The 72,089-nt window shown below is 37.2% G+C and overlaps 2 long non-coding RNA genes across 2 annotated transcripts; both read right to left on the reverse strand.

Annotated features, from left to right (window-relative positions):
* Positions 1 to 2,690: 2,690 nt before the first annotated feature.
* Positions 2,691 to 8,815, reverse strand: LOC113959589. Its single transcript, XR_003531864.1, has 2 exons — positions 7,195 to 8,815; positions 2,691 to 2,746 (listed from the first exon to the last, which is right to left on the reverse strand). It is a non-coding gene; the product is annotated as an uncharacterized LOC113959589 (long non-coding RNA).
* A 687-nt stretch (positions 8,816 to 9,502) lies between these two features.
* On the reverse strand, positions 9,503 to 37,719 carry LOC113959592. Its single transcript, XR_003531866.1, has 4 exons — positions 37,630 to 37,719; positions 37,478 to 37,516; positions 23,540 to 23,728; positions 9,503 to 9,554 (listed from the first exon to the last, which is right to left on the reverse strand). It is a non-coding gene; the product is annotated as an uncharacterized LOC113959592 (long non-coding RNA).
* Between the last annotated feature and the right edge of the window lie 34,370 nt (positions 37,720 to 72,089).

Below are 72,089 nucleotides of genomic sequence, written 5' to 3' on the forward strand. Positions count from 1 at the left end.
AGAAGGAAAACTGGTAGGAATTTCTTACTTCAGATGCTGATTTTTTGTAACAGGAATGAAAAGCTAAAGGAAGATTCAAAACATTTGCAAACTACAGAGGAAAAGAAAGTTTTAACAAGAGTGTGAACTTTTGTTTACAAATTGGACCAGATTCTAACATATCTTAGGAAGAATAGTTTAATAGCTTTTTTGTCCCTTCTGGTGAGGCATCTGCTGTTGAAAAGACAGGCTATTGGGTTAGACAGAACTCAAAACTACCCTGAGGACAAGTCTTACGCCGTCAAGAATGTTCTTGAAATAAACAGATTAGGATGGGGGGAAAAAAAAAGGAAGAAAAAAACCCAAATGCCACACTATGCAAGGAAATTAGATGTGGGAAAAATTATCTAGCTTTACATTGAAATCTTTTTATGTCAGAGAGACTGGTAACTTTAGCTTCATATACAAGTTTCAAAATATCAAAGGAATCTGAACTCGATGGACAATTTGATACTTGAAGTCACTCTCTAAAAAAACTACTAATAAATGCAGATAGAGACCAACAAGAAAACAGCACAATCTTCTGACTTTAGTAGGTTGCTTTCCAGAATTTGTTCTTTGTTGCTGTCTCACAGGTCTCCATGGTATCTGAGTCCTGGGGTTTGGCCTGAGGCTCTTTTTGGGGAAGAAGTCTAACCCAGTCTCTTGTTATAGTAGTCTTTAAGCAAAGGTGAAACTAAAATTTGTATGTCTATATTTTAACAAAATTTATCTGTCATGAGGAAGAACAATGTGCCTGGGTGGCTGTGCCTGTGTTCTGATCACTGAAGATCTTTTTAAAAAGAAAAGTACTAAGAAGGGAAGGACTGGTTTGTGATTAGAATAAGAGTCAGACAGTGGACCTAGAATCATTCCATGGATCTGTAATGCATTTCCTCCATAGGCTTAGCAAAACAGTTATGGTTTGTGAACTGTCTGTATGTCAAAAGCCATACACAAACACAGACAAAAGGCTCGGTGGAGGAAATGATTTCTTTTCTATCTATTCTTTTATGCATCTTTCCTGAATAGCCTAATTTAGGCTCTGTCCATTTCAGGTATCTACCCAGTACCAGCAAAGCAGCCCCTGGGATTGCTCGGCTCTTCTGTTTCATACCTGGAAACATTTTAAACCCCAAATATAAAAAAAAAAAAAAAAAAAAAAATGGGAGCAGGTCGGGGAAGAAAAAGAAGGGAATAAGGTAAAGAACTAATTTGCTTGTCAGCCTGACCTTAAAAAGAAATAACATGAACAGGAGGATGAAAGGAGTAAAAGGGAATCTCAACTTTATTATCCTGTAAAGAACCTGTGAAAATGCCAGTCAGTTTTCACAGTATTTCGTGGAGCATTCAGCTGCCTGGGGTAAGGCTTCTTTCGGGAGAACTTTGCTGGATTTTTCTGTACCATTTTGCTGGATGGAAAATTCTGTCTCTTGGCAATGTAGTTTACTGTCTTTGCTTGTTTATCCAACTAAAACTGAAACAAGATATAAACCAGTCTTGGTTAATAAGAGAAAGTAATTATATGAGTCAAGTGTGGGTTTGTGGACAACTTGATTTCGTACAGGACACAGCAAGAAGATTTGAAGCCAGAAACTCCTCCCACCAGCCAGCTGGTGCAGATACACCTACAAAAGTGTGCTGGTACTGGTATGATTCTGTAACAATCTTGACCTATGGTAGTCCCGGGCCACTGCCTCAGCAACCAGCATGGACTCATTTGCTATTGGTTGTCAGTAGCTCTGTTACTGTCAGTTGAGCTCTGCTAAAGCAAAAACTTTATTCTTGAAGTAAGGTCAGATCATTTTGTAAACACTGCAAGACAAAATATTGAAGAAACACATATAGAAGTGAGTGATAAATAATATACATATAAAATAATGATTAAAATGTTTATATATGTAGATAAAAACATATGTGTATTTTATATACGCATATAGGCACTTAATTAAACTTTATATATGAACACATCTACCTATTTATTTGTCTGAGTAAAAGTAAACATATGAACAGGAAACAACTTTTAATCACTGGAGGTTTTTTTAACCAGGATTCAGAAATTAAAAATCTTATATAAGATATGAATTCAGCCATCAAGATAAAAAAATGACCTCACTCTCAACATCAACATCAGTCCATTAGAGGTTTTTCTTTTTGTATTAATGATACAACATCACCAAAGATGTAAATTGATGGTGCTGACAACTGACTACATTTAATATAAAGTTTATGACATTGTAGCTCTGATAGAACTTGGTAATTCTGAAATAAAACTCTCCTGAACTCTCCATGAACAAAGACAGAGCTAAGGAGATCAAATTGGCTTTAGATCTTATGCAAGGATATTTTCTGAAATATTCTGAAGTAAGAAAAATGCATATTTATTTTAGTACAGCACACAGTACTGTTGCCTACACGGTTCCAATTTGAGGATGATTTTACAGGGGTCATGACACAGTTTCTGTTGTTTATATTCTGCAGAAATAAAGCAAAAGAAGGTTTTTTTATAATAATATAAAGCAAACAAATAATAATAAATTGATGAATTTTTCACCTGAATTTCACATGAGAATTAAGAAATTGGAGCATCTTTGTATTTTATTTTTTACGCACACATAGACATTGAACACTTCTGGTTCTTTCTCCTTATTACTAGTAAATTACTTTTTTTATCAGTTTACTGCTTCCTTTCTTCCAACTATTCCAGGGAAATCCTTTGTTTTTCTTTCTGAAGAGAATCTAAACAAGGTCATTCACTGATGCCTATTCCCACACTTTTCTGCTACTAGTCAGCAATACAGAGTCTGACTGTATAAAGCAGACACATCTTGAGTGTGACAGTTCTCCAGTGTCGGGGGAGCATGTGCCTAGAAGTTGTCTGTGGATAGTTGGGAGACTGAGAAGAAAAGTAGAGGGCTGGTGGCAAGGAGAATTGTAGCTATAATTTTTTCTCTAAAACAGCCAAATCTCTCTTCTCTACTGGGTCTCCTGGTGGAGAAGTCTCTCTCTTCTCTCAAATATACCACCACCAGGTTAGCAAGAATCACAGTGAATGAAGAAGGAAAAAGTTCATTAGGGATGGCACCAAATACCGACACTTAGAAATGGGTTTGAGACCAGGCAAAAGTTCAGTCTACATGTGTAGGAAAAAGCAGGAGAGAGCAAACAATGTATGCAACATCCATCTCTGGGTTGAACAAACATGTTGTTCTTTTAGGAGGCCATCTTTCATAGGCATTTTCCTGCCATGTGCCTCTATTCTGACTCAAAGCAAACCTTAGCTATGTTAGTTGGCATTTATGTCTGCTTTTCAGCCCAGGCACTGCCAAGTGCCTCAGGTCTTCCAGCCAACGGCATATTATTCCAGGCTGGTTACAGTGTTCCTCTCCTGTGGTTTTTGTTTAAACCACCTCCACCACATACCACAGAGAAGACAGCTGTGCAGGGAGCATGTGACTGGTTGAGAAGTGTAACTGGTAGTCTACTAGGCTCAGTACAGGGAGAGAGAAGCTCTTAAAAACAGCGCTGATATTTTGATTATAAGCCAAGGATTTGCAAAGAGGTGTAGAGAAATTTACACCTATTCACCTGTAATTGAATAATATAAATAGTAATTAGCTGGTGTTGATTTTCCAAAGGTAAGTGTTTGTGTACCTGTGACACTGCATGCGGCTGGTGCAGCTCCAGAGAGCCAGGCTATGGCTGCAGGCAGCCCAAAACGCAGCTCATCTGGGGGTGCTCACTGGAGACTGGCCCTGAGAAAGCTTGACTCATTTTCTTAATTATAAACACTGAGCCAAACAGGTGAAATTTCAGAGTCTTCAGTGAGTTTTGGAATGTTACTAGACTTATTTATTCAGAAAGCTATTTTTGAGGGTCCCTCATGACAAGGTGGGTGCTAGCCTGGTGTCTCAGGTTCATCACAGTTACCCGTCTCCAGCAACAACACTGGTAGGTGCTGAAGAGTTTTCTCTCACAAGAACTGGCTGCAGCAGCGTGCTGCAGTGATGTGTGGCACAGCTGGTACAACTTAGTTCTCAGGCATGAAGACAGGATGACCACTGTCAGACATGCTCACTGTCTGATACTGAGTTTCTCAGTTTTGGATTACTGTGAGATCCCTATTTGCTTGTGGATGCTTAGGGAGAAACTCTGTGAAGACTTTTGTCACCGGCTCTTAGCCAGAAGGGTGTAGGTCTTGTATTCAAATGAGAAAGGAATTTGAGAGATTATCAGAATTTCAGCATTATTAGAAAGATAGTAATTTATGAAGAATTCAGCTAGCCAGTGTTCTACACCTGGTGTTGTTTCCAGAAGGAATAAATTACTACTGTTGATCTATAAAGCCTCCAGCTCTCTAAAAGCAGGCTTCATGCTGGTGCCATAAATCTGCAGTCTGCAGCTGGGACTGATAGAACCACGGTTAGCTAATTCAGAAGGAAAGAGCAGACCATGTCAGGCTGTCTGCTGTCATAACTTTAAGATATTTCCAGGCTCTATTTTTTTCCAGGATTCTATTGACATGATTGAAGAATTTTGTCATGGGGAGGAAGTCAGGAAAAAAGGGAGTGGCAGGTGCTAGGATATGATGGATTCTGGGCTCTGCTTGCGTGAGTCCTTTCCCTGGACAGAATATAGCTATCCCCAGACTTATTTTACCCTTCAGGTTGTGCAATTAAAAAATATGAGTTATGCTGGATTAAACTGGGTTGGCAATGAAAAAAGAAAACAACTTTGCTAAAGTTGAACACACAAGCACTACACAACTTCCTGTCTCTGTATTGTTCAGCAACTGTTTATTTGAAATCATTTTGTGCCCAAGGTTAAGTTTCCATTTAATGACAACAAAATGTAGAAAATGTGATTCTGGCCACAGGAGATTTGATGACAAACTTAGATTTAGATTTTTTTTTCCCCCACTTCAGAGTAGCTAAACAGCACTGTTTACTTTTCTTTCAATTCTTTATAGAATGATGGATCACATCAAATCTATTTAAGTAGGAGCACAGCAAAAAAGTGATGCAATAATTATTAAAATTGCATGGACTGCTATACTATGACTGCTACTGGGTATATCTTAGCCAAGAGCATATAAAAGTATGAATATCATGGTTCATAAATATTTATCTACAGGAAAAATCCTGACAATAGAAGTCTTTTTAATCTAGCAGACATGCATATCATATTCTTGAAAAAAATTAAAATTCTGTGGGTTTTTTTAATAGAAGGGGTAATTAATCATCAGAATAATTTGTCCAGGGGTTATTTTGGCTTCTCTGTCACTTGGAGTTTTTAAGTTGAGATTAAAATATCAGTTTGAAAGATTTGCTCTAATCCAGAGGTTATTGGACTTGATACCACAATTAATAGACAAACATCTCTAACTGTAATGAACAGGGAGTGTAACTAGAAGACCCTGTCTCTTTCTTTTGACCTGACCACATCTGACTTTATGGTATAAGTCAGGGTGAGCTTCTGAGGGCTCAAGAGATGCTTGAAAAGAGTAAAAGTTATGGACTAGAGTTCCTCTGAAATAAAGGCTGGACAGCATGCTGGACAACATACTCTAGCTGACACTCCTCTGAGTGGTGGGATTGGACTAGGCAATTTCTGAAGGTCCCTTCCAACCTCAGTTGTTAAGTGATTCTGTAGTACATCACATTTTTTTCCAAGCTCAAGTAATCTTTAACCTCTGGGACCAGCAGACTTCTGTCCATCCTCAAAACAAGCAGAACTGGGGATCCTGTAAAGGTCTTTCTTTAAGAAAGACCCTCAGATCCTTCACAGATGCTCACTGCTTCCAAACTGCAGTTTGACAGCCATGGGAATAGCCTATGATGTCATTAGATCAGCAGGTAAAATACACCTTCAGTCTATCTAAGCATTGCCATCACTTATTCATTATTTAACCTTTATTAGTTACTAAAGAATGTAATATCACTCCCTCAACAAGTGGACTGACACAGGAATAAACCTACTAATAAAATGGTGGAACAGCTGAGACGATGAGGAAGAAGTAATAGAGGTCCCATCCGGCCCTTACAGAGGCATAATAAAGGTCTTATCTGTTCAACTAATACTGCTTCTGTCAGTCTGTGGGTTTGGGTACTGTCATCTTGGCACAGAGAGCTGTGTGGGTCATGGGAGCAATGGGAGTTGGGGACAAACTGTCACCAAACATTCAGGCTGCTGTGGGGTGCTGTGCTTCCCCTTGAGAGACGAGACTGGTGCAGTGCCTGGTGAGTGTTACAGCTGCAGACAGCAACTTATGGCCTAGCTGGTTAATGTTTAAATGCATTGGAAGTCCCCCTGAGGGCAAAATGTGGAAGACCTTACCCCTAAACTGCTCTCCATAGCAGGTGGCAGCCTTGCTGGGGCTGGGCTCTCAGCAAGCAGCTAGAAGCAGGTTATTTTCCCATGGCAGCTGTCTTGAGAGTCACAGTGGAAGTTAATTTAATTCTGCAGTGGTTTACTGAAGGCAGTCTCCAATGATATATTGGTTTCAAAGCATTCTCTTTTCAGCTTCATCTCTCAGGTAACAATTCTTCTAGATCTTCTAGGCTCCTTAAATAAAATATATCTTCTCTGTAATTCTTCCCTGTCCCCTAAAAAGAGGTAGGAACAGACATATGTCTGATGCAATACTTTTTATGCCACAAGTATCGTTACCAAGCAACCATCCCATATGGCTTTGGCAGAACACAAACTTCTTCAGTCACTAAGCCTTCAAACACCTAAACCAAGATATGCCAGCAGAAAATATCAGAGATCTAGGTGAAGCAATGCTTTTTCCAAATCAACAAATGATTTTTCCAAATCAACAAATGATTTTTCCAAATCAACAAATTATTAAGGATGATTACCATACATTAGCATCATGGCTATCATGCACATTTTCCAAAATGTTGCCACAAATGAATGTTTACTTGCATGTGAAGATTAGTTATATCTGTTGGTGAGAAGAGGCAAACTCTCATGTTGTCAGTATTCTAAATATTTTTATTATGGCAGGTCCAGTGCATTCTGAATGAAATTGGAAAAATATTCACAGCTTCCACCCCCCGAGTAGAATAAAGGGAGAGATGAGAGACTTGCCAGTTCCAACCAAATGCTTTTCCATCAAGTACTACAGGTAGCAATTTGTGTCATCACAAAGCTAGTGTAAAATTATCTTACCTTACAGTGACATTGCTGACTGGTCTTCCATTTCACAGTCGTTAGAATAAAATTTGTGTACTTTGCTCAGCTTCCAGATTTGTGGCTCTGAGGCTTTTCTGAGTCTCTGCAAGCGCATAGTCAAAGGTGAAGGATCAACAAAGGTGAAGATTTAACTCATTGCAACTCAGTTGGCTACAGTCAGTTGACATTTTCTGGGGACTAGTTGTAGAGTATATTTTTATATGCCCAGTGGATTAAAGCAGCAGAAAACAAAGTAGCTGGAGACACATACCACAATCTGTGGGTATAGATACAGTGACATTCCAACTGGAGGACATAAGCATCAGCCAAAATAGACCAGTCAGGTAAGAAGTTTCAAAATGTATTACCACTACCTGAAAAGAGGCAATTTCCAGTTAATCAGCCTTCCGTTTGCTTCTCTGCTCATTGAAGGAGTTGACATTCTACAGGAGCACAGCTTGGTTCCTCACACGGAAAGGTCTTATAGTCCATTAAATCCTCTTAGTCCATAAATAGAAACAGGAGTTAGAGACCTTTGGAAATGAGAACATAACTATATACAGTTACATTCATCTGTCTGAAAAAAAAAGAAGTGGTGGAAACCAGCAGGAAGATGATGAAATTACCGGTACTTAAGGTCATGTACTTGCTCTATACTGGTATCTGGTTTAAAAATGTAAGTGTTATGATGTACATATATAAATTATAGCACACAGAATCTTGCACATACAGAGTAAGTTTGTCCTTTCAAATGCAAATAAATATCCAAGAGCTAAGAACAACAGGGCCCAAGGTCCCTTCAACAGCTGTGTGATTGAATAGGTTTGACAGTTCCAGTCCCTCACATGCTATAGATGCAGCATTCAAAAGTGTTTGAAGACTTCACAGCACTTAGAAAAACCCAGAAAATTGATCCTGACCAAATGACTGACTCAAAGGCACGAATTTCTCTTTCTCTTTGATTTCTTGAAGCTGATTCCGGGTAAAAAGTTCCTAAGACATAATCCTAGCTTCCAAAATGTACCACTTCTCAAAAAGGAAGACTTTTGAGATATAGCTATAAATGTTGCCCTTTGTGTTCTGTGAGGAAAAGGAATCATGAGGTATCTCATCCTATTTTGATCTTTCATGTAAAATTTCTTTGAATGGCCTTTCAGTGAATGCAAAAGGGCAGGGAGAAAACTCTGTATGTTATTTCCTTCAGCATTTTATGGTTCTAGGGCTGTCTCCTGTCATCATGTATCATGTCTTAATGTGTGATTTGCCTTGGCTTGTGGACTCTGGCTTTTTGAGAATTCAGTGTACCACTTTTTATTTTTTGTTAATAAAAAAATCTACAATTAAATCAATGGAATTATACAAATAACCATGACTCAAATAAGTGTTCTGCTAATGTCTGCTAGTCTGGACACTGTGCTATTGGTTCTCATTATTGTAAAAAGGACCATAAAACTCAGGTAATAAAATGTTCTACTGCACAGATGAAATGTTGCCAAAGTTTGGTCTTCATTTTCTTTTTTTTTTGGTGTGCCTGTCAATCCTAGAACTAGACAGCATGCTTATCATTGCTGTTAATTTTTTCTTTTTAGGAATCATTTGTTTTCAGTTTTTACTAATTTCAATTGATTTGATATTAAAATATTGTAGTATGCAATTATTAGTTGCATTTTGTCGGTGTATGCAGAAATAAAATTTTGAGGCCCAATAAAAATCCTTCTGAAAATACAGGGAACTGACTAGAATATCCTGCCCCCATGTCCTGAACAAAATGCTCAGTGGTAATTTTTAATTTTTGAGTTTACTTGGTACCTCCACAACTTTATCTTTGCACGTCGCAGGGTGAATATGCATGGAGATTAGATTTACTCTGCAATATCTGAATCACACTCTTTCCTACCAATTAACATCAAAGACAAAAAAAAAAGGCTTAGTCTGCCCAGTAGGTGAAGAAATTTCACAGGTAGCTAAAAGTAATTTTTCCTGAGTTTAGTATGCAGCACGTGTTAATATATTTGTAGTATTCAGAGATCCTGATCAAATCATGTCTTTTTTATACTGTTGCATAAACACATCCATATTGCTAATTAGAAGTTCTTTTGAAATTGAAATCATATTTCCATATTTTGGGAAAGGGATTTCAAATTTTTTTGCACTCAGAATTATGTGCAGCTACATTGTATATATGTGGATAAAGGCTTTTTTCAGAGTAACAAGGATTCACTTATTTTTGTTGAGTTCCTCTCCAGTTCAGGTTGGGTAAGTCCAACAACAGTGTGCCAGCTTTCCCACTTACGAGGACACCACTTAGATCAGTCTCCAAGTTTTCCTGTGGAACTGTGTATTTAATATTCTTTCTCCTGGGAAGTAAATGGAAAAAACCAAAATTAGTCACCATGGAATGTCAGTGTCCACTCAGCACTGTTTTACCATACAGCTCTTTTTGTGGATAATGGAAAGATAACTTGATATATCGTTTCTGTTTCATTTTAGGATACACGCCTTACAGCTTTTCAAGTGTAATAAAGATATGACATGTGCAATAACCTTTTCTTTCATTGTGAATAAAAATGTGTTATAATAAAATAGGCTGGCAGAATTCCATCAACCAGAACACTTCGACAAGTAGCTTGCTTCAATTAAAAAGTAAGTGGAGGAGGAAAAGAATGTCAGTTTGTCTTTGAAACCAGGAACATGCAGGGTCTCACGACACAATTTTTTTTTAATGTCTTGAGGCAACAATACAACAGCTAATAAATTCATTATTTATCTAATTTGCATTTTAGATGGTTTCTTAATTAATGTTTGAGCTTTCTTTGACATGTATGACTCTATAAATTGCATTAAAATGTAATTAATTCTGCCGGTATCAATCAACTGTCAAGAAAAGTGAAGTGAACTTCCTAGAGATTTCCATCTCAGAGTCCATGTTCTGCAGAACTTTCATCTTCCAGCAAAGCTCAGATTTAGATAAAATGCATGCCTATCACTTTCAACAATGATATAAATATATTTTTCAAGCATACATTTCCATAGTGTCTTGTTTCACTGGAGGAGATTTTATCAACATCTGATGGATGTATTACCTGCTTTTGCCCAATTCTGGTTAAATTATAATGACAATATTACTAATGTTAATAATACCAATGTTTTAGGGGCTTCCTAATCTGTATATATGGTGGGGAAAACAAACTACTCTGTCTTCCCATGAGTTAACCTGGAGATGGGAACTCTTGTAATGAAGATTATCCTCTCGAGAAGAACCAACCTGTAGGAATGCTCTGAGGTTTGACTTTCTACATTATATCAAATCACTAATCATGGCAATTCTGTAGCTTGGGTCTTCTCCTTATTAATTCAACTGCTTCTTTCCCCCTTTGTCTCTTCCATGACTCCTCTTGGTCTCTTTCTTTTCTTTATATTACTACTCTTAGTCTTTAGGTTCTTGCACAAGAAAATCACTAAAGAGTAATACTAAACAGAGACAGAAGTGCCCTGCTTTTCTGCAAGTAATCTTTATCTTTGTAAAAGATTTCATTTTCCATCCTTACAAGCATAATTCATGACCATTTTTAGGCTTGAAACTGGCAATCGTAAGTGCTTGTTAGCTTCTCAAAATATACCTTTAAAAATAATTATCACTGGTGAGAAAGGAAAATTACTTTGATACATAAGTATTAAAATGTGAAAAAAACCACAAGCTGTGCTGTATTCTCTAAAAAAAAACCATATAACTTCATGGTTGCTTAAAATACCCATAATATTACATGAAGTTTCCTTGACACAAAGTTGCAAGAAACATCCAAATGGATTTCGCAACAGGTTCATCATCCTTTGTATAATTATCAAACAAAACATTTCATATGAAAACATGACTGTATAATTAAAGGAGCACCTTGAGCACTCTGATTCACCAGATGTCTCAAAGAAGCAGTCCGGTTCAATGGGTATGACATTAAATTGGTTATTATGAGAACCAGATAATTTTCTCATCTTTGATTGCAGTGAATTTTAGATACTTCATGTTTGAGGTTATTAATTTGTAAAATTGGCTTGGTAATGCCTGTCTCCACTTACATGTCTATGACAGAGCACTTTTAACCATGATACCTTCAAATATGCAGGAGGAAAAAGAAAGACTTTTAAGAAGGAGGACAATACTGAAACAGATTGATCTTTTTAGTCTTCTGGCTCAACAACTCTGCAATACTTAACACAGAATTATTCTTCCAACTGTAAGTGCTCCTAACTGTCATGGCCTCAGTTTTTTCAGCACTTTCTACTCCTTAAGATAAGGTGAATGTGGCAATTCTCCTGTGTCTGCCCCATATTCTCCTTTATAGGGACATGACTAGACTCTAACAGTACCAGCAAGAATGGCCAGTCATACTCAACATACTAAAAAGTACAATGGCAAAGTGGTTTCAGGAAGGATATAAACAAGCAAAACAAATTAAAGATGAGAAAGTGGGGAGTACTACCAGGAATATTCAGCAAGACAGTGCAGGCATTGATGGTTTAAAGTACATGGAGGTCATGATGCCTTGATGTCTTATTACCTGGTTTGAAGGATGGTTTGATTGATGAAACTATAATTTTTTCTGGCCTGTTAAAGAATTAAAAGTTGTTTTGCTAGAGTTCATTTATATACCATACTATAAATCAGAGGGCCATCAGTTACAATGAGCTACTCAAACAAATGGTAGTTGATTGTCAGCTATACTACTAATCACATATTTACTTCTGTAGAAGTATGTATCTATAGGTCTATGTACCACACTTTAAGCCATTAAAAATGCTTAGATCAATCTTCTGCTTGCTATCCTGTTTAGGAATGAATTGCATCATTTGTTTTTGTTCTGAACCAGTGGACACAACTTGCCTATTGGGACTTCAAAGTGGGAGAAAACTGTCCTAAACACACAGAAAACTGTACACATTGACTAGGCAAGAAATTTTCCCCTAAAGTAATCTCAAGTTCACCAGGGCATGAAGAGAAGTCACTTGGTTAACAAAAGTCTGTGCATTATTCCTTGAGATTCAAAATAACTTTATTTGAAAATCACAGTCAAAAATAAAACGTGTTCTACAGTCCCTCCTATGAAATGTATCATTGCGTTTTTAGAAACAAAATTCAATTCCTTTAGAGGTAGAAACAGCACAAAATCTTGTGTAGCCTTGGTGCAAGTATTGTCTTTGACCTAAGGAGAAGGGATTCAAGGACAGCAGAAGGGTTTTTCCTAGCAATCCTGGTGAAGATCTAAGGTGAAGGGAGCAACTCTTAAGGATATAGCAGCAGATACCCACGCGACTACCGCGGTCATGATGTATCTGCAAAGGTGACCGATCAATACCAATTACACGACATGCACCTCACACCCAAAGAATGAAAAACATCAGCTCATTTTCAGCAGGTCATCAAACATTCAAGAGCAAATATTAAACCTCACTCGTCTCTGAGGCAGAACAGACACAGAAAAGCTGCTGGCAGAGGGTGCCTTTGCCGCCTTGTGAAGAGAAACACGGCAGCACTTCTGGGTGCGGGGACCCAGGGGCACCACTGCCACCCTGAGCACGGTGGCACAGCCACGAGCAGCCACGATGGAGCAGAGCCTGCTCACTGCTACCGAGCCCTTCTTTTGAGCACCACGGGTAGGGGACTGATACACTTATGTTATGCTTCACAGCTCCCCAAAAATAAATCCTCCCTGGGGTTCCGGGAAGGAAAAGGAGGCAGCTAAAGTAAACAGAATGATCACATGATAATGAAACAGGCAGCGCCAGAGGTACCTTGGAAAGATATGAAATGCTTTGATTTTTTTTCCCCAAAGGTGAAAGAAACGAAAGTTCAATATAACCAATAATTAATTTAGTGTAAATTATTTTCCAATTGTTTTAGTTTCACTCAGCTCAACATGTTAGTTATTTTCCTCCCTTTCTTGTTGGATGTTTCAGCTATTTTCAGGAGATAAAAGATGTTTCCCTCCAAAGAAATAGAAGAAGCCTTTTTACTATTATTATTTGGAGCTGCAGATAAGAGAAGTCTGTGAAAATAATTCCGGGGACAGACTACCTTGAAATTTGTTTGACAGAATTCATGAAACAACTTTATCAAAGTCTTAATAAATCACAGTCTCTGTCCACTCCTAGACTGAGAAAAAACAAATATAGCAATTAATATTTTAAGAAGTTGCCTGTTTCTTCCTTACAATTTTAGGAGTTCTAGGGAACCATAACGTGAGACACAGGATTTTATCCTAGTTTATAATCTGGATTTTTGCAGTGCTTCATTTCAGTTAGAGATGGTGGAATTTGTTGCCTAGTACTCTGTACAAATACAAATTTGTTCTGTCAATCCTTCTTTAAGGATTGTTGCTATTTTTTTTGCTGTGTCTGGTAAAACTTCAAAAAGATAAAACTTATCACAAGAAAGACATTTTTAAAAGAAAAAAGTCTGAAGTTAAATAGGCATAATTTAAAAAAGTGACCAATTTAATGAAAATCAGGATGCTTTTCAGTTTATATTTAGACTGTAACAATACTTGTGCACATATTTTATGGAAGATATGGACACATAAAGAATGAATGGCTTTATAGTTTAAAATGTACCATTTTCAATGATTTAAAGACTTCCCCCATGAAGTAAAGCAGAAAGATGTAATTAACCACTAAGAAAAAAACTGAACCTATGAGTTTTGCTTATCTCTTAAACAAATAAACTTCTACTAATATTTCATGCAAATAAAACGAAACCTATCAGAATTCAACCAGGAAATACTTCTGTCTGATATTTTCATAGCCTTCAAAATATTCTGTTAGTTGTTTTTCTGAAAACTTTTCTGATGTTCAAGCTCACTATTTGAAGGTATGATACAGCTGGGGAAAAGCTGTTAGACATTGCCTATGAGAAGGAATTGTTACTTTGCTAAGTCAAAGTGCCAGCCATGTCATTTGACTTCACAAAGTAAATGTACCAAGGCTTGGGAAGAAACTGGCCAGGTGTGGGAATAAGGTCCCAGGTGAAAAGGACAGTGACTGAGGCCTGAACAACACACGGATTCCAGTCAAGTGGTCTGAGATGTCTTCAGGAGTCCAGTTACGTGAAGGTGGAGTGCACTACAGTGGCAAGGGATGGAGCACCTGGAGAGGTGTCTGTGAGGGTCCAGTGGGGAGTGAGGGGGAAGGATTTGCAAGGCTAAGCAGGATTGTGTGTGATAGAAAATGAAGGTATGGCATTATGCTGTTTGTAGGTTAATGTGAGGGAATAGGGAAGTGTAGCCTGAAGAAACAGCGTCTAGAAGCAGAGAAAACAAGGACTATGCAGACCCACTAAAGTTCAGATATTGGCTGAAGCAGTGACTGAAATGCCTCTCTGGAGATAACAAAACCATGTCTTACTCAGAAGACTTCTTAGGCAACATTCAAGGTAGATAGTTGGATGTGTTTTGTATAATAGACTGTTATGCTACAATTTTCTATACACACAAAGGGAAGGCAAGGAATATATATACTTTTAAGGGTTATAAAATGAGGAGTACAATGAAGAAGCTGAGAGGAGTAAATTTGAGCCCATGGACTCTACTCACACTTTTTTTTATAACTGTAATAAACTATTATATGGTAAATTCTGGTTGTGGACATCTTCTGTAAGGATACCAAACACCAAATACTGAAAATGGAAATAAGCATGAGACCACCTACGTCTAGTTTTGAGGATGTAAGCAAAAAATAATATTTTATATTCAGATTAAAAAAATATGGTGCTTTTTTTTCGCAAACATCAAACAAGATAGCATGCAGAGCAGTTTCCTTAACAACTACAACATGCAAACACCTCTTAGATGATAATGGAAAACCAATTATCTCACCCCTCCACACTGTGGTGGGCATGAGCTGAGTCTATCACTTTAAACTGAAGATTGACCATGCCAAGTATTTCAGAGAGAAAACAAAGAACTGGACTTGGCACAGAAGTGGTGAATGTAGAGCTAAGTCCCTGTTATGTGTGCAGCAGAGCAGCAAGCAGCCAAGCCCCTGAATTTCAGCTGAATGAACTGCAAAATCAGGGAATGATTCAATGAATTTCAATCCATTTGGGTGTATTCCCTAGGGCAACTGGAAGTGTTAGGACTCAAGAATAGCATTAAATCATTGTAAAGTTCTAATCAGAAGTGTACCCATATCTAGTTCTCAAATGAAAAATTACATCAGAAAAGAGGCGAGGACATGAAGTTTCCTGAACTGATCTTGTCCTACACCTGCCAGCAGGAAGCATGAAAGCTCCTACCAGCAGGAGACAGAAGGGCTCCTGAAGAGAACATGCCCAAACTGCCTATCCAGCTCTGAAAAGCAGAGAAACCATGGAACCTTTCTGAGTTTCAGAGAACAATGGAGGAAGAAAAAGGGGGAAAATGATGGTTGCTATTTGCAAAGATGGCAGTGGAATCTTTCCAGCAGTTTTTTTTGTAAGACTGTGAAAAGCTGGGTAAAACAGAAGCTTTAAGCAGTTCTTGGGAAACCCGAAGGAAGAGGGTATAACTACATTTCATAAATATGCTTTCAGTAGTACTCACAAGTACAGTCATATAGCACAGTTAAAATGTAGAAACCACAAATGAAGATTTTGGCAGCAGACAAGTGTCACACTTTAACCCCAACTGGCAACTCAGCCCCGCACAGGCACTCGCTCACTCCCCTCCAGTGGGAAGGTGAAGAGCATAGGAGGAGTAAAAGTAAGAAAACTAGTGGGTTGAGGTAAAGACATTTTAATAAATAAACAAGAGCAATACATGCAAATAAAGCATGGAATTAATTCAAGGAATTAATTCATAACTTCCCATTGGTGGCAGGTGTTCAACCATCCCCGGGAAAGCAGGGCTCTGGCACATGCAATGGTGACTTGGGAAAACAAACACAGTCACTCCAAACATCCCCTACTTCTTCTTCCCACTGGTTTTGATGCTGAGCATGATGCCATGTGGTATGGAATATCTCCTTGGTCAATGAGGGTCAGCTGTCCTGGCTGGGTCCCCTTCCAACTTCTTGTGCACCTCCAGTCTCCTCACTGGTTGGGTGGTGTGAGAGGCAGAAAAGAAGTCGATTTTATGCAAACTCTGCTCAGCAGTAACCAAAACATCCCTGTGTTATCAATACCATTTTCAGCACTAATCTAAAATGGAGCACATACTAACTACTGTGAAGAAAATTAACTCTATCTCAGTCCAAACCTGCACACCAGATTTAAGACTATGGTCTTGATTTTAGCATTGGCAGTGGTATATTTGCTGTCAGTTATCAGAAAAAAAACAACAGTCCATTGAATTTGTACAGTTCTGCTTGTAGCTGTGTAAAGAACTGTAAGGACAGTGCAGTTCTGGACCTGCAGGGTGTTTTTTCCTGATGGTCCTCCTGTGACAGCTAAGGAAGATTTAAGAAATAAGCAAAAGCTTTATTATAGGTAAGATACTTTATGCACTTTCCAGGCAAAAAAACCCCAAAGACTAAATTGTGCTTTACTAGCACAGAAAACTCAAGTTAACTCTGAGAATGACTGTTTTCTGCAGGAATTTAAGTAATAATAATAAAACATTTGTTAAGAAGGCAGCTAACAGGATTTTATGTGTAGCATCAAGGTGCAGTAATGAAAGCATGAAAAACTAAAAGTTATTTCCTTGTGCCAGCTGGCCACAAAATGGAAGTGTTGGACATGACTTATGAAGGAATTATGCCAAAAGCAGCACCTGACAGCCATACCAGTGTGCTACAGAGCCCTGGAAGCAGCAGCAATTTGGCTATGCAGGGAAGAAGTTAAAAATAATAAAGAAAAACATGAAATATACTTAGTTGTGGCTGAGATCTATCCCCCATAGTCAGAAGAGATACGTGTAATAACAACCTTTGCTATGAAAACGTCTAAGGACTGGTGAACCTTGCTTGCTATTTACATGCTGCACAACTAAGTACAACATTAGGGATCTACTGTCTATCACCCAGTTTTATGAGAAAACAGTTTCCCAGTGTTTTGGGAAAACATTAATATGAGCTCTGGTCAAAACTGAATCAAGACACTGTAATGAAAATATCCCATTTCTGTATAAATTTGCTCTCCAAACAACCAGTGCCAGTGGTATTACTGTAATAATGCCAGCTGAAGAGTAGATTTAATTACTAAGACCTGGGTTACCAAGAGTTCTGGACCACAAATAAGCAAGAAATAAAATCTCTAAATATTGAAAAAATCTTGATATGCATTTAATACAAGTCCTGTATAAGGCAGGCAGTGCTAGTATACCTTACAGAGGAAGAACAGAGTAGAGGAAACAGCTGTTAAACCACAAAGTGTTACTTGTAATCTAATCTATTTAGCAGAGATCAAAGGCAAAATGCTGAAGAGTTGTTAGCCAAATCTCAATCCGAGATTTGCGGAGGTTACGAGATGAGGCTCCTCTGACTGATAAGAGGGGTTACAGCTTTTATTCACTTCAGGAGGAGGAATAAAAGGTGGTATCAGGAAATGACCGACAAGAGCAAAAAGCTAAACCACTTCTTCTGGGGATTGTTTTCATAGTCACGTTAAAGAATCAGAAAAAAACCCCAATCCTACAACCTTGTCATGAATGACACCAACCAAAGAGAGATTTCCAGCTTATATTAAAGTTACACTGTTATTATAGGTTTTCATTTGTTCTTTTTCAGTCTCATTTCCTATTCTTGGTGTCTGCAGGCACACGTATCTGTTGTTTGCAATAAATTTGGAATTCTTTTGCCAGTTTAAATCAGATTTGCCAAGGGAATGCAAGTTTCATATGTGCATTCCTACAACAGAGTGAAAACAAACAACCACCTATGAATATATTATGTCCTGTGGAAAGGACTGCAGTCCGTGTTCACTGCTTTTTAGTTAGCCCTGAATCTACATTAGTGTTTGTGAAAGAGTCACAAAGTCAATTAAACTGGACTGCCTTGGTTGTTGCCCCCTGAACTACCTGAGGGAAGGTATTATTTGAACCAGGGAATATGAATCAAGGGAACAAGCCTTGCTGCTATTTTTAAGGTGTATGTATTTGATTACTCTTGATTACAAGCTTGAGGGCTCTAAGGAAGCATGAGACTGAGGCTGAGATTTTCCTGTGTTTAGCTTTAGATTTAAGCTTCTTGTCCAAAGTAACATTCTGTTAGTTTATAAAGTCCTTATGATATAGTTTCTGCAGAGTTTAATAGGAGCATTCACTGTTCAATGTTCTAACCATATTTCATATTATATGGGATATTTCCTTTTTGTTATCACTTTTCCATTTTGTAGAGTGACATATGCCACTGAAAGTAAGCAATATAAACCTTGTCTGTAGAGTCTCCTTCCAATATGCCATGCATAGTATTCAGGTACATAAGTTCTTCACTTATGGGTTCAAGTGCAAATATTTCACCTTTTAAAATGTTATTGTAAGCTTACACTATATAAACACTGCGCTAGAAGACATCCTTTCTTTCCAAATACTAAGACCTCATATCAGAAGTGTTTTATTTCTGGAATCTATGCAGAAAAGCAAATGCTGACATCATGTTCATCTTGTGTATTTAATGGTAGGATCTGGGTACTGTTAATTCGTTGACTGAGGTATCTTAGTTCTCAGTTAGACCATATCATTCCTACTTCCCAAGGGAAACAGAAGTACAAAAGTTCTCTCCATGTGTCTCAGATCTCACAAACATCCAGGTTTGATGTAAAGCCCTTTGCAAGTTTGTTCAGATTTCAGACAAATCTATTGCTTTCTAGCTCAAGACATCATAACTTCCTCAAATTGCTTTTTTTCAGCTTTCTTGTTGTTTCCCTAACCTTTTGGACTTGTCCAGACATTTTGTTGAAAAGAAACCAATTGTAAGCCTTCTACCTACCAATTAGAAATGGAAAATATCTTAGATTTTTTAATAGGTCAGATATGTGAACATTATAGCGAAGAAATTATCCTACTTTTAATAATTTGGCCAAGGGATATCTGAATTTTTTACTGAGAAAGAAAACGCTTTTCATGGAAACATTCTCAAAAATGTTTTAATTTTCCACTTGCATTTACTTCCAGTAGCTTGCATCTCTCCAGGGTTCTCACTACCCCTTTTCCTATCATGCACTGTTGGTCCAAATATTATTTCCAAGACTTATGTTTGTATTATAAAACCAGTGAAGGACACTAGCTTCCTCTGAAAGGGTCAATTTTTCATCTAATAAAGTCCCATCTATTACAAATGGCACTATACATTTTCTGCGATAAAATTGTGGCCATACAGGAAAAACTATAAATTCTTGACAGCATGAATTTATTGATATCCCTCAAAACATGTTGTTTTGGCTTTTTATTTTTAAACCCATATGATGTAAACTGCTTTGAGGAACCGACAAAATCTCTGGAGGTTTTGTTCAGATTAAATTGTTCAAAACAGTCTGTTCAACACTTCAGTTTTCAGCATTATCATCAGACTACAGTACATGAGAGTTTTCATGTGATGTGCAGTTCACCTTGGCTCCACCCAAATTAGAAACATCACAGCAAGAGATTCCTTAATCATTTACTACTTTTTTCCCCATTGTATTTCAAAGATCATTCAGAGATACAAGGACATTTAAAAATTAAATTAAATAAAAAACCTACTTAGCTAATGCTTCTACATCCCTCTAAGAGTCCAATATTGTTGATGCAAGAGGGAAGGTTTCTATTTTTGACTGAAAAGACACCTTCTTTCTTACCCATAAATGAATCAAGACAGAGTTGGTAGACAGACTTTCTATAGCCACTCAGTCGAGACCTAATTAAAGTATATTCTGATGGGTATAGGCACCAAGGATACTGAATTTAAAAATGAGAATATAAAAGGGATTAGATTTTGATGAGATCATGTTTCGATTAAATCCATCAAACTTATCATTTCAAATACTTTTGTCCTCCCTGAAAAAGGGCTTTCCAAAGACATTTATCTCTGAGCACCCATTTGAGATTATCAAAATTTTAATTTTGCATCATCTTTCTTTTTAAAAAGATGGCGTTTATTCTTTTCCCATCATGATTTCAAAGTCAAAATAAACTAGTAAAATCATATTCCAGTTACTAAACATCTATTTCACCAGCAAAAATAGAAATGTATAATCTTAACCTTTCGTGAGAAGCAATGTAAAATTATTGAGACACCATAAAGTTTTAACATAAAGAATTTAACATATTTCAACATTTTACAAAGCAATCTGTTAAAGGAGCCCTTTTAATTTAAAAGTTTTTCAAGGAAATCTCCTTTGAGATATATTTGAGAGTCTGAAAAAATGGTTAAATAGAAAACTGTTTCATGATGAAAAATGCCATCTTCAGATGAGAACACATATTAACACGATGTCATCTAAGAGGAAGTTAAAAGCTGACCCCTGTTCATGACTTGCAATACTGACAGGTGAAAAAAAGGGTAATTCACAAGCTGTATTAAAAAATTAACTGATTACCCCTGTATTCCCCCAAAATGTCCCACTCCATGCTCTGCTTCTGGCCAGAGCCAGCAGATGAGAGGCTGCTCTGCCTGAGGTATTGAGGGAACACAGCAGGCAGAACATACTTTTCACTATCAACATTGCAGCTTCCTGTTGTGTTTTTGTTTTTTTTTCACTAGTGTTAAACAGACAAACAAAACCCAAGTAGAACAACAAAAATCAACCAAATGTTCTCAGAGGAGCAGCAGAAACAGAACTCTTTGAGCCATGTTTGAGCAATTTATCTACATTCTCAAGTGGCATCTGATAGGGGAAAAGGGATAACAACCCACAAATATGACACTAAAAGTACCTGCTGAATTATGAACTCATAAGAAACTTTATGATACTTTGGTACTATTCACTGTTATTCCACTTTGAAAGAAAGGTTGAGAAGACATTATGAGTTGGGTTTCCTTTTTTGGTTTTTTTTTGGGGGTGAGTGTTAAGATTTTCTTTTTATTATTATATTTTTCCTTCTCTTTTCTTTTTGTTGTTATTTGTTTTGTTATTTTTTTTTTTTATGGGGTGAGAAGTGTTGTTTGTTTGGGTTTTTTTTTGTACTTGAGAGTATTGCCTTTAATGCATCACTCACAGAAAACTCTTAATCTTTAGAATAACAAATAACATACCTGCTTTTCCCTTATATCTGAGCAAATTTTATCTGCTCAGTGGAAAGCCTTAGAATAGATCATTCATGTCTGCTTTTTAAGGTTTGTATTCATAGATGAACTTCAAATTTTATAGAGCAGACTGGCAATGACAACATAGATAAATAGTGATTGATGAAGGGTTATTACAATAAAATGTTATTATTTTAACATTATGCTAAATCCTTGATGAAAATTACATTGAAGAAATTATTTTCTGTAAAAGAATGTAGAAGAAATATGGTCAGAGATCGTAAGTGCAACAAAAATAACTAAATGAGTCTGTTATTCACAAAAAGCAGTTGCTCAAGCTTATGTTAACTTCCATAATTACTTTAAAAAACCTTTATAAATGCAAATATTCACAAACTTTAGTTATTTGTTGCAATTAATAATGCTTTGGCATTGTGGCAAACAGAATAAAACTCTGAATATCTCCTTTTTCTATCTGCAGTTTTCAAGGCATTTTTCCTCATGATTACTAAGTGCAACATTTGCATACTTCTGTTCTGGTAAAAGGCTCTGATCTTTCATCACCTACATCTACATAGCTTTAGATTTGTTGATTTTTACAGATAGCAGCTAACTGTGGTAGCAGAGAGCTCGGTATGGATTATGCAGAAGCTCCGCTTACTTAGTTTTTCTTGACTACACTGAACTCCACACTGTTATGAAAACACTACAGACAATGCCCACGTGAGTGCAATGCTTGCTCATTTAAATCTATGCAGACATCAGTCAGAGCAGTGGCTGTTGAGTGGTCTTATCCTGAAAGGGTGACTGTGTCAACACTTATTTTCTCCTGGGGGATAATTGTTTTGCTCCTTTCTTTTGAACTATTAGAAGAAAACTTTCTCCAGTATTTGAAGCCTTACAATGCATTTTGAGGACAGGGCATTATTTTGTTTGAAGATACGTTTGTCACAAAAGTGCTATATTAATCCTCTGCAAATATTAGGATTGTGGATGTATACCAGTATTCTCATTTTTCAGTGATTATATGGTAACCATAGGGAATAAACAATTTTTCTGCTGTAGTAAGGCAGTGTGAGATTTTTGGTGCCATGCTCCCTACTTCTATCCTACATCTCTACTTTTTATATAAAATCCATTTGTATTTCACCTGACATTAAAGAAATATTGCATTCATCTTTCACAATCCTAAAACATCTGTAAGAATTCAGGCTAATAGGAACAGTACTTTAAACCCATATCCACTCTTTATCTTGTATTTCTCTCTCCTTTATTGTTACTAGGTAGCTCAATAGGAAAGGAGACAGCCTAAGAGTCTGGAATGAGATTTTTGGTTTGGAGTTCACTTTTTAGAATAAATGGGGTACTGCACCTTTCAATCTTGTGCCTTGGCTGCAGGCAGTGCTGGTGTTTTTCCTCTGTTCTGACTCTGTTATAGTGAGAACTGTTTCCTTTGAATAAAGTTCTTGCTTCAAAAGAGCAACAAACGTGTCACATGTCTATACCAACCCTAATGTTACATGACAAGTTATCATTGATCCTGTGTATAATACGCATTATCAATCTCAAATATTCAACGTTACTCAAATATACTGAAAATAGGACAATTGAAACACACTGATTTATGTTCCAAGGAAAAAAAATTGAAACCTGAAGCAGTTCAATGTGTAATTTTTCCCAAATGACTGTTATTCTTAGATGAGAATAAGTTATATCAAAGCAGGAATTCTGAGCTTAGTCTCTTAGACTTAATTTAAGTCTTGCAGATCTCAAAATATCTTGTAAATTTTAATCCCAGATGCAGAAGAGAAAGTAAAGATCAACTTACAAAACCATGAATGATGACACTGGTACAATAAAAAGAGGAAATAAAAAGAAATGCATTGTGCACCCTACTTCCAGCAGATGAAAAAAGAAAACTGATTTTTTAGAGAAAGAAGTAGAGAAAAGTATTTTTCAAGATTCTGAGAAGACAACCAATCATAAGTATATATATAAAATAGATCAAATCTGTAACATCCTTCAGAGTGACTGAGATGGAAATGGAAACATTTAAGATAAAATGAACTGCTATAACAAAATCTATTACAAGTGGTTATCACAGTGTCCTCCTTTGTACTATAAGTCGGTCTGTAACTGGCCAGCACATGAACTGCAATAACTTCAGTATAAAGGTTACATTCACAAAAGAGGTTATATCCACATTACAAATCACCATGATTCAAAAGAAGCAGATCTTAGAGATGAAAACATCGGTGCTGAGGGTGCAGTGAACACACCACACATGATTTTGGTGGAGAAGTGCCAAAAGGAGGGCTCCAGTCTGGTCCTGAGGCCTTGATTTATGGCACTCTCAACCTGTGGCCCACCAACATTTGGTGACCATCTTCTAGTTCAGTTTCATCTGAAAAGAATGAGATTATCTCATGAGATTGTGGGTTCACCTGAAAAGAAGCCAGGTCATGCACTCCAAAACTCTGTGATGGCAACTAAAGTGCAGAAAACGGGGATGACCAGGAGAAGAAATTCAAAAGCAGTCACAGCTGATCTGAACTAAAATTCTAGTGTAGACTCCCTCTGGCTTGACCTTACACCTGCCACATTCCAAAGAAAGATAAAACAGAATCCAAGTTTATAATGTTAAGGCCTACTCAGTAAATGTGCTTCATTTATGTCATAATCTATGAAAAAAGTCTGTGGGAGAACATTGAAGAGATTGAATGCTGAATAAAATATCATATAATATAATTTATAAAGAACAATTTATAGTGATGCAGAGTTTAAAATGCAGTTATTTCTGAAAAAGAAGCACTTTAGTGTAATGAAATTTCGTATATTTTGGGATCAAATCTCCAGGTTACAGAAGAACTCTGCCTGGCCAGAGATCTATCTGGATACCAAATCTAAAAATGTAACTGGGGCTTGTCTTCCTCAGACATCATAATGACTAATAAAAACATTATAGTCTAAACTAGTGTGTAGATAGCATTCTGCACTTAGGTTTCCTTTGAGTTGTATTTCCAGTGACAACCAGTGCAACCCATCAGAAGCAGAGAGATTGTCTAGAAGTTACAGATGGGAATTTAACAAGCAATTATTTGATGATATACATGAAGGATTCAAGGTTGCTCTTACTCTATGAGGCTTCCCTTCATTTTGTCGCTGGAGCCAGAAAAACCATACCAAAAACCAGGTCTGAAATTACTTTCCGACCAGAACTACTTTATCTCCCATTTCTTATCTTCTACTGTGTGTTTTTATTCTGTCCTTACTAGCCATGTGTTTTACCTATTAGTATATAATTTTTCAGTCTCAACAGTTTCATGGAGGGAGAACAAATATACACGCTTTCTGAGTCTGAATTTCGATCTTAGTTAGTCCACAAAGTTTATTACCAAAATATTACCAAATGCATGTATACACTTTTAATCTGCCAAGACAAACATAAATTTCAATAATAAATTTTTTCCACAATGTACAAAATATTTTCTGCATTGTCTTAGGCCATTTGGCACAATTTTGGTTATTGTTTTTTCCTCAAGTATACGCTTCAACAGTCTATTTTTTGGCATACAGTTAATGTGTCTAAGTGTTACTGTTTTAAAAATTACCTACTTAGTTTATCTATAAATATCTTAAGCATACTAAAATATCATAGGAAAGAACATATCAATAAACCCCTGATATTGAAAAGAAAATAAAATTAGTTAGAAAATTAAATTTTCAGAACTTCTATTTTTTCCTCAAATAAAACACTTTAGAAAAAGAAGTGATGTGTTTCTTTGATATTTTTCAGTATGAAAGTATTGCATAACATACAAAGTTATCTATAATAGTTTTAAGGATGTTGGATGGGGAAGAATTAAATTATGAAATGAAAATTAAGTTATGAGACATCTTCCATTAGTACAAAAATATTCCCAGCAATGCTATTTATATAAAATATATCCCTCCTGATAATCACATCATAAACAAGACAGCTACTTATTGCCTTTTTTATTAAGTTAATTTATTATTTCAGCCTTACAGACAATAGGTTCTATAAATGTGCAAGTAAGAGTGTGGAGGTACAGATATATACTATCTAAAACAAATTATTGAAGAATTTCAGAATATGATTGTCCATTACTGCTAAATGGTACATCCTGAAATGGTATAATGAAAGGCAAATAGATATTTTTTAGCTTTAAATTAAGCCAGATCTTTTTATATTGAGTCCTTAAAAGCCCAGGATCAGTGCACCAAGAATTTTAAAGAAAATGTCAACTGACTCTTCTGAGACTGAGCACAGCGTCCTGTAGTCTGTATCTTTAATGCACAGAGGCTGATTGTGCCCTCAGGGAGGGGTAATAGTATAGTCACGTACTCTCCCTGTGGAGCAGTGAGCCCCAAGGATATGTGGTATAGCTCTTCCCACTGATCTGTCAAAAAGACTTCTTAATTGTACTGATCTCGTCAAAGATGGGATTTCCAAAGGAGGTTAGGCTCACTACCTAAACCTCACTGTGATTCATTGGACCTTGCTTCTCTGATTCCTTTGAAAGGTCCCATACCACAATAAAATTATAGACCTTTGGATTGTATTAAATCTTCTCATATGATTAATGATGAAGAATGAGAAGCAGTTAAGCAAAACACTTAAAAACACAAGTTATGCAATGTATAATGACCTAGAATTAATGAGTCAGGAATTTTTATGACTACGTCACACAAGTGGACATCAGGCAAAAAAAAAAAAGCATCTTGTTTTTGAGCCTCTGTAGGTGTGTTATTGCTTAAAACCTGAGTTCTTGCTCATTGCAGAATAAAATAACCTTTTCAGGAATTCTACAGCTACATGTGTATTTAGTGGGTAATTTAGCTGCCTCCAGAAACAGTATGTTAAAATCTGAGGGATGGTGTGAATCTACTTTCTAGTGTACAGTATTATATTAATTTCTGTAAAAAAACCCTCTGTAAAAGGTATTAAAATTATTATTAAAATTATTATTAATAAAAATTAAAATTATTATTTGGAGATGCTTTATCAAGGGAGGTTTCTTATGTCTCTTATCCCAAGAGGATGCTTACATTCCCTGTAACTGCGAATTAACCTTTCATTAACCCAGGGACTACATCTTTCTTGACACATTCTTTGCTAAGGTTTTGAAACCAGGGGTCAGCAATCAACAGACTGCAAAGAAAAAACAAGAAAAGATATGGAAGCAAATGAGCTGAAAAGCAGCAATACCACGTAATTCCTGGCTAGTCTGATATCTCACTGTTTCAACAGTGTATATTTTCTAATCAAGAGAAATACAGCAGATCTTACCATTCAGCATACACCTAATAGAAGGTCACAGAAAATTGTTAGTGAAACTAGAGATCATGAGGATTATTACATGAGTAGCAAAGCAAGCAAAAAAAAGGTTGAAGGGAAGATATTTATATTGCATTGAAATGGGAAGTACTGTGCTAGAAGGAAGGTTTATTACAATCCCGGAAATTTTTTCTTTAATTAGAGTAACTGTTAAAGAAAAGAAGTATACTAATGGCATTTGCTAAAGATATGAAGCAGTCAGGGGGAATTACAGAATCACAGAATGGGTCAGGTTGGAAGGCCCCACAGTGGGATTATCTGGTCCAACCTCCCTGCTCGAGCAGGGCCACCCCAGAGCACATTGCACAGAATTGCACAGCAAAGGCTGACAGATCAAATGGATTTCCCTTAGATCTTAATTTGCACACACCTATTAAAGCTCTCATGGACTTTAAAAGTCAGTATTTTTGCAGAGCCCATTCATTTTGTTGATTAGATGCCTTAAAGACAGTAATTAGAGAAATAGGATGAAATTTTGCACTGGAAAATGAAAAAACCTCCACTGAGAAATTAATAATTAAAACAGAAGAGTTACCAGATACAAAATACAGAGGTGTTCAAAAATTTGTAGACATCGGTGGATCAGATGATGGTTCTGAATGTTCTATCTCTCTATAACTTCTGCTGTGATGGGGGATGGAAAAAAGAAGGTATTTCTGTCAATCTGACAGTAGATATCCTGTCAAGGGGTTAAGTCTTGACACTCATATGAGGCACCAGCAAATTGTATTTTGGAGTTCAGATTCTCCAAAAAAATAAAGAAGGAACCAAAACAGATTAATTCATTGTTCAAAAAAATACTGTTCAACAATTTGAAGGAATAGAAAACCTTTAAGTTTTAATTAGATTTAATTTAATTAACCTTTGATTTAGTCAGCTGAGTAAGTTTCTAAAACTGCATGGGCTAAACACAAGAGACGGAGAAGACTAATTTATGTTAATTAATATTGGTCTGGAGAAAATAGAAGCTAAGTAACTACAAATACAGTTTTATTGGCAGATTCAAATACTCAGAGTGCAGATGTTCTGAAATATTTTTCCTACAGTGGAATCTAACTGATTTTAAGTGAGAATTTGGTATATATGTGAAAATACTCTTGATATGTTTACCTGTATCAGCAAGGGACATCACTAGAGGACCCAATAGGTCTGCTTAAATCCATTGTTCATTGCAAAATCAGTCATTTCACTGATTGCTCTGAGGCAATTTGGAAGCAGCAGAGTGATACGTTATGTACACTCAGCAAAATGATTTAATTTCCCCGGTGCCCCAGTGTTTGTACAGCACATTCTCTCAGTTTCAGTAATATTTTTGAATAATTAAATTTCTCTAATAGCTGCAAGAATTTATAAAATATCTTCATTTCATTAATTTAGCACCCAGTGTAGAATTTTAAGCAGCAAGTATTCCCAAACTTCAGTGGCTTTGCAGATATTGCGATGAGAAGAACTACAGTGAATTGAAGCATATTTGTTAAAGTAACATGTAATTAGTCACACCCAATTACATTTGTTTGTTTTGCTAGAACTGGAAAAAAACCCATTTCAACAGCATGAAAAGTACTTTAGATGATCTTTTATGCTGTCTTTGTAGAGGATGTTGTCTTCCATCCTCTTGGCTCTTACCTGTCCTTGAGAATTTGAATTCTTTTCCAACTTCTTTTTACCCTCCACTCTGGCTCCCTGTCTTCTGACACCACAAATAAATTTCTGTCAACCTCTTTCTGACCACAACTGAAACTGGTTTTTTCCCAGCTACAGTGGTTTTTTTTGAACGTATTGGTCGCTCCTGAGGTCTCACCTTTTTTAACTTCTGTACCTGACTGTGAGCCTTTGCCTATTGAAACTGCCGGTGGGACTGAGATGGAAAACACAAAGACTTAGCATTGTGTAAACAGAGAGAGCTTTCAGTACACTTCCTCTGAGCCAAGGTTTCCTACATGCTGCACATCAGAAAAGGGAGTTTAATGTGCAGTAAATTGGCTTTTTTTTTTACGTGGTACATTTTTTACTTTATTCAAGAGGAGAGATGCTCTCTTTTACTGCAGTTCCCAGCCACTACTTAATGATACAAGAAAAATGAAAGTCACTTATTGCAGAATCACAGAATAATCAAGGTTGGAAGACACCTTCAAGATCATCTAGATCAACTGTCAATCCAGCACCACCATAGTCACCTTTAATCCATATCCCTAAGTGTCACATCCAGTTCCATCTCTTAAACACTTCCTTGTGTTACTATTTTTTCAGTACAGACTTCTGCACAAAACATACCACAATTATTAATTTGACCTCATCTGTCAAACTTAGCTGGTTTCAGGGACAGGAGGCAATGGGTTATGACTGGAAAATCTCAAATAGTTGGACATAAAAACCTTACATGCACAACACCCTTAAGAAAAAAAGACTCCAAAAATGCTAACCCAGTGAAAGTACATATTTGTGTGCTGTGTGCCTGTGTTTGAACATATGAATGCATTTAGGCTTATTTGTAGTTAAAACTTGCATTAGTATCTAAGTAAAAGTATGTCCTCTTATTCATTAGCCTTGTATCTTGTTTTCAGAATTGTCCCTACTTTTCAATTAATTGAACATTTCTTATTTGATGTAGAAGGCCAAAGAACAGAGCCATGAAATAACTGAAACCAACACTATTTTTTAACAAAAAACAATACTCATTAACTGGAAGAAGGTCATTATACTGTGTAATTCCCTGCTGCTTTGTTATTTGAACGATCAGTTATTCAATAACGAGATTTGAGAAATCCTACAAATTGTACGCTGTTTACTAAAGCAAGCATGAAGTGCTTAGTTTAACTGACATACAAAACTATAATATTTCGTCACAGTAATTAGACTTATTTTGTAACATCTGCATATCAGGATCTTGATGCTTCATGTACGATCAACACATCTTTAAAAACAAGCAGAATATAAACTAGGGATGCAAATATAGTCCTGGAGAACTTCTCATTTTAAATGTCAGTCACATACAAACAAAGGTTAAAGGGACATAAATCCATTTTTGAGCTGCTAAGTTTAAGCTGCATAAAATCACATTTATGCTTAATACAATGAACTGGCACTGTTCTTTGAGAAACAGTTTGTTTACCCCTGGGCCCTGCCCATGGTCCAAAAGTGGCCATTACCTTCTGCTTTATTGAGTCCTTCTCAAGCTGTTCCATGTGGAAAAAGTCATATCCAAGTGTACTGGGTCATTTGTTGGAGACGCATTTTCATCTAATAGGTCTGCTGAATGTGCCTCTGATAACAGGGTTTACAGGAGACACTGCTCCATCATCTGAGGCTTGAGAATTGCTGTTGATAATTCCTCTGCATTATCCTTCCCTGATGCATGGTATGTTCCTTCTGGCCCCAAGGAGAAATGAATGGTTGTGGACCAAGGAGTCGCCCTTGCTAAGTTCCCGTCTCCTCCCCTCAGTTCAGAGTGGATGTGTCCATACTGTACACTATTTAGAGTGATATTTGGCTTTATGCCCATTCTATTGATCTTTATGCTTACTCACCAGAGGCCCTCACTGTCACATCCTGCGTGACATCTTCCTTTTTTATTTCCTGCATGCATGGTGTGTGACTGCACGCACAGTCCCTAAAAAAGGTTCAAAGTGCCCTATGTACACATGCAGGATTTTAGTGGTAGGCATGACACTGTTCTGTCTACAGCTCTGTGAAACTGATGGTCGTATTCTGTTCATATTCTTCACAGTTCACAACCTTAAGATCTTCTCTAGTCCATGAATCAGTCTGTCAAGGATGGGGCAAGCAAGACACTGCCTGCCAGAATCACCACAACAGAGAAAGAAAAGCTGCTTCCTGAACTCCTGGGATACGCACAAAGATTTAAAACATGACAGCTGCCCTAGGTTTTTTATTTATTTCAACTTTGAATTATTATTTGCCCCACATAATGTAGAAACTTCTCTGCAATCACTAAAACCAATTTTAATAGTATAATGTATTAAGAATGTATAGGATACTCTCAGGTATGTTTTGAGTACAACAAGGTGAACATGAGAGCTCTAGAACGGCTTGAATAAATCAAAGTTCACGTGATCTTATCCATACAACTGATTCCTGGCAGGGCCCAGAAAGGGAATCTTCCCAAATGATTTGCAAGTTTCATTTTAGAGAAAGCTAATTTAATGACAACAAAAGAGAACTTGAGAATGCTTTCAAAATTACACAGTGTTGCCGACCATGCATTTGGCATTTGAGCTGGTTGCCTAGTACCAATTTATTAAGAAGAATAGACATACTGGAAAACACCAAATATTTAAATTCCCTCTAGAGACTTCTAAGATTGCTCAAACTCCAGGCAGAGAGCATTATCTACTCTCTATGTCCTTGTTTATCCATTAAAACATGCAATGAAAGAAGTAGAAACCTTGTAATAGGAAGATTTGTCAGTAAGAATAGCAGAAATCAAACTAAGGGGTCCCAACCCAATCCGCCTCTCAGTATAAGTCTCGATTCCAAGCTATGGTTCTGCCTACTAATGCTGTATTCATTGATGATGTCTTTACAAGAAATAATGAGATTAGTCTGTCTCCAAAAATGCAAAACAAAACAGAACCAAAAATGAAGGGAAAATGTACTTCATTTAGCCCTCACTCTACCTTTCCTTACCTTTCATCTTGTTGATTAATTGCTTCTATCTCTTGCTCTTTTGCTGACGTTTTGATCTCCTGCAAGTCTGTCCACTGCAAATCTGAACAAGTTGTTTCAGTTGTTTATAGTCAGGTTGTTTATAGTCAGGTTGCCAAATGGCTGCCCACTCTTATGACCATGAGCTCTGTGGAGCCCAGGACCTCCTCCTCGATACTTCTGAGTCAGGGGACACTTGGATGACTATTTACACCTGGATAACTACAGAGATCACTCTTCAGTTTGCTTGCTTCCATTTGCTCACCATCCCACTGAAATCACAGGAGTGCTAGGCAGGAACTGGAGTGTACTGTGCCTGGCCAAAATCTTGTATAAGGATGATACTGAGTATAAAACATATAACACACAGAACAGAGCTTGGTTTGATTCAGATGAAGTATTCTTTTGTGATATAGCCTAAAACTTGAATCTGAGACACTCACAGGAGTTTAAGCTCTTCACCAAAATGTTTCAGAGGCTTCTTGCATTTTTCATTCCAAACAGTCAACAAATACACCAAGCAGAATAAACTTTTTCTCTCAAAGTGAAATCCAGAGGTCTAGATAAAAGCCAAGCTCATTAAATACTGTTTTGAAGGTTAACGAACATAGATTAGCAGGATATTGGATAGATGTGTGTAAATTTGTTCTTGATGTTTTCCTGCAATGAACTACTAAGGAATATTTTCTTTTGACAACTCTTTAATGCCTTAGTTCAACTGAATGCAAATCAAGTGCAGAAAGAACATGTTGGTTTTTTAAAAATTGCTGATTTTCTTCAGCATGCCATTTCTTTACCTATCAGCTCAGTTATTTTGTCTCATGGCGACAGAAGACTTTCTTTGATTACAGAATCACAGAACCACAGAATTGCTGAGGTGTAAATGTACCTCTAGTTTGGGAGTTTTCTAGTCCTTCTCCCTTACTACACAGTTGAGTTTTGAAAATCTCCAGCAGTGGAGACTCCACAAAATCTCCGGCAACCCGCCCCAGCATGCAACTACCTTCACAGTAAAAAAAGAGTAGCTATAATGTTTAAAACAATTTTCTCTGTTTTAGTTTGTGCCCGTTCTACCCTGTCCTTTCCCAGGGCACCAGTGAGAAAAGTCCAACTCTGCCTTCTTTAATCCCCTTAGTCAGATATTTATATCCCCTGAGGTTTCTCTTCTCCAGGCTGAATGTTCCCATCTATCTCAACTTCTCCTTATACAAGAGGTGTTTCAGTCCCTTAATCACTTTTGTGGCCCTTGACAGCACTCACACCAGCATAATTATGTCCCTCTTGTGCTGATGAGCCCAGTACTGCTCTCAGCACTCCAGATGTGGTTGCACCAACCCTAAGTAGAGGAGAAAGATCACTCCCCTTGAACTGCTGGCAATGTTGTTGCCCACCATTTCTGCAAGGGCACATTATCTCCTTGTGGTCAATGAGTTGACCACAATGAAAAGTCCTCTTTTGCAAAGTTGTTGTACATCTGATCATATATATACATATATATATATATATATCCTATTATATATAAATATTATAGGTATATATTTACTTAGAGTATATTTTAGGTTATTGGGGCATTTTAATGTTTCTTTACTTCAGAGAAGTATCTCTCCTTCCAGTTGCTCTCTGCATCTCATCACACTTCCCTCAGTCACCCTTCTGCTTGTAGAGTTCTTCAAGACCCTCCATATTTGTCTCAACTCTCTTAAGGAGGAGTACAAGGCTGTCTTCTTTTTGTGGAAGCCTTATTGTAGCATGAGGCTGGGCAGCTGTGTATCACTCTCCTAGCCCTAGTCAAGTACTTCTGGACCTAAAAATAAGTGTCTTGGAATCCCACCTGAGTGGGAAATAATATTTTCTCTACCCTTCCTACATTCATATTAGAGAGCTGACTTTGTTCCCAATTAAATACACAAATCACTAGTCAACAAATATAGATTATAATTAATAAACAAACCTTTACTCTGTCAAGCTGAGGTTTGTGTACACACCCTAACAAATTGAGCCTCACAATCCTAAAGAAGACAGTGCTCTAAGGGCCTTTATTTTGCAGTGAGGTTGGCTGTGGTACCAAAAAGTTCAGTGGGTTCCCCCACATCACAGAGCCAGTCAGTAACAGGGACAGAAGGAAAGTTGGCATTTTCTGAGGGAAAAAAAAGCATTCTTGACAAAACTACAAGCTTCAGCCTTTTTACATTGTCTAAGAAAGACAGTTTTGAGATTCCTGGGTCTGGCAAAGTCTTGACCTCTTTCCTTTTGTGCAAGCTGTGAAGTCCACTTCTCTTGCCTAGCATCTGTGGACTGGTGGTTTGAAGATTTTGAGGAGCTTTTTGTAACTTTTTAGTGACAAGAGCTTTTCAGTGACACAGTTGTTTTGGAAAAACATATCCATTTACTTCAGGGGTTTGTAAGAGGTACTACTTTGCTGCATGGAACTCAGTCTGTTTTTCCTTAATTTAAATATTTTTAAGGTACCAGGATTTGTCTTAATATTTAAGGTGAAAGACAAAAGAAATGTTATTTCTTACTGTGGCACCCATCACAGACACCTTTGTCACATGTACCATTTGTTATTGGTCAGGGGACACTCAGGTATGTCCCTTGCAATTACTAAATTCCCTTTTCCAAGTAGAAATAAATCACTCTTTATTTGTTATGAGGCACACTTAGAGAATCTGAATTCATAGAATTCTGACCTATGTGAATAGTCTTCTGATTTCCTTTAGGAAAAAGAAAATGGTTGTTAAATTAGCTGCTGGTCAGTCAGCAGTGATCACAATGCAGGGACACATTCTGCAGCAGTAGCACAGTGAATGCTTGCAAAACCACCTGAGACATGCTAAGCTTTCATTCCTGTTCATGCAGAGAAGTTAGACTTTTTTATTTTATTTCTTCCATAATAATTTAGGAACAGTGAGAGCCTGTACAGGGTGTCAGTTCTCAATCAAATAAAGTTGAACTAAAGCACACAGAGCTTGCATTTTCATTATGAATTTTCAGGCTCTCCTAAAGCCCAGAAATCTTAGTGTTTGATGGAACAAAACAACTGTAATGACTGTTATTAAGATTGTTAAGTCTTATTATGATGATGGCATACAAGAGCCCCAGTCAGGATTGAAACATCTTCTTCCCCTCTCAGTATTCTACTTGAGGAGACATAAAATAATGCAGAAATGATGCCTGACAGAAAGGACTTGCTGCCTATGCCATACATGTCTCTTCTCCAACCCACTTCTTACCTTGCTGTTCACCATGCTGTGCAAAACACTCTGACATACTCTTGTAACCTCTCATGTGATGATTATTTCTTGATGTGCTTGTTTTCTTCACCAGTTTACCGTCATCCGTTTTTTGCATCCCTATTTTGGGGGACCTACATCTGTTTCATACTCATTGTAGCACTGATTTTCCATTCTTTCTTAGCCCCTTTCTTTCCTCATCCTATTCTTGTAGGGTCTTCTGTGTTTCATATTTCTTTCTTTTATATTTTCCATGCCACGTCCATTGTGTCAGATTGCCAAGACAATCTTCAGACCAAACAGAAATTAGAATTGCCTATCTGACTTTTCTCACGCTGTGCCAGTATAAAAAGATTAGGTTAAGAAGGGGTGACACCGGGAAATCAAGAAGAGCAATGATCCAGTCTGATCCTGATGTCAATTCATTGCTCCATGGTCACTTAATTTTCCTCATCTGCACCATCCTGTCATCCCCTGTGGATAATTTACAACACCGTGTTTAACTTTTCATCTAGGATCAGAGTGAGTGAAAACAGGGAGATTCATATTCTATAAAATCTGTACCATAGTCATAATTAGCATGGCTAATATTTCACTACCTAACAGTCAAACAAAGAAGTATTATATTCCTATAGACACCTCTGATACAAAACCAGAAGAGACAGATGCCCAAAACCCAGCTCCTGGAAAAGTCTTGTTCCTTCCTGTCATCCACCGCCCCATTGCCCTACTACCCCTGGAAATCCCTCCCCTTCAACAGACATGCTGTCTGTTGACTTCTCCTCAGCAGTTTTGCAAAACATCCTCTCTCCCATGTTTGCATGTTGTTCTGTGTCTCATCTGTTGCCCTATTCAATCTACCCAAAAGTACATCAAACAGAAAGTCCCTCCCCATTTCAGACAGAGGGTCACCATTTTGTTTCACCTCCCATGTTTCAATTAGATTACTGAATCACAGTGTGCTCAAGGTTGCAAGGGACTTCTACAGGTCATCTTGTCCAAATCTCGTGCTCGACCACTGTCTGCTCATCCCATCAGGGGCAAAGGGGTGTGCCATTTGCCAAGTATTCCCTGACCCGATCCTCTTCCAGTGCTCTAGAGGCTATGATCCAGGGGAACTCTTTGACAACTCTGGGTCAGGAGTGGATAAACCCAGGCCTAGAAACACTGATTTTCATCTTTTATAGACTCCTGAAATTAAGATTTTTCAAACTGTCCTGTAGAAAAACTGTGCTGTAAGACAACGCTAACAATGCAGCTCAATGCAACACCTTGAAGAAAAGAATGATGGATTTAGTTAAAGCAAAAGACATTTCAGTCTCTCACAGTGAGGCACCAGTACCTCCAGTGGCAGGATGTGTATGAGCAGCCTGCAAGCCCTCAGGCACTGGGACACTGTACCCAGACAGCCTGGTCAGAGTTGCTCACAGTGACACAGAAGTTGAGTTTTTGAGCCTCTCCCCACACTACCTGGGGTCTTACTAAGGAGTAAGAAACCACTGAGGAGTGTGCTGGTTTGGGATGCATTTCATTATACCCTTCAGGTATGATTCTCTGTCTTGTCCCACGTCTGTCAATCTGTGAGTCACCAGGATTTAGGCATTGCCTCTCTTTTGGGTCCAGTTGCCCTAAGGAGCTGTGGGTAAATGGGTGCTAGAAAATCGATCTGCTACTGCAGGTGTCAGCAGAACAAGCCATTTTTATGCCCTGCTGGTATTTTAAGCTTGGATGCCCACATTCACTCTCCATTCATAGACTTTTTTTTTTCTTTTTTTCTTTTTTTTTTAGCTTTCCACAGCCCAGAAATCTTTTCTGAGTTTCTATTGTCTTATACATCACGGACACTTTGGTATCTGATAAGAAAAAAAAAAGAAAAAGACATCTAACATGTATGATTCGCAGGTTTTTTTCTTTTAAATCTCCCATGATTCCAGTGTTATCGCTCCATACTTAGGTAACATAGCGGGAATGTAAACTTTCTACTCTCCTGGCTAAGAATTACACCTGAACTACAAATTAATGCTGTAGTGCCCTTTCTGCTATGCAGTCATTCCAACAATAAATTCTAAGCAGATCCAAACTTCATGCTCTCTATCTCTATTTTATTGGACTTTGCTGAGTTTGTGCTGCACCTTTCCACTTCCTTATTCTCCATTATTCCCATTACATAATCCTTTTGTATCCAAGGCAAGGTGGAAAAAAGCTTTCAAGAAAGCAGAACAGAGACTTGCCATTAATAGGACAGACAGAAAGAAATCTGTTGAGTAATGAAAAATAAGCTTTTCTTTTGCATTTAAATAATATTCTAAATACTCTTCCTGTGAGTTGTCATAATGTTCTGTCATTGACTGCCCTGCTACATGTTCATCAAGTGTTACCTCCTGGCTAATCAGAACTTTATTACATATAATAGAGATATCAGCTGCTATCAGATGAAGACCTTGATCCAGGTTTTCTGTGCAGCATTTATAGTTGGGAACAGCAGTTGACTCTCTCCTGAGATTAGCAGCCCAGTGATCAATGCCAGATAGTTAATAAGTTCAGTTCCACAAATCACTGTTATGAGAAAGTCAGGACATTCAATGCAAAACTAAGCTGTGCAAGAGTCAGGCAGGCAAAGTACTTAAGGACACAAAATTCTAAGAAGGTTAAAAACAGTTGAGGATAAACTGCATAGCAACCGAACTATCACATAGGAAGTTCAAACCGTTTAATAGTCTAGAAGCTTATTCATATATGATGTTCTCAAGACAATAGTATGATGGTAGAGATTAGTCTGTACTCATTTGAGTGCCTCCTAACTAATTTCACTAGGACTATAAAGTCATAATTAGGTACAGGTTTAATCATAAATATTCCAGAACAAAATCATTTTAAAGAAAGCTCATGATCCCACCTTTTGACAAGGAAAAAGGATTCAGTGATAATTTTCAACCTGGTAAAAGAAATAACATTTTAATATAACTATTAGAATGTTAAAAAAAAGAAACAAAATAATCATAGTATTTAAAGTATGGTTCTGACTACAGAAAAAAAATCAATATTTACTGAGGAGAATAATTCAATCTTTTATTCAGCTGTACTTCTTGTTTCTTTCAAAGCTCTGTCTTGCTGCCTTCTGGAAGTTGTAAGCATCTTAGTTTACAAGTCAGGTTGCAACTTGGCTTCTGTTCAGATCAGCAATTGACCTTTTACTGGCTTCAGAAAAGGGATTTCTACTGCCAAAGCTTCCCACCAAGGGCACAGGAAGTGGATTTTAACTGAAATTGTGGTATAGACCTGTTTACTCACAGACTGCTGCCACATACGTAAGAAACAAATTCTGGACTACCAACGTAACTTACGTGCTAAGGAACTTTATTAAGAGAATATGGGATGTGTTTTTTGCTGATCAGCCTTTTCTCTTGTTTCTCCAAACAGTGCTGCCCCTTGTGCACCTGTTCCCTCTTTCACTGCTGCAGGATAGGACAGAAAAGGGAACAGAACAGAAACTTTTGGTAGGGTCATCAGCCTAAGGATAAGGAAACACAAGTGTCCACCCTGTGGTGGTCTCACTGCTAGGTGTAAAACTGCTGTGTGTTTCTGCCCCCCACCCCTTTGATGCACCATCTCACCCTCTTGAACTTCCCCCACCTCAAGTATATTTGGACTTGTCCAGTAGCCTTGTGAAGTGAGGGGCTCCAAAACTGGTCCTTTTAATTTTGTTCAATTATTTCCTATTAAAATTTTAAAGTTAATTGTTCATTAATATTAAAGAATGTTGTATACACTGCATTCTTACACTTTATTAGATGCACTTATTTTATATCTTATTTATGTATATATTTCTATGACATAACACACAAATATATCTTTGTATCAATAAATAGTACATGCACACATATATATTGTGTATATTTGTATATTTAAGCACTAAAGGAAATGAATAGCTTATCAGAGGTTGTTCTGAGATTAGGTGAGTAAGAAGGTTTCAAAAATCTCAGAACAAGATAGAAAAAAAAATATGGACTTTAAGATTTCATTTGTATCTGTGAAAATTTACAGGAAAAAGAGACGGGAGAAGAATCCAGTCCACTGTCTGTTTAATTCTTAATTTTGTGAACCTGCTGTGCCACTCTCAGTAAATGAGACATGGAAGCACAAACAAAGGATGTATAAGCAATAAGCCCTTCAAGGTGAGGAAGTATTAGCATAAAAAGGGCAAATTATAGAAGCAACTATTGACTATAGTAGTTCCCAAGCTTAAAACCAGAGGCATGTTCAATGCTTTACAATTCTCACATAAAAGTGTTTACAGTCTTTCAGAGACATAACTGAAAGAAGAAAAAAAAAAAAAGGAAAGAAAAAAGAAATCTTTAGTCATAGCCAAAATATTTTTAAAACATCAGAAAGGCAGGGTTTGGCTGGTTGGAGAAAGAATAATAGAAAATGTGGGTCCTAGTCAATGCTTATTTTTTCTAGAGTAACTTACTTGAAACTAATACTTGCTATGGAGTTACACTGAAACCAAACAAGAAATAATATCCTATGTCTAAAAGTAACATCAGCAGTACAGAGCAGTTGGAAGTTGGAGGGAGTCCTCAGCATGAGGTCTGCAGTGATCCAGGTACAGAGAGCCTCTCCCTCAATGTCAGTAGGTTTAAGTTAAACCCCAGCCAGTACAGAAAGTTGTGACCGTCTAAGGATTGCCCTGGGGGACAGAGCTACAAGGAGATGATCCTTATGTGAACTTTGGTGCCCGGATATCCGAATGCAACTAGGTGTGTATAAGTGACATAGTGTAAATTTATTCTCTGGCTGATCAGATGATGTCCCCTGCACATAAAGTCCTGCATCTATTTTACCTGTTAGACATGGCTCATGGCATTAAATGACTCTCACAAAAGCAGACATGGTGAGGGATTTCTTCCCTGCATCATTATCAAGAAGGCCAAAATCTTCTTTTCAAGGACTGCCCTCAAGACCAAGCACAGAGCTGCTTTAGTAACACTGTAACTGGCCTTTGAAAATATGTTCCTGACTCAAGGACCAAAGCAGCTGCATTCCTGGAAGGTGTTAGATTTCTGTGTAACGTATCACAATGACTTCCTATTTCTACTTTCACCATGCGGGCAAAGCAACAGGTGAACTTTAGTTAAAAGCTGGTAGATAAGAGGAACACAGAGCACCATCCTCTCAGGGTTTTCATGGAAACGTTGTTTTTTTTTTCCTCAGACTTACCACTGTTACAAAGTGTTACAACTTTCACATGAACCAGCCTTTGAGCCCCCTCTAGCCCTAACACGTGCTCCTTAGAGGTTAGTACAAAGAAAATTCAACTGTTAGAGATAGTTCTGCAACTCAGGTGAAAACCATGGGAAAACTCAGGTGTGTTTTACCTCTTTTCAATGGTTTCCTATACCTATATAGTTTTTTGTTCCTTTTTATTGAAGCAGATAACATCCTTGTGAGAAGTATCTAGATTGCTTTGCTTATTAATGTAAGAGGTTAAGAATAATTACACTTTAAGCATTAGAAATGACAGAGACAGAAGCTATTTTTTCCCAAAGACAATATAATCACTATAAATGATGAGTTTTGTATTGTTATTTCTCATAAATTCTATTCAATAGAGGTAATCAAGCATTCTGTTGAGGTATTGCTGTTTCAGTTTCTGTCTTTCTAAACCATTGCTAGACAAGAATATAGCAAAATCATCATAAAGCAAAAACATATTTTGTTTACATAGATTTGAAAAGACAGAGGTATCAAAATCCTATAGAACCAACAAAAAATATTTAACATGTGCAAAATTAACAGCAGCTGTGCTCGCTTAAATTGAGATTTGCAGAACTCTAAATCTCCAGCCACTCTTCCCCCAGCCTGTAGTGCTGCATGCAGTTGTTGTGACCCAAGGACAGGACCTGGCACTTGACCTTGCTGAATCTTACACAGTTGGCTTTTGTCCATCAGTCCAGCCTACCCATATCTGTCTCCAGAGCCTTCCTGCCCTCCAGCAGATCAACAATCCTGCCCCACTTGTCACCTACAAACTGACTGAGAGAGCACTCAACATTCACAGCATTTCTTTCACCCACCAAGTGGGTCACCTTGTCATAGAAGGAGATCTAGTTGGTCAAGCAGGATCTGCCTTTCATAAGCCCACACTGGCTGTTCCTGATCCCCTGGTTGTCCTGCATATGCCATGTGATGTCACTCAAGATGATCTGCCCCATGACCTTCCCTGGAATCATGGTCAGACTCACAGGCCTGTAGTTCCCTGGATCCTCATTCTGCCTCCTATTGCCAAAGTCCAAGTGGGATTCAGTTCACAGATTAAAATAAGTAAATCAAAGTGTAGACATTTGAGCATACATTTGAGCTCGATATTTGAGATCCTATTTTGATCAACGGAGAGTGAGCTGGAGTCTGGAAAGCTATTCAGTTTGAACTCAAGCAAGCAAATACATCTGAGTGGCCTAATTTTCTAGGTAAACGTTGTATTCTTTTTCTATCTGATTTTCTTTTTAGCAGAGGAGGAAGAACTGCAGCACAGGGGAAAGCAATGTGTAACCAACAAACCATCCCTCAAACATGTGAGACATTATTGCTTGAGGCTTTCTTTTAGTTACTGGTACTGGAGGTCTCGTGGATTTCCTAATTTCCTTCTGAACAATCAATGCTTCCAGAGCACTTCTAGAGATCTTGTTTTTCACCAAGACTCAGTAAGAAGGTTGTCTCTTTCTCTCAGATAGACAATAAGTTTTTCACTATGACACCTCTTGTAAATGTGCAGTACATGGGTTGATATTCAGTATTTGTCTTGAATTTGAAGCTGAGACATCTCTTGAAAGAAGTATTCTGTTATAAACACATCCTATACAAGCCTTGTCTACACATGATTTTGAAATGTCCCCGAAGCACTGAGATGATTCTGTTTCAGAAGGTGTAGCTCTGTCCTGATGTACAGCCATGTACAGAAAACTTATGGAAAGTCCTTCACAGAGAAGACTTAGAGGCTCTAACTTCAGAGTTCATCACCACTTACGTGCTCAACAGGAAAATGTGGTATCCAACTTTGTAAAGAAAGGAGTGACAGATATGCCTTCAGAAATCTTGTGTAGAAAAATTTTTATTTTCTGGGCACTATGGGTTAACCGATTCAGCATTGGAGTGGAAAACATTGTTCTTCTGTAACAATTGTGCAATTTATTTTAAATGTAATGTTTAGGAGCTGTTTAAACACAGACTAAGATTAAAAGCTCATTGCCTCTGATTCCAGATACCATCCAAGACCAGATCACCATCTGGATTAAACAACTGAAGTTATTTTCATACCAATTTATAAAATCTCATGTAACATTATTCTATCAATTATGCATACATTACATTAGTATATGTGCTTTTATTTGCCATTTTAATTAAAAATAGCTACGGAAATGAATACATACTTATTGTAGATTATATAATTTATTGTGTGTGAAAGATTTCTGTAGTTTCTAATTAGAGGAGAGCTCACCTAGCCCCTTCTGGCACCCAGACAAGTTAAATTGTCCAAAATTCTGAGCTGATGTCTACTAAGAATATGCCAATTGCAGTTAATTCATTTCAGCACAGAAGATATATCTGAATAAATTAATCTGATTCCTTTTACTCTGGTTTGCAATTATTTTATTTTTAAGAAAACCACTAAACAAAAAGGGAGCTGAAGTGTATCCTTTTGTAGTATGAAGTACATGAAGCTTTGAAGATATCCAGGTGAAATATATTCACGGCTTTATCTTTGAGCCACTTCATTTACATGAGTACTTTAAATATGTGTCAGGTACAATTTGTTTTTAATCAATCCTTAATGAGTCTAATTACATTCTGGAATTCAAAGTCTGTCTAATTTTCTCCCTAGTCAAAGCTGACCATTTGTTTTTCTTACCCATTGTAATCAGGACAGTGTTTACTGCCCTAATTCCCAGAATCATGAGTCTCTTCTTTGAATCAAGTAGAGTCCGTGATTTCTGTCTTGAAAAGCATCAGGGCACAGATGTACCAACTCTTGAACAAAAGGATCAGCCAGAACATTACCTTTAAGAACTGATAATCAGACTGTTTTAGGTCTTTCAATAATAGTGAAAAACACTTTATTACAGAAATATGTATAGTCTTATTTGATTATAGTAGTTCTTTTCTCTTATTGGCTAGAATTGCCCTTTTGTAGGGTAGCAACACAAACATATTTTTAAGCAATGGTGAAAAGTAGTAGCCAAACCAAATAGAAACTCCTCACAATAGTGCCCTCTCTGTGTGAAACTGAGAGGACTTAGTGGGCTATGAAGTAGCACTTTGCAGCCTCCACAACAAATAGAATAGACATATTGTCAGCAAGATTAGGGGAGGAGGCACGGGATAATCTCAAACCAAGCTGAGACAAGGTTACAAATAAATTATTTTTTCCAGTTTTTAGCTTGCAAAGAAATTAAGAAAAGAAAAAAATCAATGTAGTATACAAATGAAGAACCAAAGCATAATAAATTGTATACAGATAAAGATTTTTATATAGAAAACAAAATGTAAACTAAATAGGAAGAAGAAAGATAAAGAGGGATTGTGTGCACTTTTGGTCACCACAACATAAGAAAGATTTTAAGCTATTAGAGAATGTTCAAAGGAGGGCAACAAAGATGGTGAAGGGCCTTGAGGGGAAGCTGTATGAGAAGGGGCTGAGGCCACTTGGACTGTTCAGCCTGGAGAAGAGGAGACTGTAGTTACAATTTGCTGGCGAGGGGAAGAAGAGGGGTAAGCACTGATCTCTTCTCTGTGGTGACAAGTGACAGGACCCGAGGGAATGGCCTGAAGCTGTGTTGGGAGGTTTCGGTCAAATATTAGGAAAAGGTTCTTTCCCCAGAGGTTCTTGCCCCCTTGTTGGGCACTGGAACAGGCTTCTTGGGGAATTAGTCGCAGCACCAAGCCTGACAGAGTTCAAGAAGCACTTGGATGATACTGTCAGGCATGTGGGGCGACTCTTGGAAATGGTCCTGTGCAGGGCTAAGGGTTGGACTCGATGATCCTTGTGGGTCCCTTCCAACTCAGCATATTCTGTGATCCTGTGAAAATAAAAAAGAAAAAAAGACAGAGAAGTATCCATTTTACTGCAGAGAGGATAAAAGTCTTCTGGTATAAGTGAAACCAGATTTTTATCTATAAAATTTTAGAATATGTCAGTAATGTTAACACTGATGTTATTCTGGTGTAAATTATGATGAGGGTTAGTCCTTTAAGTCCTAACTCCATGTATATTAAAGTTATTCTGAAACTTTACAGTGACTTTAAGACAGATCTGGATTAAGGGTTAATTTTTGAAAGAAAAGATAACAACTTATTCTCTTTTGAAAAGTATTTCAGTACTTCACTTGCAAACTGTATGGAGGCAAAGGAAAAAGTCAAATAATATTATTTGCTTAAGAAGCTAGGGAATCTCTCTGGGCTAAAAGAGGTAAAGAAATAAAAAGAAAATGATGTAATTTGTCTTTGGCAGGAAAGGAACAAGTGAAATGACACCAATTTATCTTGAAAGAAACAAAAGTAAAAGTTGGAGAAGGCATAAAAAGGCAAGAACAAGAATTCTGAGTAAAATTCTTTCAGTTTTTCCAAGGCTGAAAATAAATTGATAAGCAAACACATTAAAACCATTTTTTTACAAAAGAAAAAAATAATCCTCATTTCACAGATAAGTGAACTGAGGGGATGTGGGCTCAAGCAAGGGAGGTAGGTAGTTAAGCTTTAGGATGTCTACCATCAAAAATTAGATTCTCCAAATCCTGTTTATCTGCTACCTTAGCCTGGAGTATCAAAGCTACCAATGCTGAAGTCCTGCTTGCAGTCTGACCAGAAGCATCCCAGGACTGAGCACAACAAAGCCTCACTGGAATTAAAAGAGGGATGCTCTTCTGATTGCCTCATTGCAAGGATTTCATCCCTTAGAAGTTCTCAGGTATCGCTCTTACATTAGAGCCAAGCTCTGCCCAAGATGCCAAAGGAACATATGCTTTTGGCTCCTCATTTTTTTACTCTGTAGTTCAAAGACTAGCAGGCTGTGGGAAAAAATAGACCTGGATCTCATCCAAATCTACACCTGTCTCAGGTTGGCAATGATCAAGCTGTCCTGAAAGAGGACCTTCTTATTGGTCCACATCAAAACCGCTCTCCCTTGCTTGGAATTGTTAAATATTCATTGGACTGAAGAGGGGGAAGAGGGAGTACAGTGATGTGCTCTCTCTCTGGCCCAATAGTTTACGCTCTGAACTTTAGTAAGGGAAATTTGGATTCCTGTTTCTGCTCCAAACAACTATTTCAGTTTTTGTTTCCCGTATTTTCTGTTCACATTTGAGAAGTCATATTTTCACCTAGTTTTCTTTGCCCGTCTCAACTGCTGAATATTGGCCTCAGAAATTAATGTGAAAAAAATTCCTTCGTGAATGCTGTCCTCATGTATCTGATCTAAACCCACTAAAATCAGACTTGATGTGTCTATCTGCTTGTTAAACAAGTTTACCCAGTCTATGATGATGCAGTCAACCAGAGGAAGCCAGTACATCTGAGTTAACACAGTGTGCTTAACATATTTTTCCTGACTGCTGCCTACAAGTCAGGAAAAAGCATTCTTTAGAGTCTTAATGCACTGTTTCTTTTGTTTTTTTATCCATCTGAGTTCATACTACAATAAGAACTGAACATAATATACAGATTACTGATGTGGACCTAAATTTATTTTTGATTTGGTTGCTTGCCTATGTAATTTAGTTTTGTTTCAGTTCCCTACTTGTAAATATGGAAAATATAGAAAATTTTTTTTGCAAATCATCTAAGTTTAAGCTTATTATTAAAAAAAAAAAAAGAGAGCAACTGAAAACACAGCCACTGATTAACTCAGAAATGATTGTCAAAGCTTCCCTTTACTTCACAGGGTTAGGCTGTCATCCCTACAAGTATGGCTGCAGTATTCTCAGTGTACAGACCATACCTATCTAAAAGCTATGTAGTCACCTACAGAGACAAATCTCAGTGGCTGCTGCGTCTGATTTGGTAGGGAGCAATCTTGGTATGAGAAGGAATCAGACTTCCTATACTGCAGGTCTTGTAGTTGCTGTTAAGAGCAACTTTTAAAGGAATATCAAGTTAATAATGTGCCCGAGGGAAAGTACATTCAAGATAACTCACAGATGTTTGGACTTTAGGAAAAGTGACTCTAGCCAATTAACATTCCTTAAAATCTTTATATAGAATATATATTTGGAAAGCCACAATGTCATGTTTATTGACAAGAGAACCTTACTCACTGAGAGGTACTGCCTCAGGAATTCTCAGTGGCAATTACAAAATGTTTGTTTTGTACATCCTGGTCTAGTATGGAGGCTGTGAGAGAAAGTGTAGGCAGTGATATTTTAAGGAGAGCAAGCTATCTCCCGCTCTTTTTTTTAACCATCCTTACAGGTATAGGCTTCAAATAGCTTTTTAAGACTCAGTATTGGAGAACTGCTTGTTAGAACCAGATCTGTAACTGTTTTGTTCATTCTGTCAAAGCCCCACATATCAGAAATTTGCTGATTAGTATTCAATAAGCTTGAAAGATAGATGTAAAGAGTCATAAACACATGGCTGGAAGGGGCCTGGTAAAGATGTCTAACCCAATTGCTTGCCCCAAGGCAAGATCAAATGCAGCTAAAGTATTTCTGACAGATGTTTATCCAGTCTATTCATAGGAATGTCAGTGATGGATGTTGTACAGCATCTCAAAACAAAATGTTCAAGACAAAGAAAAAAATTTCAAAATTCAACCTGATGTTCTAGGATTAGGAGCTAAACGATGGCTGTTTGTTACACCGGTACTTATCCTCATTTACATTAATTTACATAGGATGTTGAAATTATATCTCCTGCATGATGTACTGGGAGTTGGAACTGTGTGAGGTGACTGGAGATGTATGTGGTGAATCTATTTTCAGTCAACTCTTCTTGTGAAATATAAAGTCTTGCTACCCGGTGGTGTGGTTTAAGGATAACTATCTTAAGGATGTTATCTTTAACAATATTAAGAATATATGCTCACATCTTCAGAAAAGGTCACGTGTTTTAAGACCACAGACATCATTAAAATCTATAGGAGACTTTGCATTCAGAAAGTTACATGTACACTTGAGAAAGTTATGCACATCTCTCTGCCATTTCATAAAACATCATTGAAGGTATAAACCACAGTGTTGTTAGCTTAGGATTTATGAGAACTTTTTGAAAACGTGGTGTTACCTTCAAGTGAATATGCTAATGGAACTGAATAAAAAAACATATTGATGTATTTGTGGACTTTACTGCACTTTTTCCTTTGCCTGCTTTCAAAGATCTTCATGTGTATTTGAAAACACACAAAAAAGATAAAGATTCAACTTATCTTTCGTGGCTCCAAAGGGAAACCAGTTTAAGAAACAATTTTTAAATACAATTAGTAGCTTCTGAAGGATTTTACCAATATATTTTAAATATTCTGGCCTTCTGTTTTAATTATATATGAGGTTAAGCTCTCCATTTTTTTAAACTATTATGGGGCTCTGCAGTATTATGGACCTTTGTAACAAACAACTAAACTTTAAAAAAAATAATTAAAAGATTTATGTGCTTACAAATAAGGAAACCACACTAAATATCTAGATGGATGTTTTTCAGCTTTTCATGTTGACAGTGTCCCCTACTCAAAGAAAATAAAATATTTTATGAGATATTAACATTTTCTATCACAACATGAATGGAGAGGAATCAATGACAGCAGAAATGTTATGCCATGTGCTTGTCCATATGCTTCCAGGAGCTGACAGAATAACTTGATCCTGAGAAGTATTGAAAACATGAGTTAGTAAGAATAGAATTTTTAAGGCTTTGCAACCTCTTTGACTACCTTTTGGGGTTTCTCTAGAGTATGCAACACCCTGTACTTTCAGAAGCAGCTCCTATCTGTTCTCTTGCACAATGGCCTAAAGAAATCTGCCCAAGTGAAGAGCAGTATAACACAGGACTGTTTCAGGGAGATTGTGATACACATTATGTGCCTTTGTATAAGAGCAGGGGATGTATATTCATGTCCATTCCTTGGTTTCATCTGTCTGTGACATGTACCTCCATTGCATACAAACACATTAATAAGTGCAAAAAATATAGAATAGGCATGAAGGAGTAAAAAAAACCTTTTCTTACTCATTGAGAATTAAATTTTGCTTCCTTCCTTCACCATTCCTTTTTCTGAAATGATAGGTACTGGTAGGGTGAATAGGAAAATGGTAGGGTGTGGGGGAGGAATTCCTCTGGCAAAATTTACAAAAATAGTAGAAATTTAGGTTGGGGCAGATGTGAAAAAATATGCTTCTGATTTCGCAATATGTGTTTAACGATACAGTCTGAACTTGGCAACTAAACAAACTTGGGAAAAACATGAGGTTTCTCAATTAAAAATATATGAAACAGAAGCAGTCTTACTCAGCTCTGTCAATAATGTTTTCAGTCCAGTATGACACAGAGTAGAAAGGATCTCTCAAAACAGAACTTAAAAGACGAAAACCTTAGCCATATTACTACATCATTATTGTACCCTTATCTTACTCCTATTGATGGTAAGAAATTTTGTCAGCAAACGTATACAAAACAATACATAGCACAACTTTTATGAAATTACTTTTAATGCATGAGACTCACCCTATTTCATTCAGAGTCTTTTCGGAAAATGAGAGGTGTTCCCAAGTTTTAATGGAACTCTTTCAAAATCATAAAGCATGTATAAAAGAAATGCATGAATTTAAGTATTAGCTTGACTCTTTAAGTTAGTAGGATTTGACATAACAATACTATACCCACTTTTGTTTTCTGTTTGATGAATTACAAAACATTTCTATTTTTTGATTTACTACAGGAGACTATTCCTCTCAAAACCTTCACTCTGTATTTTGCTGTACACATTCTTCACTCCTGATAAAGTCAAAGGATCTGCAGGAATCACAAGAGTATTCAGTGCACCATGGACAGTCAGAAGGATGAAACATTAGCTTCTCCTGTATATAAAAGCCTATGCTGAGAAATGAGAGAGATGAAAGCAGACACATTGAAAAGGTATTATCGATACCCTCATTTCTGGAAAGTATTCAGCATTTATCATTCGCTGAAAAGAGACATTAAATCATTTTTTCTCACAATCCTGACTTGCTTGTAAGATACTTTCCAAGGCTTAAGGTATGCACACTAACAAGGTAAAGTGTGCACACTAACAAGGTAAAGTGAATTGGAGGGTCTCTCCTACAATCCCCTAATAATTTAGGAAGTACAACAATCCAAAAAGTGGTGATTCATTTGACTGTCACTCTGACTTTCCAAAATTTCACAGGCATTGTATGTTCCTTAACAAATCATGTCCTTCCCTGAGAGAACATTTTATCAGTTAAGTGGAAATATGATTTCATAACATATATTCTTTTCATGCAGTAGACCTGGGTCACAAAATCACTCATCCTTAAGTGTTAGTTCTTTTTAGAATTAAAGATCTAGACTTTTAAACTAAGTTTTCTAGGTACCTTAAAATAAGTTTTACTTTCTCTGGTAGAAGTCTGTATAACTGCAAATTTGTTCCAAAGTTTTTTAACCTTGCTGATAACCATTTTCAGGAGCGCTCCTGTAATCATAAAACAAAATCAACAGCTATCACTGGAAGTTTGATCTGAACAGGTACAGTAGAATTTCTGTGTAATTTCAGAAGGTTATCCTATAATTTTTTTATCAGAAGGGCAGTATTTAAATCTGCTGAGTAAATAGCTTGACAAGAGTTGTAGTTGAAGAAATGTCACATTTTCTTCAGAATAAAATAAACCTCTATCATGCTCTAGGTCTGCAGTATGTCCTTAGTTTGACACCAGTCACGGAATTTTTTTAATGCAACCTGAATTAATACTAACCAAAAGAAAAAAAAGAAAAGACATAGCTACAAAATCTGTGTTTGTTGAACAATCACAAGAGTGAAAACTGAGCTCCAGTCCATGGATAGTAGGATTAAGATGCAGTTTGCAAGCAGGTGTCAGCTCTCTGCCTCCCAGTGTTGTCTCTTCTGTGTCATGAATTAGAAGCACAAGTTTACTTAAACGAGATCAAAGCACTGAATCACAGAACAGTAACTATCATGTTGAAGGAGATACCATGCATTGGAGATATGGTGTTATTCAGATTCTCTTCCTGTACCATTTCACTAAACTTTAAATACTTTTGAAAACATTTAAACTTTGATTTTTCAAAGGCACTTTGCCTTTGAAAGTCAGTTCTTTTTTATCTTTTTATCTTGGGAACTTTTGCACTTACTCTATGTTTTCATACCTTCTTCATTACTTCTTCAGTGTGAAAATATTTTAGAGACGTGCCACTCATAGCCACATATACTAAAAAATGCTACATTACCTTTCCTTTACATCTAACTCTCTTCTTAAGCAGCTGCAGTGTCATAACCGATCAGAGACATTTAATTGTTATAGCAGTATGATAAACAACTGGGAAATATTGAACTTCTATTTGCAGTGTTTGTATTCTTCTGTGTTATACTTGCTAAAGGGACTTAACAATATTGATAGTACTGATTTAGGAGGGCTGAGATTAATTTAAACATAATCTTATTCTAAAGAGGGATCCCAAGAGTGGTTTAAAATTGAGGGAAATTCAGGCTAAAGGAGGCATTTGGAGAGAAACCAGTTAAGAGTAATTTAAGATTTTCATTTTCCTCTTGGGTAAAATAGCAATACCAAGAAAAAAGAAAACAAAGAACTAATAGCTGGACTTATTCTAGTAGGCACTGCATTACACCTGCTGAAATTCAGATATAAACTCCACCCTGTGGAGGACTGACCTTACCTTTTAGGACCTTTTTCAGGTTACCTAAAGTGTCTCACATTGCATCATGGCTACTAAAAGGAGTCACCAGAGTAGTTTTTGAGAAATGCATGATAGGTTATACAACCATATGCTACAGGCTGGTCCACTGAAAGATTAGCAAATATCCTTCAGGAATCTCTTTTAACAACACTTTGCAGTGAACTCGAAGTCTTAGAAAATATATTTTATTCATGGATTATCATGCTTACATGTTTTAAATATTTATGGAACTCATAGATCCACATGTTCCTTACTATAGTGCATGATGCCAGTGTTTAATGACAAAGTGTGGACATATATATATATATATATATATACATATATATATATATATATATAAATAAGATCTGGTCTTTCCTTGCAATGGATCTGGATTTCTCTTTTGAGCAAACTGTAGTGATTACACTGTTTTTTGTCTCTTTCATTCCACTTTTTTTCCTTCATTTACTCTTTGAATAATTTTGACATTTTCAACACCACAGAATTATCAAAACAGCATTCTGGTTGAAAGCAGGCTTTAATATCCTTATAAAATGCCATTCTTGGTGTCTATTAGTATTTCTCAGGGTACAGAATGGAACCAGGTTGGTCTTATTTTCTGAGTACAGGATTCCTTCAGGAACATCACATATTTTCATATATTCTGAAAAACAGTCCAAAATAGGCATCCAGGTTTTTCAGTTTGCAGACATACCCAAGCCAATATACCTAGTTAATTCCTCAATAACCTTTGTGCTGGAGAGGCAGATAGCCAATGAATGGGGAAGAGAAAGAAAGGAGTTATATATATATACAGAAACTTAATTTTCTAACTATGTTTTGCAACAACTAGACTATTGAAATGGGCTTAGGTGTGGATGTAAATATGGATATTGCAATAGAGGCAGAAGATAGTGAGACTGACCCTTTCAGTCTGAAGGGGAAAAGATATGTTTGAAATTAAGATGATTTCATCTTCATCAAGAATCAATAAGATTTCAGCTTGCAATGTAGACCAAATCAAGGTTAAGGAAACTCCCAAGCTGCTGGAATGAACATGGGTGGTATGATAGAATGATAAATAATGAGAAAGAAAACTAAAGTTATCAGTCTGATTATCTGAGGAGCTGTACCAAGAAAACCTTGAAATGTTGGACAAGGTGAACAGTAAAAAGGAGTCAGTTTCTTTCTGGGTGCCCATATCTGGTTTATGGGACCAAGAGATGGAGCAACAGTGACATCAGAGAACATAGTTGATGCCTGGAGAGAGAGGGGCCCGATGCCTTTTTAAGCTCCCCCCTTCACACCTTCATTTATTCTGTCTTGAGAATGTGTCCAAAGTTTTGCAAACATTGAAACACAGACTGTAGGGGAATGTGCAAGACAGGAAAGGAAGGTCTTGAGTGTAATAATAAACCAGAATGCTCCCCTTGAAAAGAAATACAGTGACCATTATTTTTGCTTAATAGATGTTTACATATTGATCAAACTCAAGACAAAGAGAATGGGGATATGTGCCTGTGTTGCAGAAAAAATTCCCATCTGCCTGTCTTACTCATATCTATTTCTTACTCATATCTATTTCCCTTGCTTTCCATACACTGAACCTTACATGGCTTAAACTTTTGCACACAAACCAACCTCAACTTTTGAAGCATTAAATTCCATCTAGTCAACAGGAATTAGACAGACAATTACAAACTTCCTAAGCTCTTCTTGACATTGTTGACGTGTGTATTGGGTTTTATAATTTCAGTAGAAAAATAGAATACTAAAATCCCAGAGAAAGAGAAAATTTTGACCTTTCCTTCACGTATATATTTTGCTCTTTCTGGAAGATATAATCTAAATATCAGTTAAAATAGCAGCTGAATATTTTTTTCAAAAATTTCTCCAGCTGTGAAGCTTTGCAGTCACATCATTAGGATTAACTTGTGATCTAAATGCTAACTTGCAGCTCAGCTATCTGCTACTAAATATTGAATACTTCTCTGTGGAAACCGTTTTATTACTTGCCTAAATATTTCATTCAGAACACTCATGTGAACAACTGGCTATGAGAGAACACAGAAGTAGCCTGGAAATGTCCAATGAAAAAAACCTAAAAAAAACAAACAAAAATGAGGCTGTAGGTCAGCATGCAGCTAAAACTTTATGACCCTTTTGATCTTCCAGTGTTTAGAACAAAGTAGATCAAATGAGGAAAAATTAGGGATGGAAGATATCTGAAAAGATAAACTGAAAAGACAAAATTGCCCCATGTTGTATACTGACTTTAACCTTGTGAGAGTGATGGACCTTATGGATAGCAACTTTGGCAATATGGACACTTCCCATTGTAGTTTCTTATGAGCCCTATATGTGGAAGAGTAGTCTGGAATCAATGTAATCAGTGCAGAATATTATTTGAACCAGTTAGCAAACTTCTTGGAAGGCTCAGTGGAGGATTCCACAAGTCACTATGCTGTCTCCAGCTGCAGAGTTGGAGCAATAGCATGGCATCACCCTGTGCAATGAAGACAAACACCATGATTTAACCTCTTATGGGACAAAGTAAACATGCACTATCTGGTTATTTTTACTCTAATCTGTTCAAGTTATTTAAATTGGTACGTAGCAGATGACTCTCCATCCATTCAGTTCTAACTCACTTAAGCAGCAGATTGTTTAAGACATTGTTTTTACAGAGAAAATGAATTATCCCTCTACAGAAGTAAATAAGGCTTCATTGACCAAGAAGGAAAGGAAGCCCTCATTCACAAATATTTTCAGAATAAAATATCTTTTCTCATTTACCTTTATTAATGAAGTTTTCCTTACTAATATATTTTTGTTACCTGGTCTGTAACCCTACCTTTATTTATTAACTCTTCTCTTCCATAATTGTTTAGGATCTTTGCTCTTTTTAGGGCTATTTGCACACACAGAAGATAACAAAATATTAGAATGCTTGGTCCTATTTAACTGCCATTGATTCCACTGCAGTTTCTGTGTGCTGAGTTTTGCAGCCTGTGAGCACTTACTCCTCTGTTCTTGTAAATAAAAGGAACAGCAGGTATGGTTATTTGTAATAAAATAACCATTTGTACTTCTGCCATTTGAAAAAAATTGTAACTGATACAACACTCAGTAAGTTCAGATCCACACAGTTGAAATTCTGCTATCCATTGGCCTGAAAAATTGACCTATGAAATAGACACAACAAATTTAATTTGCTTCAAAGATAACTGCAGTAAACAAGCACAATGACCTTACAAATTTCCTTGCATGCACCTATTATCTGTTTAATTTGGTTTCAGAAGTGTTGGACACATGCGAGTGTAAATGAGACCGTTAAAACACTCAAAGGTTTTAAGTATTGTACTTACACAGGCTACTTATTATCCACATTTTGATTCTTTCTCTGAATCATCATCAACAACAACAATAATAGAAGCAGTATTAATAATCCGGCTGGGAATAATTCTTTGATGTTGTTTGTGTGGTTAATTTTGAGAACATAAAATAAATCCTATTTCTGGCATATCTGCCAGCAGTGTCTGTTTACTTCTGAAACTGTGAATACACTTTGGATCTGTCAAGTAGTTGCCTTGGAGAATATGTGTTACATAAACAGTAAAGGAAAATTGGTCTGAATGGCATGAGAAGAGACTTAACCTCTGTGTATTGAAAAACAGATCGGTCAATAACAGGGTATGGTTTGGATTGTGTCTTACTCATTATTTTTATTCAATTCAAAAAACTGAAAAAGTCGGAGATGCTGTACCATTCTGTGTGCCTTTTTTAAAAAGTTAAAGCTTATTTCGCGCAGAAACTGGGAAAGCAGGTACTCTGAGGTAGAAATACACTTCTGAATCTCTTCCTTATTCTCCTGGGGGAGTGAGCAAGTGTTGGGTGTGGCTGAGCTGCCAGCTGGGGTTAACATACAGCAGTTGGCCAACATTTTCAGCATATAGCCAGAAAACTGCTTGATAGTCCCTCCACCACCTGTCCGTTATCTACACTTTGGAAGCTGATTTGATGAATTTTTCCTGTTGTGAACATGACAATAGGTATGCAGGAGAGAAATGGTTTGAGTCAGAGCCACCAGGTGGGAAGGCAGATTTTCAGGACATTCAAAATAACAAAGAAGTGAGGATCTGAAGCACAATGTTGAGTTAAACTATACCTATTGGATGTTATCCATCTAAATTACATTTCATTAAATTGATTCAATTTCAAGCCACCTCCAATTTCCAGCTGGATACAAATATTTTCAGTGTTGTTTTTGTTTCACCATCTAAATTAAATTCCCTGTTTGAAACTTTTTTCCTCTATTGATTTTTTTTCTGTTATGACAAATCAGTGACAGACCACATTACATTTTCATCTACTAGAAAAACAGGTTTCTATCCAGGAGGTTCTTTATCCTTTGGCTTGGGTCTCTTTCTGTTACAAATAACCCCTTCTAGCAAGTTGCAGTGCATGGTCTGTATTCATCGGACAAAGCACTTTCTCCTTTTAGCAAAACCTAATTCAGGTTTTATCTGGCTCACAAGATGGATAACACTCCCAGGGGTAAAAGATCCCTGGTTTAAATAGTTAGGTGCAGACAGTCATATGTTAGCTCGGTCTCTGCTCTGAATTGGTGGGATGCAAGCCAGATTGCATGTGAAGGTCCTTCAGTCACGTTAGTGCTTGGTTGTCCTCACGCTACCAACTCTTATCTCTCAGAAGGCATCAGAGAGCATCCACACTGATGTCTTTATAGGGCTCCATACCAACACAGAGTGGCAGCTACATCTGTTACCCTGCAGTGGTGAATGTGGTAGTGCCCTCTGGACCAAATTCTTTCTATTCCTTTTAATGCCATTTATACAGAATTCCTTGTGTCCTCCTTGAGAAAGGTCCAAATCGCTTTCTGCAAGGTAATGTATGCAAGTTGAAATTCTCAGAGACTGCTGATAACTACCCATCTGTTCACAGTTAATTCTTACTGGCACTTAAAGGGGAAAAAAGCAGCACACAGAAATATTACTTCTGTTTCTACTTTGTCTCAGTACTCAGAAGGCTTTACAAGACTCTCTCTCTCTCTCTCTCTCTCTCTCTCTCTCTAGTTTATAATGTGCAAATGGACTGTACAAGGCTGAGTGTACCTGAACTACCTGTTACTCACAATAGGATGTGTCATCATGAACAGGAAAGTCTTCCTGTGTTTGCTTGACCTATCACCTCTCTTATAGCAAAATATCTGCTTACAAAAAAAAAAAAAAAGAAGTTGTTGAGATCTGTACAGCCTTCCAAGTAGCATATGTTTTCTGGTAAAATGAGGAAGACCAAATTGGCATACATATTTTACAGAGGCCTAATATTATGTTTGGAATTGTCGACTCTAATCAAGAGACTATTTAAGAGTGACCTCCTGAGGATGATAATGAGGTGCCTTGATTTAGATTGATTACTGCTAATTCTATGTGACTGTATGTGGGGAGGTTTTGAAATAAAATGCATAATACACAAACTCCTTGACTACTCAGTAGACAAAGAAAAGGAGAAAATGTTACATAAGGGGACATTCTTGTAATTCAGCTCTTGTGGCTTTCTCATGTTTTATCAAGAATTAGTCAAGAAAAAATAGGAAGAAAAAATGCTCATCCTACAGCAATAGCTGTTTTATCTGGAGAAAGTCACATTCTTTCTCCTTGAATGAATTCCCGTATCTTATGCTCTAATCCAAACACTGATTAGCAATGTTCTAGCTCTTTGTTTGTTTGTTGCTTTTTGGCAGACATAGTGGCTTTCATACTTTGTTCCTTAATTACTTGTCATTTCACCTCCTTCATTGTTTTCAAGACTCTCTCAGCACAGCTTCCACAAAAGATTCACTTTCACAGTGTCTTGTAAAGTATTATTTATATATTTGTTGCCAGGCAATGTGGCCCCTTTACAAAGCCTTTCTCTTGTATCAGAAATAAAGCTGGCTGCAGAAACATAGAAAATATTTTTTTTTATTGCATGAATGTACTTTGAAAAGAGCTCTTCTACTGCTAGGCACTAGGTTCCCTAATTTTGGTCTGTTTTGAGACTCAGAATTCCAGTAATGGGAAAGGTATCCTTCTTCCTGAAGAAGAAAGGGGCCCTTGAGAAATAACCTGGCAGAACAATAGTTCTGTATCACAATATCACACTCAAGTGTGAACTATGTGAAAGATGGGTTCACTCCTTGTAAAGGTGGCTAAGGATCACAGAGGATGGGCTTTTATAGCACAATCATTATCCTCACCATCCCTCTGTGCAGTCTGTTGAGATATGTTGTTATGAAAGGAGATGCTCAGGTGTAGCAGGAGATGCTGGCTAGTCTTGGAGGAGTGTAATCTTGCCAAAACCAAAAGCTGTTGTCCTCTTTCTCACCCTATTTACAATAGCAGGAGCAGAAAGAGCACCATCCCTTTGGTGATGTCCTCCAGCATTGTGGCCAGGCTTGTGTCTCTTCTTGTCCTACAATAGCAGCATGATGTTGCCCAGTTCCCTTCTTTCTCATCTTTCACAGAAAGAGAGTAAAGAGAGGGGTGGCTCACAAAGTGCATTCCTCTGATGATCAAACGTGCCAGCAGGGTATGAGAACAGCATGTTAAAGGCAGGAGTCCTGTACTGCAGCAGAACAGAGAAGAGAAATCCAGTGGTGGGGAGAGAAAGATCCGCTTCCCTATACATTGCCCTGAGGAACCCTGTTGTGTCCTCTCATAACTCTCTCCTTTCACAAGCCACCAGCACTTGCTTTGTTGTTGGGAAGAGGTGCAGACATAACCAACAGTGTTGCAATGGTGGCAGCTATAACTGGCCAGAAAACTCATTGGGATCACTGGAAAAATTAAGAGAGAAAAGTTAATTTTCTGTGATATAGCTTTAAAATCATGATGTTGGACCAAGACATTTAATGATAACTAGAGACAGAGCGTACTAATAACCCAGTTTGCAAGAAAATTTTCCCAATCAGTGAGGCATAGTTGGAGGATGATGCACACTCATCAAGCCTTTGCAATGAATGGAAGTATCTGATTCAGTTGGAGCTGGAGCATAGGTAAGTGCATTAGGTATCATATTGCACATCTCTTAAGTGAAGTGTCTGGTTCCACTTGCCTAAAGAAGTCATTCCCTTCAAGCATCCCTGCTCTTTTCTTTATGAATGCTCTGTGCAGGAATAATGCACAGATCTGTATAATGTTGTAAGTGCTATTGAATGAGAAAAATTATTTTCACAGTAAAGTATTATTGTAAAAAATAACAAAGCAGCCTTAGCATCATAAATTAGGGAAGTGTTGAACCTGCTGACATAAAAAATTTTAAATCAATCCGATAGTGTTACAATTAGCATATCCTTCCTGTGATTTTCTCAGAAGAGTTCTTTCACTGAAAAAGAAAAGTTGGCTCCAGGTTAGGTTGTGTTCAAATGACTGACCTAAAGAGTGTGAAGATTTTGCTAATGTCTGAATAAATAATTCAGAACAGTGGGTATGAAAGTAACCGTGGTCTCTTCACTCCTTTGTTACTCTTTATTCTATGAAGAAAAAGCAAAACAGTGTGGAAAAAAATGTTCTCCGATGATCTCTCTGGGTGAGAGAGCAAATCATGATACTAGAATCAATTTCATGCGTTATCATTTTTTAAAGCTCTACATTCAAATAAACATGTCCTTCAATTTAGGAATTGATTGATACTTTCCACTGACTACAAGACTGGAGGTGTTGATAAAAGAAGTACATATTTTTCTCCTTGTACAAAATACTGTTGCATGATACAGTGAAATCTAATTATACTCACTACTTAACTAAAAAAGATTACATGTGTTATATCAAGCTTCTGGCTTCAGGGAAGAGTGACCTTTCTTGCATGGATGTGTGTTGCAATGGCATCTCTGAACACCAGCAGGAAACAGAAAGAGATAAAGACAGAGCTTTTGGCTCAGTTCTTGAGGAAACCATGTAACATTAGAACCCTTGAGCTAAGTCCAGGAGACCAACAAGCTAAACCTGAGCTCCACTTGTCACAGAGATTCTCACAGAACTTTTTCAACAATGCATCAAGGCTCATTAGTCACCTCAGAGATAATATTACTCCTCTCTTGCCAACTAATATTGAATTCTATCACAGCTAGAGCTGCCATGAGGTTATACCTACCAGTTTTACTGTATTTATCCATTTTGTGCATTTATTTTGCTGCTGAGTAAAAATATTTTTGTTTTTTATCAATTGCACAGATGCACTTCCTTGGGGTAAATGAAAAATAAAATTTCATCTAGAAACAAAAGCAGACCATGCAGCAGAGACACAAATGTAGTGCAAACTTGGAGGTGAGCAGAACATGAGGTTTATTGCAAGAAAAGTTAATACTTTTTGTTACCTTCAAACAGTGCTTGAGTATCTCTCATCAATAAAATGTCTAATACCTGACACTAAGAGCCAGGAGCAGTCATGTCACTAGGCTAAAGGTGAGCCACCCTAATCTCTTGCTGATTTACCAACAGCCGAATTCATCATTTTCTTGTCATTCTGCTGTTTAACAGCACACCAAGTTGTGTGAAGAAGCAGAATTGGCTGCATTTTAGGAGTCCATCAGGATGTATTGAGGGGAAATGTCACCTATTTTTCTTGCGTCCTTCTCTTGTCAAAACTGTAGTAATGCTGTCTTTTAAGGGATTGAAGAATTATAGCAGACTGAGTACCTAAGCTTAGCTTTCCATAGTGACTGTCAAAGATATTTCCCAAACAAGCCCTATTTGCAACCACAGAGCTACCAGGTTATGCATGTTTGCCACAGTAAGTATTTAGAGGATTTAGCATTGCTGATTCACTTTATAGGTGAGAGGGGCAGAACCACAAGCTTCAGTTTTGGTCCAGGAATTAATTTTCTCTATAAACCATCTCTATACGTCCTATACATCCCATGGCTTTTCTCTCAGTTATTGTTTTCAGCAGAGCAAATGGGTGAACACCTAACTGAACTGATACTGGGGAGTGGTTCTGCTGTCAGACTGAAATGAAACAGGATACCCAGCAACCCATTGTAAAGATCAGGAGCAGCAGCTGTAGTAGGCAACAGGCATGTAGGAACTATTTGGGAAGCACTGGGAAGTAGATTACCTTGGCTACTGGCAGGCTGATATGTGTATTCAAACACAACATTGACCTAGAGACCATGGTAATATGTAATAACTATATTTTATTTATATAACCGTATTTTGGATATGGCCTGTAGCAGAGCATTTCAAATACAGACACAGGTCTCATTATTTTCTTTCCCCTGCATCCCTGAAGGATATTGGAAGGGATCGTACTGGACAGGGGAAGGAAGTTTCATATACTTGAATTTCTACAACTGTATAACCAAAATAGCATAAGTGGAGTCCTGCTGCTACTGAATTTATCCCATTGATTTTCTTTAAGCAGAGATTTTATAGCTGATGAAACAAAGTTGCTAAGAAACATACATAGTAAGGACATTTCCTGCCTTTATGTTTTTGTATAAAAACCAAAAAGGATAAAAAGAGGTGATTAACATTATAGGAGATAAGTAGAATGGTAAACTGATAAGCAAGAACACTTATAAGAAACTCTTATTTGAACTTGGTTAGCCACAGCCTTTTTGCCAAACATTTATGCATCTGATATTGAAATATTCCTTTCTTGTATAAAAAGGGGAATAGAAAAAGAAATGTCCTTAAAAATTAAAGTTATAAGCAGAGGGAATAATGATAAGAAAACATATTAATAAGATAAGTGGAAAAAAATTACTGAAAGTGAAATGTCTTTTAAATTTTGGGTTATAGCTAAGTAACTAGAATTCCCTCAGGATGAATTATTTGCCATCATTAATACATATGATTAATTTGGATAAAAATCACTGATGAGGCATGTATCAAACCATCCTCATTTTCAGAATGAATCATTTCCTGTTGACATTATTGTCCATTATCTCAGAGAAATGCAAGTACATACCTGAAAAACAGAATTACAGGTACATAAGCCCCCAGACTCTGACTTTTGCCATTTCTGGTTAATCAATCCTTTATGATTTTCCTCATTCTGACTTGGTTGATAAGAAATCCCTTATAATTTCTTATGGCAAAGTGCATTATTGTCAAAGATTTTTTACCATCAGTATGTCTGATATAACTATTTTTTCTATCATCCCCTTCTGTTAGCCAGGCTTCAACCTGTGTGCACTCCTTTATCCTTCAGCTACAGCTAACAAAACTTTCTTCTTGCTTTCCTAATATATTCTGCCCATTTCTACAAAGAGCTGCATTTGTAGCTTTCTCTACCTTTTTCTGTTTTTCTCTTTTGTTTGTTTTTTTCTCTAATACACCACAAATTTCTAGTCAGATACGGTCTGAAGTCTTATTTACAACATAGTTCCATCACAGCACCTTAGAGGAAATGAAAATCTGACCCTCTGAATGCACTCCAATGAGAGGCATAGCTATGCTGCATATCTTGTGGTGTTTATAGAATAGGGAATCATATCAAGAAAAGAGACTCTTCTCTGTAGGTGCATATACTTGTCTAAGTCCTTCAGTACACACCAGCAAGATGATTGCTGCAAAATAGCATCATCCCATTGAGTTTTGAAAGGTCAATTCTTTTAAGATGCTTGATCCCCATGGGCAACTTTCCTGATAGTGAAATTTGCTGGTTTCATCAGGTTAAAGGTTTTGATTGCATTCATTTCAGTGGAAAGTGAATGGGTGTCAGCATTTCTTGGAAAGAAATTTTACCTCTGCCATGTATAGAAGCAAAATAGTCACTCCATAAAAATTGGATATAAAGTTCTCCCTTGTTTCAAGAGGAAGTCACATCTCCTCTGTGGGCTCACTGACCGCTTATTATGAAATACTGGATTTTATGTTAACAGATAAAAAGAGTTATTATATTATATAATTTTGTTCGGGCTCATTTGCTATCATCATAAGATTCTTGGAACAAAGAAAGTCCCCTACTAACTCAACAAAAAGAAGTGTGATAACGTTTGAAGAACTATGAAGCACATTCCTGAGAGAAAAATGTATTTTTCAGCTAGATTTCATAGAGAATATCAAAGAAATATGCAGTACCCCCTTCTATTGCTTTCAGGCAACACTGAAGAGGCATCATTACATTATTATAAGCTAAAAAGAAGCTTAAAAATTTGCTAGTTGTGCCTAGCCAACTTGGAAAGGAATATTTTGATGTGACTTCCATAATGGAAGGAGAAGTAAGATATTAATTCACCCTTGAGAAGGGATTTTCACAAGGGAAACGTGTTTCTGTGGATTGGAACAGCAGTGCTCAAGGCACAACATGTGAGGAAAGACAATCCATCTGATCTCAGTGAGGAATCAGCTAGGAAAGGTGCTTGTAGGAACTTCCTACATCATTAATATCTCTTTGTGGTGTGCCTTCAGTGTGCTGGCACATCAAGTCACTTAGAGGGAACTGAGTATTCTTGTTTCCTGTGACTACATCACAGGACTTGCCAGCCCTGTTTAGAGGCTGATGATTAATTTTTGAAAAAGTACCTAGAAAAAAAATGTAAGCCTTAGGAAAGTATGCGGTTTAATTATCAGCAATTGAGATGGTACTCTCCCTCCTCGGGACACTCTGCCTGTTGTTGTGCTAGTCAGTCACAGAAAAGAAGGGGGGGGACTTATTTTGAAAGAAGGCCACTAGAGACTACTTAAGATAGGTCTTCATACGTGAAATGTCAAATTGTCACAGTGAAGAAAACAAATCGTTATTTTTAGGGGCTAATAAAGTAAATCCCACCATGAGTCAGGACAGGGTTGGATGCTCTCTAAACGCTAAGAAAAAACACTTTGCTTATTGCAATCACCATATTAAAATTCAATGAATTCTGTCCATATCTACAGCTGTGGAAAGATTCCATTTCCCTGGTTTTGTATGACAGCTTCCACAGGTGTATTCATAAACTCCAGCTATGTGATGTCATAATGTCTCAAACAGTCTGTACATTAATGTCTGCTAGTACAGCAATTGCCTGAGCAGGCTGGAATACAGGAACAGAAGAGACTCTGAACTGATAAATTGTTGCAGATAGGGGCTATGAAATGCTAATTACAGGACAGGAAAAACATTCTCCTTTATGTTATCACTTTTGCCTTAGTGGCCCAGTGAGATAAAATATTGTTCCAAATTCAAATTAGTCAAAGTAAAGCTGGACTTACATAGCATATCAGTGACTTAATGGGAGAGAAATGAGCTGATCCAGATAAAAAGCATGACACTCCTAATCTGTTTATGCACTGGAACAGATGGCAAAGGTACATTTGACTTTACCTACAAAATCTCCAACCACATTCTTCCCCTGCTCCCTAGGTACTCTTTGCTGGTCTGTGTCTGCCTTAACACTGCAAGAAATACACAATAGGACCGTGTTTAACTTGTCAGTCAGGGCATTCAGGGGAACTATTGAAATTCAGCCAGGTACCAATTCCCCTGCTCTAGCAGAAGTCATTATAACCTGTTACATTTGAAGGGCACTTCTGCTTTTGGCTGTGATAGGTGGACTAACGTCATGTCAAGAGAAATGTCAATGCATTAAGCAAAGCATTAGATTGTGTCATTCAGTTAAAGTAACCATGAGGTTCTTCTGCTACACACCTTGCAGCAAGACATTTCTGGAGAGGATATATATATGAGAAATATGACATATAAGGAGTTAAAAATTTACTTTTCCAACACTATTATTATCAAAGCAAGTTTCAGCCTCTTTTCTGACTGATGACACATAAATTCACCTCTGACTGTTAGGGTGACCTGACTGAAAGTTCAGTTTGTGTTTATCACAGGAGAATTTGGACAGGGCTTTGAGCAACCTGGTCTAGTGGGAGGTGACCCTGCCCATAGAAGGGGTGTGGAACTAGAAGATCTTTAAGGTCCCTTCCAACTGCAGCCATTCTATGATTTTAGGAATCAAAGCATTTAGTGCCCTCGTTATTACCAGCTATATGATGGCATTTCTTATGAATTATGTTTCATAAGTCATTAACATTCCAACATAGTAATATTTTCTTCTATTAAAAAGAAGGGCTAAATGGGAATGGTGACCACCTACTGCTGATGAAAGCGGTTCTTTATCTGGCTACAAAAATAAATCTGAGCTCGTATTTTTGCCATTTAATATGACTTTGACTACCTATGCCATCCGGTATCAACATCATGTATGCCAGCATCAAACTGAACGAATAAGACCTTATATTATATATTTCAAGTCCCAAAAATTAGGTTCAGCTCAAGCTGTCCAATACATGTTGCAATTAATCCACTCACCGGTCAGCACCATCAGTGAACAGCACTGAAGGCTGGATGCAATATTCCCAAAGTGGTGTAGAAATATGCAAGTGCTTGGCATATGTGAGAAGTCCTTAAACCATGAGAAGGCAAAGTAGTCATAGATATGGTGTTATTAGAGGAACTCTGAGACAGAGCACAGTTAGAATCTCTAGAAGCAAATGCCTCCTAAATTAGTCTTTTGATTTTAAGCCCTCTGTTCATGGATTCTGTCAAATTGTGATAAACTATGTACCTTGAAAATTTAAGCTTGATTTGTTTGGTTTTGGATCAGTGGATTCACTGCCTATTCTGGCTAGAATGGTATATTTTCATTTCTGCATGCCCTTTGCATGCCCTTCACACCAAGGTGGTTTCTCCTGTCCCTATTATCTGTAAAGATTGTCTTCCAAATGCTGCATATTTCTTTTAGCATTCCAGTCAGTCTGTGAACCTGCATCTGTAGCTCATTTCATTCAAATTACTCTAGAATTACCTCATGATATGCTCACTTTAAGTGTCATAGCTTTGTGTGTATCTTCCTCTAATTAGGTTGCTTCACTGTCAATTAGAGACAACAGAACATGTGTTCAGAATGTTCTAGGACATTAAAGTGATTAATGGCAGAAAACAAAGTGTACCACTCTTAAACAAAAATATTCCTTTCAATAATCCATTTTGAAAGTGAATGTCAGATGGTTTTCTTCATGCTATAGTGTTTAATCTATTCAAGCAATAGATTTTAAAATTTCAATGATAAAGCATTAGTTGTGTAAGGTTTTTCTCTTTCTGATCAGTTATCTGAGGAGATTTATTAAAAACTCCCCATAATCAGTATATTTCAGATTCATTAGTTGGAAAATAACAGTGAAAATAATGAATGATTAAGGTTGTTTTTTTACAAAAAGGTAAATTAGGTCCTGATTCATTCCCAGTTGAGTCAACAGACTCTTAGAATAACAAAGCCTCAGCTCCCATTTCCTGAGGACAGAGGTAATGACCTGCAATGCAGGTGGGATTTAGAAAGCTAAAGTGGTGTCTCTGGTGTTCACAGGTAACCTACAGAGGTACCTAATCCTAAAGGTGTTCTTCCAGCGGTTTCCACCTCACAGATTCCTCTTGTGGAAATATAACTCTCTTGTAGTGTGTGCAAAACCTCTCCAGACCTCCACAGATCCTGTTCTGTTATCCAGTCACCTCGCTGTAAGAGAGGACAGCGCTGTGTCACAACATCCAAGTGTTTGTGTGTTTTGCAGCTGACTGAGAAGTCAGCTGTCATGAATCCTCAGTCAGGACTATAAATAATAAAGGTGGAAAAAGAGAACACTACTGCTGTGATTGACAGTGGGTATGAAATCTTCTTCCAAACAGTGAGAGAGTTGTCTGGAATTTGAAGACTTGACTTTGCTCACTGTACTGCAGAAGGTAGGTGTTTTAGGTTTGGAAGTGTGTATGGATTGTATTACCTGGGAAAATGAAATCTCTCAGAACACCTCATCTTGAGAGATAAAGAACAGGCAATAATTCTCTAGAGAGAATAGTGGGAACTGCAATTCAAAGAAAAAAAGAGACCCGAGATATATTCTACAGTGTTTTAAGTATCAAAATATTAAGAAATGCTTAATAAATCAACTGTAGAAAATTTTTTCTCTCAGGATCAGAGCAAAAGAGCATCAAGGAACATGCAATGGCAAAAAGAAGAAAACCTTAGTAGAGATTTTTTCATTCCCTGGCTGAAAATGCTTGTTAGAGAAAATGGAAGACTTGGTAGAGACGTGAAGCGATTTGAAAGCCTTCCATGTGTGTTGACACACATTGAGACCCGTGGCAGCATTTGGAGCAACACAGATAGTCAAAACTTCAAGGATTTTGTAATGAAGCTAAGGGAAACATGAGTCCAAAATGAAAGAGGCAAAAATCAGCAGAGATGACCTACAGAAATTATGTGAAATTGGAGACATAAGTTTTAAGGAAAATCTGGGAGAGGATCTGGTAGAAAGTGGGGAAAGAAGAATAATTTTGTCAGATGAAAGCTAGCAATTAGCTGGAGCAGACAGGAGTTTTATTGTTAGGATAAAGAGTCAAATGTGAGGAACTGAATTCAGAACTGGAGCAATGTAAGGTAAAAACAAGGAAAACCCATGAGAGGAGCCCAAGACATGTTTCAGGTTTGTAAGTTCTCTTTGGGATGCAGTAAAATTGGCATTACTAAAATTTAACATGAAGATTCATTTGAGTTGGATATGAAAAAACTCCATTTAAAGTCTGATTTTGTTATTATTATTGTAAACATCACCATCATCATTATGTTTGTCACTATTATGTTTGTTTCTTAAAAACCTATACAGAGCAAGCAAAATTCTGTATAATTTCATACTCTGTCAAAATGAGAAGGAATAGGATGTGTCTCAGATAAGTAGCAATCTATCACTACACTGTTGCATTTTGGCAACATAAAATGGTAATTATTTCTTTTTCCTAAGAGTTTACCTCTTAAACAGACAGCAGGTACATGGAAAAATCCAACAGACAAACAGGATGAAAAATGTGTTACCATGGTACATTAGTTTCACTTGTTTTCCCCAAGAAAAGTGAAGGCAAAACGGAAGGAAAGGGTATAGGACACAGTAGTTGGAATGGGTAGGCTGAGGGAGACCTTATTTCATCAGTTTCAGAGGGGAAGAACACAAGATAATTTCTTTCTAGAATAGGCACTTCCTTCCAATTAATTAATTTTACAGAGTCACGGAAAGGAGGCAACAAAACTGATAAGGAGGAAATCAGGGAAAGTAAAAAGCTCAGCTCAGGTGTCTGATACTTCAAGTAAATACTCTCAGCATGGTATCATTTATGTTTCCACAAATTAGCATGTCCAAAGTAATTATTTTTTAGTTACAAATTTCTATCCAGCTCTGCTTTTGACACATAAGCAAGTAGAAATGTTTTATCACTCTTTAGTAACTTAGATGTATACTGTCAACCAGAAAAAAACCCAATCAAACAAAAATAATAAAAAAAACCCAACATATGACATCCCATAAAAATTGTCTGAGAGACCTTTGATTTGTTAAATTTCATCTAAAAAAATCTTAGAAATCCAGATACACTTCAGAGGGCTGGAAGAACATCATGGCAGTGGCTAAAAATGGCATAGTTCTTAACCTTATTTGATAAATAAGTCGTAAACTTGAAATCTGTTACAGGTTGAATCAGGACTAATCCGACATATGGTTGAACTTTTAAGGAATGAAATCATAACAGTGCATTAGAACTGGTGTGGTTTATAATGATGACCAGGAAACAAATACGACATCAAAGCTGCTGTAGTGTGTGGATGACACAAAGTGTCCCTGGGAGAAGTGAGCACTGAGGGGGAGCAGCCAGCTGCCCATTGTCCTCCCACTGGGGAATGCAGCTGAAATTCTTGCTGGGCTGGTGCAGTGGGTAGGGTCAAAGAGTGATTAAAGCAGACTTTCTGCTCAAATAAAAGAAAAGTGTGCTGGAGCCTTCTTTGCAGTGCTCCCTGTTTCCAAGATGCCCTTGAGTTGTACCTACTCCGTGATGCTGAGCAAGAAGGCACAGCCTTCACTCAGACAGAACTAGTAGCATAGCTGTGAAAATAGATCACTCCATGTATTTCCTGTTACATAAGATGGACACAGAAACAATCTTTACTCTCTCTTTTCCTCATTTACTCTTGAACAAAAAAATCCTCCAGGAGCTTCCCATGCCATCTCAGTTCCTCTGTCCATACTGTCAATAGTGCGAAGTAGAGAAATGAACCATAAAAGTGATACTTTACCCAGAAAATTGCAATGGAGATGAAAAACAATTCAATCTATTGAGTTTATCAAATAAGTACTGCAAGGTTACTTGCCTGTAGTGTGTATGTATCTTCAACACTCTCAACATTGGGAATTAAAGGGTTTTCTGCAGAAAAACACAGTCAGAATATGTTACTAGAACCAGAAGTCAGACACATAAAAGTTATAAACTAAGAACATATTTTTAACAAAAAAAGTTATTAATTGTTGAAACAGACTATCCAGAAAAGTTATAGATGACTCATATTTACACTTCTTGAGTCCAGGATATGATTCCTCTGTGGAAGGCACAATTTTACTCTATACAGTCTCAACATAGGGATGGCTAATGAAGTTTAACAGCCTCAAACATGCTGAGAATTAAAGTAAATGTTCCTTAAGACATTTATAAGTCTCAGAATCAGCACACAAGTTACTCTGATATATATAACAGCAGGATAGCTACACAATAAATTTCATGCTCAACATTCTATTTTGCATTAATAGACTATTATTTTTATTTTTTAAATTTACTTTTAAATTGGACCTGAAAAAAACAAAACAAAACTAAATACCCTAGTGAATGTTCAGTGAACAGTGTAATTTTTTAGTTTTCCCTTGAATTAACATTTCCCATGTAAGACTTGACTCATATCAGCTGAGAGTCACAGGCTCTGAGAACACACGCACAGTCCTGTAGTCCCATTTCTGCAGATATAGGGACTAGGAATATTGAGAACAGTGGCTCCAACTGACCTTCCTAAAGCTCCCTGGGCTCCCAAAACTTTCAGGATGTGCCTCTACAAGGTCTGTAGCATCCAGTGAGCAATCCACATGACCTCTTGTAGCACGGCTTGTGTATAGTAAAGATTCCCTTGAATGAAGACTTCTTGGGTCCAAAGACCTGACATTTCCTTGATAAGCTGTTTCCATAGAAATTTTAGCATCTTTAATGGTGAGAGATTTAGAATAAAAATCCAGTGTCCAAGTCCCTATGATTTTATTTTTCTTGAGAACAACCATATCTCAAATTATAAAGAAAGCAGCTAATGCAGCATGTTTGTTCCCAGCTCAGAATGTGTTCCGTAGCTCAAAAATACCATTTAATGAAAGGAACACTTGATGTAGCTGTTGCCATAGTAACAAGACATGTTTACACAGAAGCAAAGATAGAGAGTAGTATGTACGAGTGGGGCTGCAGGAGCTGGATGAAGTACTGGAACTGCACAGTCTCTGCACATCTCTTTGTTCTGGATTGCCTTGTGGATTTATTCTCTGCAGGGATGATTTGTGTACGAATGTTATAGTTGGTTGCGTGGAGCTATAGAAGAGTATAAAATAGCCCACAACGAAATCTAGAGAAAAGTTACAAATACAGGACCTCAAGATTTCTGGTTTTGTCGTGTTAGAAAGTGTCAGCAGTCAATCGGTCTCCTACTTCACACCACCAGCACCATCTCCAAGAGCACTCAGTCTCACTACCAGAAGTGTTGATGTCTCTTTGGACGCCAAAGTGAGAGATCAACTTCTTAAAAGCTCCACATGTCAGATCATGACATACTTTGAAAGGGTGTCTGTAATTGCCTGAGTGAAAGTTACAGGACAGAGCTTATGTAAAAGTTAGTCAACTTTCCATTTTTTCGCAAATTACTTTTGCAAAACTATTTCTATCTGTGTGGAAAAACCAGCATACCCCTACCCTGACTTTTTCTGGAGGCAGGATTAAGTAGTCTATTTCTAGCAGAATTTTTCCCACTGAAATATCCTTAAAAACTCCACTGCTGTGGATTCCATCACTGCCTAAGACAGCTGAGTGTTTCATTATTAGAAAATGTTACTTAAAAATGGAGCCTAATCTTTCTGACTTTTCCCTCCTTGTCCTCTATTCAGTACCTTCATCAACCTGGTGTCCTTTAGTATATTGCCATAGAACTATCCCATGTTTAAAATAAAGACTCATACTATTTTCTGAGGTCTTCAAGTGGTTTTTGATTCTCCTGTTTTCTTTCCTGTGGTCTTTTCCTGCTCAGCTCAATCAGTATCACAGACCAGGCATTTTGCTATAGCTGAGCATGAGTAGAAAGGACAGTGTGATTGCTTCTGCATGTTTACATTCATGTTTCTACTTCTCCATACAGACATCAATTCTTTATCAGTAGCATGAATAAGTCATGCTCAGCGTGTAATTTACTGGAGACAACAAGCCACCTCCTTTTATCAACCAGTGATTTCCAGTCCTCAGATGAGATGGCTGATTATTCCAGCCAAACTGAAGGTCTTGGCCCTTGTACACATCAAAGAACATTCTGTTTGCTTCTTCCTGTTGTCAGGTGAACCTCACCAGGTCTGATTTCTCAGAATATTTCATACCTTGATCCATACCCCTTCCACCTAAAACTTTTGTACATTTCTTGCTAAAAACAAATGTATCAGGCCACTCTTTGAATGAAGAATCTGCTAAATACCACTAAGTACTACAGCCTCTCCAGCATGACCAGCTATTGTTTCTCCATCTGGTTGAATAATAGAGCAGGCATTTCCTTCATTTTGCTCTTATTACTCCTACTAAAGAATTTATTGGTACTCTTCATTTCCTCTTTTGATATTGGCTCCTTTGGTAACTATTAAGATACCATTATCACAATAGTCAAAAACCACTACTCTTTTTAAAGCAAAACATTAGGATGCATTCAATTGCTACTATTATTAATCATCTAACTGCACCTTTAGTACTTGTTGATCTCCTTTATAAGGTCATGGTGCAGGGTATGGTTTTTTTTCTCAAGGGCAACACTCTGTCTCTGCCAATGATACACAGCCCTGGGCTGCAATGACCCAGCACTAATTGAGATTGTCTCAGCGGGTCTAAGCGCTGTTTTGCACTTCTGTCCTTTCCAGAAGCAGTAACAACTGACCAGACAGCCTTCTTAGAGCCAAGTATTATTTATTTTGATTCAATGCTTTTCAGAGAAAATCACTCTATGCAATAAGCTCTCTACTAATATGTTTAGCTCAGTGATTGTCTAAACATGGTGATATTGATAGGTCTAGGTTTCCAACAGACCCTCTCAAAGATCTGGGCACCGCAACAGGTTCATTTAGCTCAAGGATCAGCTCCTTCAGCTTGAGGATAGAGACAAGTATGTTTTACAGAAAAACATATCTTGATATCATCCTCTAGTCCAGAGACAAGAATACTTTACAAATATTTTTTATGACTTTTGATTCACCTGTTCCCACCACTAGCAAAATAGTTTTCTAATTTTGGGAGATGCAGCGCAGAAAGAAGCTGTTGCCATGGATCCCCTCCCTCTCCTTCCATTCCCATTGTGTTCACTTGGAAGCAATTTATCCACATCCAGCTGTTGCTTTCCTGCTTGATTTTTTCCAGTGGTATTCTATTAAGTAAAATCAACACATTATTTACAGGATATATATCTCATTGTCAAGATTGCATATTAGGATCCTTACATCACTGCATCATACTTATTCAGCTTGCTGTCTTACCTTATTACTAGTATTGTACAGTATGAGATTAATTACAATGACAATAGGTTTCCTTCTCCAGGGAATGCATTGCAGCTATTCCAGAAAAATTCTTCCCTATCTTGCCTAAAATGTATTTATGTGGGCTAGTGAGAAACTGAATTTTTCTTCCTTCCCATTCTGCATATACACTTTCCCAACTGCCTTTTCAGGTAGCTCTGGCATCTCAACAGAAAGGGAAAAGGTCACATAGGAATATTATCAGACAGTGCTTTGAAAAGGGAGAAGGCTTCTTCAAAGGTTTAATATCACTTATGTGACTCTTAAAAGAAAATCATTAGAATTTATTGTTCAAAGAGGAACTGTAGAGTGCGTGGTGAAAAGGTAATTCAAATGTTTATGATTGTAATAACCACAAATAAAGAAAAAAAAATGAACACATCTAAGTAGATACATGATATCAACATTTATCCAGACATGCAGTATCCCAGACCAGGCCTTTTGCTATAGCTGAGCATGAAAGAACACTGGAATTGTAGTTACTGTAGGAAGTCTGTATACAAATGCTGGCTGTACACTGAGACACAAAGTGTGAGGCCCTGTGTGATTACACTTGCTGAGGATCCCAGAGCTGTAGGTACGTCTGTGCAAGAATCGTTAGCAGGTGTGGCTCTAGGTGCAAGGCCAGAATAGGGAGTAGATGATTATTGGATTACTGCTTAAAACACATTTTTTGGTTTAGGGATAAGTCATTCTCAGTACAGGTGAATGAGAGGATTGATGGCTGAACTACAAAATTCTTTTTTAACAAAAAATGATCTTGGAAGCATCTCTGTGTCCTGATCAAGCCAGTTGGAAGCCTTCCTTCTAATTTGTATCTAAGATGATTTTTTCCAATACACAGTTGAGGCAGGTGCTGGAAAAGGGACGTTTGGAAATTTCAAAATGTGATGAGATCAGTCATTCAAGTTGTAAGCCAGTGGTTCTGTTTGCCATTAGGGGAAAATGCCAACTGCC

This window comes from Corapipo altera, unplaced genomic scaffold (assembly GCF_003945725.1).
Source record: "Corapipo altera isolate COAL_440 unplaced genomic scaffold, ASM394572v1 1, whole genome shotgun sequence".
NCBI classification, from domain to species: domain Eukaryota; kingdom Metazoa; phylum Chordata; class Aves; order Passeriformes; family Pipridae; genus Corapipo; species Corapipo altera.